The sequence below is a fragment of the Pelophylax lessonae genome (genome assembly GCF_965119305.1).
Source record: "Pelophylax lessonae genome assembly, chromosome: 3".
NCBI lineage: Eukaryota > Metazoa > Chordata > Amphibia > Anura > Ranidae > Pelophylax > Pelophylax lessonae.
Genome location: NC_138770.1, coordinates 537,058,983 through 537,131,071, shown reverse-complemented (window position 1 = coordinate 537,131,071; position 72,089 = coordinate 537,058,983).

Sequence of the window (72,089 nt, the reverse complement as noted above, 5' to 3'; positions counted from 1 at the left end):
TGTAAAGTGGTAGTCAAGCGAGTAACGTAATAACAAAATAAAATAAAAGGAAGGGAACATCTTTATGAAGTATCTAATAATAACTATCTAATAATAAATATCACCGCTAAACTGATAGGCTGATAATGTTATAATTGAACTGCATCTCCCCTGGTTTTCCTTTATCATTTACACTTTTGTTTGCCATTAAAGTAATGATTCTTTAAAAAAAAAATGGTTGTCTCCCACACATTTAACATTTGACTCTCGCAAAGCCTTTTTCTCCATACTCTGATCCAGCACCTCAGTACATTATTGTGTTGTACATATCCTTTCCTCCCACATACAGATTATAAATGTGCTGTATTCTCCAGTTGCTCTCAGAAAATTGTGTTATGCACTGTATTATCACATAGCATCCAATATCTATCTCTTCCATCACCATTTGTTCACATATTCATTTTTTACTTGCAGAATGACTCATCCTAGTACATGTGGACATTCATTTATATGAATGAATATGCATGATAGATGAGTTCTGAGAACATCAAGTGCTGTGCAGAAAAGCATATAATCTGTATTTATCAACATTTTCTGTTTTGATTGAGTAACGATGATTTAAATTGTATGCTTACTAAATATAATTTAAGCTAATCTTCCTCTTTTAAAAATTTTCTTTTTAATACCTTAATGCCAATCACAGCGGCCACATGATACAGAAGTCCCGTCACCTCCTGAGCATTTAAGCCCACTTAAAGGGCCGCCGGGAAGTGGCGTGGCTTCTGTATCATGATTACTCCTTACATCACATATTTATTTTGTTTATGGTTCGAACCCAATTAACTCTTCACTGATTTTGGACTTTCAATATTATATTTATCTTCATCAATTGTTTGGACATTACAGTGCCTTACGAAAGGATTCACCCCCCTTGAACTTTTCGACCTATGCCACATTTCAGGCTTCAAACAAAGATATAAAACTGTAATTTTTTGTGAAGAATCAACAACAAGTGAGACACAATCATGAAGTGGAATGAAATTTATTGGATATTTCAAATTTTGTTAACAAAAAAAAAAACTGAAAAATTGGGCGTGCAAAATTATTCAGCCCCCATTTGCTGCGATTACAGCTGTAAGCCGCTTGGGGTATGTCTCTATCAGTTTTGCACATCGAGAGACTGAAATTTTTGCCCATTCCTCCTTGCAAAACAGCTCAAGCTTAGTGAGGTTGGATGGAGAGCGTTTGTGAACAGCAGTTTTCAGTTCTTTCCACAGATTCTCGATTGGATTCAGGTCTGGACTTTGACTTGGCCATTCTAACACCTGGATATGTTTATTTGTGAACCATTCCATTGTAGATTTTGCTTTATGTTTTGGATCATTGTCTTGTTGGAAGACAAATCTCTGTCCCAGTCTCAGGTCTTTTGCAGACTCCATCAGGTTTTCTTCCAGAATGGTCCTGTATTTGGCTCCATCCATCTTCCCATCAATTTTAACCACCTTCCCTGTCCCTGCTGAAGAAAAGCAGGACCAAACCATGATGCTGCCACCACCATGTTTGACTGTAGGGATGGTGTGTTCAGGGTGATGAGCTGTGTTGCTTTTACGCCAAACATAACGTTTTGCATTGTTGCCAAAAAGTTTGATTTTGGTTTCATCTGACCAGAGCACCTTCTTCCACATGTTTGGTGTGTCTCCCAGGTGGCTTGTGGCAAACTTTAAACGACACTTTTTATGGATATCTTTAAGAAATGGCTTTCTTCTTGCCACTCTTCCATAAAGGCCAGATTTGTGCAGTATACGACTGATTGTTGTCCTATGGACAGAGTCTCCCACCTCAGCTGTAGATCTCTGCAGTTCATCCAGAGTGATCATGGGCCTCTTGGCTGCTTCTCTGATCAGTCTTCTCCTTGTATGAGCTCAAAGTTTAGAGGGACGGCCAGGTCTTCGCAGTGGTCTGATACTCCTTTCATTTCAATATTATCGCTTGCACAGTGCTCCTTGGGATGTTTAAAGCTTGGGAAATCTTTTTGTATTCAAATCCGGCTTTAAACTTCTCCACAACAGTATCTCGGACCTGCCTGGTGTGTTCCTTGTTCTTCATGATGCTTTCTGCGCTTTAAACGGACCTCTGAGACTATCACAGTGCAGGTGCATTTATACGGAGACTTGATTACACACAGGTGGATTCTATTTATCATCATTAGTCATTTAGATCAACATTGGATCATTCAGAGATCCTCACTGAACTTCTGGAGAGAGTTTGCTGCACTGAAAGTAAAGGGGCTGAATAATTTTGCACACCCAATTTTTCAGTTTTTTATTTGTTAACAAAGTTTGAAATATCCAATAAATTTCGTTCCACTTAATGATTGTGTCCCACTTATTGTTGATTCTTCACAAAAAATTACAGTTTTATATCTTTATGTTTGAAGCCTGAAATGTGGCAAAAGGTCGAAAAGTGCAAGGGGGCCGAATACTTTCGCAAGGCACTGTATATGATGTATTCACTCAGCACTTTATTGTTCAATTTAACACTTGGTTATTTATAACATTATTTACTATTCACTATCCAGTAATAATTTATCACAGCGCAGCTTTTGTTTTTGTACTTCTGTATCATGTGACCAGTGTGATTGGCTCTCACAATGGTCAAATGATCAGGAGCCTGTTTTGCTGGCTCACAATAAGAAGCCTTGACAGAGGATTGCCGATGACATCTTGGTTAGTGGTTTGGGAGCGATCTCCTGTTGGCATCAGTTTTGCCAACCAGCAGTATTTTTACAGGCAGCCAGTAAAAAAATGGGCACTTTTCTCCTGCCAGCAAATGCCAGTGACAGGAAAAGTTTGCCAGTAAAAAATATGGCTGTGACGCTCGGCTCGGAACTATGCGCAGCTTTGGTCTAGAGCCAACAGAGACCATGCCTGCTACAGTGTGTTCGGGAGGCGCCAGCGGGGGGCAGGTCTGGCGAAGGTAGTGCTTGAGTGTGTCATGTGATGTCATGGTGCAAAGGACCTGAGCAAATGACTGGAGCCTTATGTGCGGGTCTGCGGAGAGGGAGCAAGGCAAGCCAGGAGCGGGACTGTCAGTGCTGTTTGGAATGAAGTGGACTGAAGGGACCACCTGGAGTGGAGAGAGACTGTCACTACCCGATCTCCATCAATGGATGAGTATATAACTTCAATCATTCCATATTATTCATTTTGGATACGAGGACTACTCAATTTGCTGCTACTTTCTTCTCTGTGATGTGCGAGGGAGGTATATCTACATAGAGCTAGTGACTTTTATATGCTCAGTCTGTCTTCAAGTGATGTTTGAATGAGCCTCCTCTGGACCACATACACACAGCAGCCTCATTTGCATCTACGGATGATCGCTGCATGCTGTTTTGTTTTTTCCAGCGCACCCAAAGTGCTTTATCCCAATGATGTGGATTGAATCCTTGTTTGAGTATCCATCAGGAGATTAATTGCAGAGATTTCAAATCTTTCGCCTATGTGCTTTATTTATCAAGAGTTATACTGCACACTTCAAACCAGCCTCTAATCCCTTTGTTACTTCATGGTCTTTATATATATATATATATATATATATATATATATATATATACACACACACATTATTTTGATATTTCTTTAACCTTTTTGACACATGATTTATAGGATATAGGAATAGAAGGGGAATGATGATGTTTGATTTTATCTATGTGTTTCCTGTATGTGTTGGTTTGTCTTTTGGTTGGGTGTGGTTTTTTTCATCATGCCAGAATTCTTTGATATGTGTTTTGTGATTTTTATGAGTTTTTTTCTTTTTTCAATAAATGAATCATTTCTATTCCAGTGAATTTTTTATTTAGATTGGGTGGTTGTAGTATACAAAACCAGTTTGCTTTTATTCAGTTTTCTTCATTACTATGTACTGGTTTACTCCCTCCCTTTCCTCTTTTGTCTTACTTTAGACACTTGATATGCCTAACCCTTAATTATGATATAAGAACATCCTTGAGTGCCCATCATTTCGTTTTTTACAACTGTCAATGTGACTCGGGAGGGGACGTGTTGTGTCGTTGATCTGTGCTCCTGCACACTGCTGTTAGTGTCACTGTGAGAGTCAATTTCATGTGTGTGTCTGCCCATTCTAATTTCTTATCCCTGAGCTACTTACTTACTATATAGAAAGTAAAATAAGAAATATGTTTTTGCCCTAATATCTATCTTAAATCACATCGCTAATTGCATATTGTACAAAGTACTTGTTTGTAGCCTAAATACTGATATTTGCACTTAAAACTGTAATTTTGTAACTTTTGGAAAGGGCAGTAAAAACTTGTCTGTGCCAGTAAATTTTGGGTGTCATGTCAGTAAATTTTAATCTGGGAGGTTGGCAACACTGGTTGGCATTAAAGCCCACCTATCTTGCTGCTGCATATATGCGTTGCGTAGTCGTCAAGAGTTTAAATTGTTTTGTTAAAAGTAGTAAATATTCACACTCAGTTTGCATCTAACTAAATATTGTGTTCATATAATCTGATGCATTTTCTGTTTTTCTAAAACTGCATTGCCACCACAAGATTCTACAGTAAATTCTCCTAATGTTTTCTCTTACGTTAGTACTATTTTGAACTTACTGTTGCAGTGCTATTTATCTTGATCTTGAGTCCATGCTAAAACTAAAATCCCTGCATCTATAGATCTCCAAGTTGTAACACTAACCTATCTAGCTCTGTAAAGAAGAAATCAGTATACATACCTTTTTTGAAGCCGATCCAAACCGATCCCATACTGAGCTTTCAGCTGCGGCTTCACTGTAGAGGCGGATGCAGAGGACACATCCAACAATGGAAGCCCCATAGTAAATCTAAAGGTGACGTCACTTCCCATTATGTCCCAGCCATTGTCCACCGTGTCCTCTGCAGAGCTTTCCGCCGGTGGAGATCGGGTCGGATCGGCTCAAAAAAAGGTAAGTATACTGATTCCTTCTTTACAGGGATAGACAGGTTAGTATTAGAACGTGGAGAACTACAGAATCAGGGATTTTAGTTTTAGGGTGGACTTATCCTTTAACCACTTAAACTCTGGAAGGTGTTACCCCCTTCATGATCTGACCATTTCTTGCTATTCAGCACTGTTCTGCTTTAACTGCCAATTGTGTGGTCATGAAGCGCTGCACACAAATGACATTTTATTTATTTTTTTTCACTCAAATAGAGCTTTCTTTTGGTGGTATTTGATCACCACCACTATAACTTTCAAAAAACAATTAATATACACTTGTTCAGATTTTTTTTTTTTATTTATCAAAGACATGTCGTAGCATGTACAGGTGAGGTGCATCTCATAAAATTAGATTATCATCAAAAAGTTAATTTATTTCAGTAATTCAATTCAAAAAATGAAATTCATATTGATCACACTCATTTTGATAAAAATGGCTTACAGCTAGTGAAAACCCCAAATTCTGCATCTCAGAAAAATAAGACCATTAAAAAAAAGGATTTATAATACAGAAATGTTGGCTTACTGAAAAGTATTTCCATGTACAGTATAGTTTGCATGCAATACTTGGTCGGGGCTTTTGCAGGAATTGCTGCATCAATGAGGTGGGGCATGGAGACTATCAGCCTGTGGCACTGCTGAGGTGTTATGGAAGCCCAGGTTGCTTTAATAGTGGCTTTCAACTCATCTGCATTGTTGGGTCTGGTGTCTCTCATCTTCCTCCTGACATTGACCCACAGATTCTCTATGGGGTTTATGTCAGGAAAGTTTGCTGGGAAATGAAATCAGCATCTCCATAAAGCTTGACAGCAGAGGGAAGCATGAAGTGCTCTAGAAGGGCTGGTAGAGGGCTGTGCTGACTTTGGACCTGATAAAACACAGAGGACAAACACCAGCAGATGACATGGCTCCCCAAAATGTTGCATTTCATTTGGAAATCAAGGTCCCAGAGTCTAAAGGAAGAGTGGAGAAGCACAGAATCCAATTTGTGCGATTTCCACAGTCCGTGATGATTGTTGACTGTCCGCCCCCCCCCCCCCCCCCCGCTCACTGGAGTGCAGGGCCATGGAGGGGGTGGAAGAGAGAGGCTGAGCCGGTGCCAGTCCAGGAATGTGGATGGATCCCGACTCCATTGTCGCGATCTTGCCTGAGCCTGGACCTGCTCTGTGACATCAGTAGACAGCGGACTTCAGCCGGCTGTCTGCTGAAAACAGGTCACAGGTGTGCAGAACAAACTTTGGCTGTACTTCTCCTTTAATTCTGCTTTAATTGAACTTAATATACAGAAGTCTTAAATATTTATAAGGTGGACGGTACCTGTGTTAGTCTTTAAATCCCTTCTTGTGTCACTTGCAGCCTATGGGTGTACATAGAGCCCTGACTTATCTCCAAGTCGAAATTAAGCCCCATCATCTCATGGTGATAAACCCTACTTTCTCCTGTTCCACTGTCAAATGCCAAAGTCTCTACCGCTCATGGATACTCTGGAAATTGGTAGTTGAATAGCAGCTGTAGTAACCATTAGGTAATGAGCAGACAAGGATTTGACTGGAAAAAGTCATATTTAACATGCCTCCAGGTCATTTGAAGGATGTTGCATTGAATTTTCAGAAAAACAGTTATTTTTTTTAAAGAACGACAGTGAAGGTGCAGAAACAAACAGCATCTTTCAGCAATTCCTATGGCTTATTTTAACTCCGTGTCCTAATCTTTCAGCAATAACATTCTTATTCAACTTATGAATTATGAAGAATTTATTTATACAAGTTGTGCACACTGGAGGTCATGTGATGCAGGGAATGGATTGTCATTTTGATTATCATTTCCCGTTAAGTGGACATGTAGGATTACAGATGGGTTATTTAACATTGTTCAAGCTGGTAATCACCACAAGGACTTTATGCTATATACTGAATATGCAACTAATGTTGTCTGAGATACTAATGACAATTGAAGCGCTGTACAAGGGCTTTGTTTACCAGCTTTTATATATATATTTTAATATTTAATATAATATTTGCTACTAAAGTGTGTTGTCATGCATGACACATCCAGGGCCAGATTGAGAGCATCATGGGCCTGGTGCTAAGGATTTTAGTGGGCCTTATATTATAAAGCCTCTTGCCCTGTATGTAATTTTCTCTACAGCCCCACCTTCCTTAACCACCACTTTGTGCCTAGGCACTCCTTCCCTCACCAACCACCGCACCTGGGACCCCTTCCCTTACTATCTACTGTGCCTGCAGCCTCCCTTGCCTTACCACCCACCGCACATACAGCCCCCTTTCCTTACCACCCACTGCACTTGCAGTCCTCTTCCCTCACTATTCATCATACCAAGGCCCACCTTCCATAACCACCTATCATGCCTGCATCCCGTCCTTGCTTACCACCCACCAAGCCTGCAGCTATCCTCAACACTGTACTACACCACTCCTCCTTTTTTTTACCACCTCAGCTGGGCCAACCCTTTACCACCATATAGGTACTCTTTCTCTCACCAAGACTGTGCACGCTTTCCCCTGCTCTCATTCCATAAGTCCATGTCCCCCAACTTTTGCCCCCCTTTGAGATTAAATGCCCCTCAACCTTACCTTCCACCTGCTTTCACCACTGTGCCTATAACTACCCTCTCCACCACCCTTCCCACCAACACACACTTCATTGATGGGGCAGTCAGCGTATACAGTAATGGGGCAGTCAATGTATGCAGTGATGGGACAGTCAGTGTATGTAGTGACGGGGCAACCAGTCAATTATTATAATGCTGGAGATGAAAGGTTTCCTGGGCTGCTATATCTGCTCCTTCTCTTTCATTTTCTTCTGCTGCTTACTTAGCCCGAATACAGCAGCCACCTGCACTAGAAACGAAAGAAGAGGTCACAAACCTTGCCCCTCCCACCAACTCCAGCAGCACTGCCTTTATGAACTGCCTCCTATACTGTGACAGCAAACTTAATAGTCCCTGCATTAGGTAATACTCTTGGCTCATCGACCCTGTGTGGCCCCCTGGAGCCCCTCACATTGGGCAGCAAATCTTGGGGAGTAGAAGCTATGAAGTAGGTGGAGCCAGGGACAATCTATGGGGTGGCCAATAGAAGATGTTTCAGAGCTGTAGACAGATTGCGGGATGGGAGTGGGAGCCATTGGATTGATAAGCTTTCATTTTGGATATAATAAATGAGGACTATAACGCCTGTAAGGTTTATTTTTGCCCTCTTTGTCCCACTGGCGAGATTTACCTTGAATTCCTGTCCCATATCCAAAACAAGAAGTAAAGCCCCGTACACACGTACCGATGGTCGGCATACAAATGTTCCTCTTTTCTCCCCGGGATGTCGGTGTCTGTTGAAAAGTGCAAAGACAGCACAAGGACAGCACAAGAATTTTGTCTGCAGACTTCAGCTGACTGCAGAAGTGATGTCATGTAATGGTTAACTTTCCCTGTGTTTTTAATTTTCTGAGCATGCCCAGTCTTGCAAATCTGCGGTCTGTCGGCCGAATTCTGTACTGACAGGCGAACAATCGTCCGTTCTGGTGTCCGCAGACAAAAATTTTCATGTTTGCAAGAAAGACTTTTGTCCGCGGATTGTGCGCAGACATCTGTCGGAGGCACCATACTAACACGCGTACAATCGGCAGATCCTTCGTCCACCGACGTTTGTATGCCGACGATCGGTACGTGTGTACGGGCCTTAAGTAAGTGGAAATCACTGCAAATTAAGGGAATCCCTTGGGGACCCCTGGGTCAACATCACTAGTGTCCCCATTGGAAAATTTCCCCTCTATTACCTTTATGGAACAACGCAAAACTTGGGATTTTCTTTTACTATCATTTTCAAAACAAACAGAACAATTATAGAGGATGAATCTCCCTAATGGGGGTACACACAGCAATAACACCTGCCAGGTGTTCTAATCCCTCTCCACTCTATCCAAAACTAAAAAAGGGGGTGTGGTAGGAGTATAATGTAATCTATTTTCTTTTGTAGATTTCCGAGGTGGGTGCTAGGAACTGTCAGTGTGGCTCTGATTCCAGGACAATTCTCAGGACAGAGCCATTATGGGACCACAGTGCAGAAAGTGGGAATGACCTGGTGGCTGGGCCTATATTAAAGAAGGGGCCTGGAGCTTCAGTTCCAATAGTCCCTACGTTAATCTGACCCTAGACACAACATATATGGAACAATGGTTCATAACTGGTACTAGGGTTTGTTGGGTATATTCATGTAGTATACAGATTTTATCCACCTATGAGGGTTTAATAGAAGTCCGCTGTCACTTTTTCACCCCAGTAATTCAGGGTACTAATATCCACCAGCTTGTGTTCCAATGAAAGTTGGAACCAAACAGCAGGCATTGATCTATTTGAATATATGCTCTATAATACCTCATTTTCATTCCTTCATTGGGGTTTATTTGCTAAAGGCACATAGGCTGTTCACTTCGCAAAGAAACTTTTACCCTTGCAAGGGAATTTTTCCTTAGCTCACTGAATGAGGTGAGGCTTTCCTGACTTCCACCACCTAATCATGCGCAAGGATATATGCTGTTTTTTTTTTTTCTTCGATTTGATTGGTTATTCTTTACAAAATGAATCGCCACATTCGCTAAGCTAAGGGAAAATTCCTTTGCAAAGTGATTGGCCTATATGTATGAAAATCAATCCCTATGGGTTCTTGTCAACAGGTATTCTTGGCAAACATGAATCTAGTGATTCTCAACCTGGCCACTCCTGTGCAGTGAATGCATCCTACCAGTGCCAGAGTTGGCTGATTTTTTAAGAACTGATAACAGAGATACAGTAATTGCTCTGAACCACTGAAAACTTTCTTTAGTGGCTAATCTACAAATCTGTATACTTAATACAGTAGCAAAAATATGGAAAAGCAATTTGTTAAAGCTGGTAAAGTCACATAAAATATTACTCTTATGTAAACACTGTAATTGTGCAAAACACACTCTGCTCACATCTAGTGTTCACATCCTAACCACACTCCGCCTTTGCCCAGAGCATTGAGTGTTCACATCCTAACCACACTTTTAGTGATAGTGAGCCCTTATAGAATGCCAACTCGGGGTTCCCAAGGGCAAAGAGTCTAAGCCCCAGCCTGCTTCTTTACCAGGTCCCCTGATGGTGAGGATGGGCTTGCGGTTAGCTGGAACCAGATTGCAGCTCCCAGGTTATTCCCAGCTGAAGATGCGGAGACCTCTTGTGTGTGCATAGGACAAAGGCAGGAGACAGAAGAAGATCCTGTAAACAAGCCGGGATAAGGGCGGGCGGCAGGCAAGCACAAACGGTACACAAAGCTGGGGTCAGTACATGGGGAGTCAGACACTGAATAGACGTAATACTAAGCAAACAGGAGCTCAGAGAACTAGGCAGTTGCTCAGGCAACCTGGGCTGCACTGTAGAGCAAGAGACACCCTTAGGTAGCCAGCAGTACATTTGAATGCAATCATAGATATTGCAGAAACACTGCATGAAAGAGGTAAAAATTTCACACACAGAAAATTGCAGGCTAGACTGTAACACACTGCCTTTGCCCAGCGCATCCGGTGTTCACATCCTAGCCACACCATGCCTTTGCCCAGAGTATCTAGGGTTCACATCTTAACCACACCCAGCCTTCGCTCAGAGCATCCGGGGTACACATCCAAACCACACCCCGCCTTTGCCCAGAGCATCCGGTGTTCACAACCTAACTACACCCTGCCTTTGCCCAGAGCATCCAGTATTCACATCTTAACCACACTCTGCCTTTGCTCAGCGCATCCAGTGCCTATGATCTTTCACTTTCACTTCACTTTTCCTCAGAGCATCTATGAACCATTGTTCCCTCTACTTTTCATTTGTGCCCAGATTACAATTTGAACTGAGGGCAAGAAAAGAATGCAAAGTTTGGTTTGGTATAAAGCAGTATGCATCCCAATGAAAAGGGGAGAAAACACTGAGTGTTTTGGCATTTTTAACTCTGTAGTCGGGGTGGCACTTGAAGGGTGTAAGAAACCGTTGTCAAATTCTCTCTTTTAAAGCATGTAGAGACAAAGCTAAAAGGCAGATGTCTCTTCAAGACTTCCAGGCTTTTGAATATCATTTTTACAATATGCATTAATGTTTTTGTATTATTTTGCAGCTTATATATGATTTTAATTATTCTCTACCGAAAAATCAAATATTATGAGAAATAAAGTTAAATGCCTCATAAACTAAATGACTGAAAAAATAGTCGGTGCTGCTGGATCTTAACATGGAACTTCACTCAAAAAAAAAAAACACAATTAGATATATGATATATGAAAAACCACAATTGTGTGTATATATATATATATATATATATATATATATATATATATATATATATATATATATACACACGCACAATAAATATATATATATATATATATATATATATATATATATATATACTGTATACATACATACAGTATATATATGATATATATATATATATATATATATATATATATATACTAAAACACACACACACACTATATTGTCAAAAGTATTGGGACACCTGCCTTTACATGCACATGAAATTTAATGGCATCCCAGTCTTAGTCTGTAGAGTTCAATAGTGAGTTGGCCCACCCTTTGCACTATAACAGCTTCAGCTCTTCTGGGAAGGCTGTCCACAAGGTTTAGGAGTGTGTCTATGGGAATGTTTGACCATTCTTCCAGAAGCACATTTGTGAGGTCAGGCACTGATGTTGAGGAGAAGGCCTGGCTCGCAGTCTCCGATGTATTTATAAACCCTGCGCTTATAAACCCTGCGCTATCTGAGATCTGATTTGTTTTCAAAGTGTTCCTTTAATTTTTTTGAGCAGTGTACAATAAGCCAATGTCCTGCATTTAGCAACAGCATTGTCAAGTTCAACCTGCCACACACACTACATCAGTTGATCACTAGGCTGTCTAATAGCTCTGCAGGAGGCGTGTGCAGACCAGATAGACAGCATACCAGTTTACTGAAGGAGTGCACATAACAGGTTGAGAACTCTATTTCTAAACGCAAGCCATCAGCTTAGCGTTGTCAGCCGAATCAGGAAGTGCTGTCACTAGCTGCCTCATAAACACTGGATCCAGATGAATCATCTGATTTCTATGGTCACCTTTAAAGTGCTGATGAATGTTAGCATACGGTTGAATATGTATTTTAGATATAGGTTATCTTTTGAATATTGATTGTGTGTTGTATAAACAGAATGTGTTTTTTCTGTTTATTAGGTGGGCTTTTGGAAGTCAGAAGGGAAATTTCGTAATGAGGACAAGCATCAACATGACTGATCGAATATGTAAGTCTGGATGAAATATGAGGGCTTATTGGTAGAATTACTTAGAACATTTTCTCCCATATTCCACTATTCTTTCAGGTACTAATTTCCACACTAAAAATAGCAAAGAGGTCAGCAAAATGTTGAGGAGATAAATAAACAGCCATTACATGTCTTCATAACTGAAGTCATCCTGTTAAAGAAAATGTATAGTGATTTTGATTTTGTGTTCTTTTTTTTTTATACTGTATATTTTTTAGTCTAGTAAATTTAAAACATTGCATGTTAAAAAATGATGTAGTCTTCTATCCAGTCAGCTGGTGGAGCTCTTGGCTTCTTTCATTGTTCTCCCTCTACCTACAAAATGTTTACAAAGATGGATAGATCAAGGTGAAATATACACACTGCGCTAAAAAGAAACATACGATATACTAAAAGTGACATCAAGAAAGATAAATGTGAATCCTTGTGCACCCGAAAAAATATTAATAGCACAAGGATTCAGTTATTTTTATTATTGTCACTTTATGTATGTTGTTTGTTTCTTTTTAGCACGGCACTTTTTTTATATTTGTTACACAATTTCTATCGATTGTTGTTCCAGCTGCTTGTAAAGCCCTTTAGCGCAATTTCTTTTTTGAGTTTATTGGTAAATATAGACACTGAACTTGATGTCAAAGAAGTGACTCATCCTGTTTAGTCTGGGGTTTTATTTCTGTGCTATCTCTTTGGATAACCGATACATCTCTGAGAATCCTTTGTCTTTTAGTAAATGTCTATCTTTTTAAATGAAGATTTTATATATGTACTGTGTGTATATACAGGGCTTTTTTTCAGCTGGAACTTGGAGGAACTCAGTTCCACCACCTTTGGCTCAGACCCTCTGTTCCTTGCTCACCGCTATCACTTGTAAACACAGGGTAGTGGTTTAGTTCCTGCACCTTTTTTCTAAAAAAAAAAAGCCCTGTATATATATATATATATATATATATATATATATATATATATATATATATATACTAAATTGTCAAAAGTATGCCTTTACACGCACACAAATGTACCTTTAATGGTATCCCAGTCTTAGCCTGTAGGGTTTAATATTGAGTTGGCAAACCCATTGCAGCTATAACAGCTTCAACTCTTCTGGGAAGGCTGTCCACAAGGTTTAGGAGTGTGTCTATGGGAATGTTTGCCCATTCTTCCAGAAGTGCCTTTGTGAGGTCAGGTACTGATGTGGACGAGAAGGCCTGGCTCACAGTCTCTGCTGTTCTATTGGGTTGAGGTCAGGACTTTGGGCAGGCCAGTCAAGTTCCTCCGCCCCAAACTCGCTCGCTCACCAATGTCTTTATGGATCTTGCTTTATGCACTGGTCCAAATCATTTGGTGGAGAGGGGATTATGGTGTGGGGTTGCTTTTCAGAGTTTGGGCTCGGCCCCTTAGTTCCAAGACTTTTTGGACAATTTCATGCTCCCAACTTTGGGGAAACTGTTTGCAGACAGCCCTTTCCTATTCCAACATGACTGCGTACCAGTGCACATAGCAAGGTCCATAAAAACAAAGATGAGTGAGTTTGGGATGGAGGAGCTTGACCGGCCTGCACAGAATCCTGACCTCAACCCCATAGAACACCTTTGGAATGAATTAGAGCAGTGACTGCGAGCCAGGCTGTCATGGGTCTGCCACCTAAGGGTTAACTTAGTGCAGACTAATTGCAATGATTGGTAACAGGCTGTCCTATTTAAACACCTCAGAAGCACTGTGTCATTGCTGTCTGATCTGCAGCTTTACTTTGAGTCTGTTCCTGTGCTTGTATTGATTCCTGTATTGACCTGGCTTGTCTGACTTCGTTGCTATCTCCAGTCCTGATCCCGGCTTGCTTTGACTCTGCTATACCTGCTTCCTGCCTGATATCCTGCTGCCAACCCCTGCCTGTACACTGACTACTCTCTGCCTGCTGCTTGAACTGTATCTGATTACCTGTGTCTGAAACCGGCTTGTCTGACCCTGCTCCAGTCTTTGCCCATCCAGCTCCTTCCAGTGCCTGGAGACGCTGTCCTGCATCCGCTGTGCATCCGCTGTGCATCCGCACCTCTTTACCTGCTTCTTCCTGCTGCTCAGCAATCCAGCCGCGTTCAGTGACTTATCAGCTACTCTTCTCAACTGCCAACAGAAGACCAGCGCAGGCACTCTTACCTCACTGCGCTCTTGCATCCACTGTTGCAACTCCAGTGGTGCCTGAGCCAGGGCTGTACGAGAGGTCTCCCTCTGCACGTCAGGCTCTGCTACAAGGTACGTGACAGTATCAGACAGCCATGTCTGAGCCTGCAAGAGGGACCTCTGCAATGGATGAGATCTGTCAACATCTCACAGCCCTCAACCAAGCCGTCAAGTCCCTGCAGGAAGGCTACGTCCAGCTGGATGAACGTGTGCAGTCTTTAGCCACCTCTGCAGGACCTATCACAGCTCCCTCTCCTGCTGCTGCACCAACGCTGACTACTACAGCACCCACTGTGATGATGCTACCACCTGAACCCAGGGTTCCTACACCTGAAAGGTTCTCGGGGGATCGAAGCAAATTCAGGGCATTTCGCAACGCATGCCAGTTATTCTTTGCCCTGCAACCCCGGACTTTCTCTCTGGAATCTACTAAAGTAGGATTCATTATCTCCTTACTTCAAGGGGAACCCCAAACCTGGGCCCACCGTCTACTCGAGGAAAATAGTGCTCAGATTCATGCTATGTCCTCTTTCTTTGACGCAATGGCCCAGCTGTACGATGACCCCCAACGAACTGTCACGGCGGAGGCTGCTCTCCATGCGCTCCAGCAAGGCCACAGAGCGGCTGAGGACTATGTCACGGACTTCAGACGCTGGAGCGCGGATACACAATGGAATGATGCAGCTCTGCGACACCAGTTCCGCCTTGGATTGTCGGAAGGTCTTAAAGATGAGTTAGCCCGGGTTGGAGTACCTAATACCTTGGAGGCCCTTATCACCCTGGCTATCCAGATTGACCGTCGGCTCCGTGAGCGTCGGTCAGAAAGATCTTCCCCGCAGTTTCGTCCTACATGGATGATGCCTAGAGCTCCAGTTCCTGCTCATCCTATGTTTACAACTTCAGCTCCAGCCAGTTCAAGTTCTATTAACCCTGCATCAGATGTCCCTGAACCCATGCAACTCGGGTTAATGCGTCCTGCATTGTCTCCTGAAGAGCGACAACGCCGCCGACTAGGCAACCTATGTCTTTACTGCGGAGAAGCCGGCCACTATGTGAGGACCTGTCCTATTAAGATGCGTAAGTGTCCATCTGTCTTCCCTGCTAACCTGTCAACTTTATCTGCTAATGCAACTCACCTAGCTCTCCCACTCTCGTTCCAGCTTCCAAAAGGAACTATCTCAGTTAACGCCATTATTGACTCTGGAGCATGCAGTTGTTTCATTGACTTAAATTTTGCCACTCAGCAGCAAATTCCTCTGCGACCTAAGACTCAAGGACTTTCTGTCTACCTGGCAGATGGCTCATGTATTAGATCAGGACAAGTTACTCAGGAAACACCTCCGTTACCCGTGATTACTCCTACTAAACATAAGGAGTTATTGAGCCTGGATGCCATCTCTTCTCCATTATTTCCCATCATCTTGGGCCTACCTTGGCTTCAAGCCCATAACCCTCAGATTGATTGGAGTTCCGGAGAGGTCAGTTTCCAATCACGCTACTGTCAAAAACACTGCTTTTCTGAATTCCCTGACGCCTCATTGACTCTGTTATGCACGGACCCTGATTCCGAAATACACCAGTTGGTGCCTGAGGCCTATCATGGGTTTGTTGATGTTTTCAGCAAAAAGGGGGCTGACACTCTCCCTCCACATCGACCATATGACTGCCCGATTGAACTATTTCCCGGGGCAGAGATCCCCTTTGGGCGAATATTTCCGCTCTCTGAACGTGAGCAAGAGGCCTTAAAGGAATATGTTGATGAAAATCTAAAGAAGGGATTCATCCGCCCATCTACTTCTCCTGCAGGGGCGGGAATTTTCTTTGTTACTAAGAAAGATCAGTCTCTGCGACCATGTGTGGATTACCGGGAATTAAATAAAATCACGGTTAAAAACCGCTATCCCCTTCCCCTCATGCCTGAATTATTCCAGAGATTAAGGTCCGCGACCATTTTTACCAAGTTGGACTTGCGAGGGGCCTATAACTTGGTCCGTATCCGCGAAGGAGATGAGTGGAAGACAGCCTTTCGTACCAGATTCGGCCACTTTGAATATCTGGTCATGCCCTTCGGCTTGTGCAATGCCCCTGCCACCTTCCAGCATCTTATAAATGATGTGTTCAGAGACTTTCTGGATATCTTTGTAGTCGTGTACTTAGATGACATCTTGATTTTTTCTACGTCCCTTGACCTGCACCGAAGACATGTCAACCACGTTTTGGGCCGGCTCCGCCAACATGGACTGTATGCTAAACCCGAGAAATGTGAATTTGAGCAGCAGAGCATCCAGTTCTTGGGGTTGGTGATTTCCGCAGCAGGAATTAAGATGGACCCCCAAAAGGTTTCTGCTATATTGGACTGGCCTGCACCTACAGATAAGAAGGGGATACAACGTTTTGTGGGGTTTGCAAACTTTTACCGGAGATTCATTAAAGGCTTCTCTGCTATCATTACCCCAATCACGCAACTGACCAAACAGAACCTGCGGTTCTGCTGGAGCCCAGAGGCTCAAGACGCCTTCGAAACTTTAAAGAAATTATTCACTTCAGCCCCTATTCTCAGCCACCCTGATCCATTGCTTCCCTACATACTTGAAGTGGATGCCTCTGAAACAGCAGTAGGGGCAGTTGTTTCACAACGTCAGGGTCTTAAAGATTTAATGCATCCTGTAGCCTTCTTTTCACGCAAACTCTCCCCAGCAGAAAAGAACTATGATGTAGGGGATCGAGAACTACTAGCCATCAAAACAGCTTTGGAGGAATGGAGGTACCTGTTGGAAGGCGCAGCACATCCCATATTAATATACACGGATCACAAAAATTTGGAGTACTTGAGGTCTGCCAAGCGTCTAAAGCCTCGTCAAGCTCGATGGGCATTGTTCTTTTCTAGGTTTTCTTTCCATATAACCTACCGACCAGGATCAAAAAATATTAAGCCAGATGCTTTATCCCGCATGTATGATGACCCCAAGGAATCAGTAACCCCAGATACCATCTTACCCGAAGGTAACTTCCTGATGATACAGTCTGACCTACTCTCACAGATAAAGCTGGCCTCCGTGGGCATCTCTGGCCCTGCCGGAAACACTTTGTCGTCTAAGGAAGGGTTGTTGTGGCAGGAAGACCGGATTTTTGTGCCAGAAAATTTACGGGTGAATGTTTTAAAGCTACTTCACGATCACCCATTGGCAGGCCATTTCGGCATCCATAAGACTCTCGATTTGGTACGACGTACCTTCTGGTGGCCAGATCTGGAAGGGTTCTGCAAGAGATACGTGAGCTCATGTGCTGTCTGTATCCGAAACAAGACTGCAAGAAGCAGGGCTTGGGGTTTACTCAAGCCTTTGCCTGTCCCTGACAGGCCTTGGAAAATGATCTCTATGGATTTTGTAGTAGACCTTCCACCTTCTGAAGGTTGCACAGCAATCTTTGTAGTGGTCGATCGGTTATCTAAGATGGCCCATTTTCTGCCCTTAAAAAATACACCATCTGCCTTGGAAACAGCCCAAGTATTTATTAAAGAGATTGTTAGGTTGCATGGAATCCCGGCAAACATTGTGTCTGATCGAGGTGTGCAGTTCACATCACGTTTCTGGAGGGCCTTATGTGGGGTACTGAAGATTGAATTATCCCTTTCCTCAGCTTATCACCCTCAAACTAATGGGCAAACAGAAAGGACTAACCAGACACTCGAACAGTACATTCGATGTTTCACTTCCTTCGTTCAAGACGACTGGGTGTCTTTATTACCATTAGCAGAATTTGCTTATAATAATGCCAGTCACTCAGCTACAGGACAATCACCATTCTATGCCAATTATGGTTTTCACTTGTCTTTTTTGCCCGATTTTATTCCAGAATCTACAGTTCCAGCTGTCCAGAGCACAGTGGACTTCCTCAAACGCAATAACCAAGTACTACAAGAAGCAGTAACAAAAGCCCAGGCAGACAACAAGAGAGCATTTGACAAGAAAAGAAGAGGGGAACTAAGTCTTCAGTTGGGCGATCAAGCATGGCTATCTACAGCAAACCTCAGACTGGCGTGTCCTTCGAAGAAACTTGCACCCAAGTTTATTGGTCCATTCCCGGTGAAGAGGAAATTGAACGAGGTATCGTATGAACTATCCTTACCTGACTCGTTTAAAATTCACCCTGTATTTCATGTGTCACTTCTGAAACCTGCAACACCAGATCCTTTTCCTAATAGGGGGGCGGGCCCACCTGAACCAGTGTTGGTTGATGGAGAAGAGGAATATGAGGTGGAAGCAGTGTTAGACTGCAGAAGGAGGAGGAACCAATTGCAGTATCTAATTAAATGGAGAGGTTATGGTCCTGAGGAGAACTCTTGGGAACCAGAATGTAATGTCCATGCCAGAGAGCTAGTTCGTGCCTTTTTCCGTGCCCATCCAGAAAAAGAAAACCAGCTAGGCATCCGGAGGCTGCCCGTCGGGAGGGGGCAATGTCATGGGTCTGCCACCTAAGGGTTAACTTAGTGCAGACTAATTGCAATGATTGGTAACAGGCTGTCCTATTTAAACACCTCAGAAGCACTGTGTCATTGCTGTCTGATCTGCAGCTTTACTTTGAGTCTGTTCCTGTGCTTGTATTGATTCCTGTATTGACCTGGCTTGTCTGACTTCGTTGCTATCTCCAGTCCTGATCCCGGCTTGCTTTGACTCTGCTATACCTGCTTCCTGCCTGATATCCTGCTGCCAACCCCTGCCTGTACACTGACTACTCTCTGCCTGCTGCTTGAACTGTATCTGATTACCTGTGTCTGAAACCGGCTTGTCTGACCCTGCTCCAGTCTTTGCCCATCCAGCTCCTTCCAGTGCCTGGAGACGCTGTCCTGCATCCGCTGTGCATCCGCTGTGCATCCGCACCTCTTTACCTGCTTCTTCCTGCTGCTCAGCAATCCAGCCGCGTTCAGTGACTTATCAGCTACTCTTCTCAACTGCCAACAGAAGACCAGCGCAGGCACTCTTACCTCACTGCGCTCTTGCATCCACTGTTGCAACTCCAGTGGTGCCTGAGCCAGGGCTGTACGAGAGGTCTCCCTCTGCACGTCAGGCTCTGCTACAAGGTACGTGACACAGGCCTTCTCATCCAAAATCAGTGCCTGACCTCACAAATGAGCTTCTGGAAGAATGGTCTAAAATTCCCATTGACTCATTTCTAAACCGTTTGGACAGCCTTCCCAGAAGAATTGAAGCTGTTGTAGCTGCAAAGGGTGGGCCAACTTAATATTGAACCCTACAGACTAAGACCAGGGTACCATTAAAGTTCATGTGCATGTAAAGGCAGGCGTCCCAATACTTTTGACAACATAGTGTGTATATAGTACTTACACACCTAAATGGCAATAAGCCTAGGAGCTTTCACAGAGGTGCAAAAAATAATAATGCCTATTTCAATGGGCACTCACAGGGCTTCATTATTATCACTACTACTGAATGTTTTAGTAATCACTAAAGCAGGAGCCATACTGATTAGCCTTGGACATGTCCCTGACTTTCATAATATCTTATGGAACATCTACCCAGTTATAAAATATTTATGCAATTTTAATACCATAAAGAGCATGCAGAGGTGGGCTAAAAGAAACCAAAAAGTCCTGCACTAAACTGGTGCAAAATGCAGTAGAACCTTTAATAAAAAAAAAGATGTCTCACTTTCATAACAAATTAAGATATTCATTCATTTTTTCCCTTTGGGCAAATATGTATCTATGGTATATCACACACACACACACAACATATTATAGAGCCATTTATTTTTAACTGCATACAGCTGTTTCGAGTTTGTTGGTCATCAATAATGCAGTGCATGGAACCCTCAAACTGCAACGGTTAATGACTCATTATGTCTAAAGGTGAATGAATAAGGTAAAATACCTAATTTCTTGATCCTACAGACTACCTCTTTGCTGCATTGCTGATCCTGTGGAGCCGTTCCTTACCGTGGCTTGACCGGTCACGGCCTCTTGGATGTCATATTATACAATGCAAAACCAGTGCCTGCTGATGGGGAAGCCAGTAATAAGGTAACTATTGCTGCTTATTCCCTACCAGAGATTGGATTTGGAGTTGGATTCAGTCCGAACTCTGACCAAAATGAATTTAGGTCAAATGTTCCTGTGTCTTTACTGCACCAGGTATATAACTGCAGCATAGCTCCCGACTGTCCCTGATTTTGAGGGACTGTCTCTGATTTCAAAGGGCTGTCACTGATTTTAAACAAAGTCTGTTTTTCCTCCTCATTTGTCCCTGTTTTGGTCTGAGCTATATAGTTGTATCTATTTATCTATCAAATTGTGTTTCCTGGAGCTAAACTTTCATCCAAATTATAAATTGATGCATTTGTAAATTTCAAAAGCCAGTATACTGTAAAGGGATAGTATTGGTAAAAAAAAAACAAAAAAACACTTGTGGGTTAAACTAATTATAATTTTTTTTTGTTTATATATAATTCTCCTTTAAGGGGGCATTGCATGGAGTGTGTCCTATGCCTACATACTTTTACTAATAGGTGTCCCTCGTTCCCATTTCAAAAAGTTGGGAGGTATGCTGCAGCAAGAAAACAGTGGAGGTTCTAGTATGGCTCCATTATCCCCAGCTTCTTCTTTTTCAGCAGGAATAGCATAGACTAGGTCCCTGCTTTAGCGATTCAAGCAATCAGTCTTCAGGGCCTGGTCTGCAGCTTAGGATTTTAGGGGCCCATTCACATCGGGACTGCAGCTAAGGTTACGGGAACCCACAGTCCAAGTGTGATGAAAGAACTTGTGTTGAAATAATGCAAAGACAGTTCATAATATACCCGGCTGGAAGACAGCCCCAAACAGAAACACTCTTGGGTCCAACAGTGTGTAGAGAGCAGGTTTCAGCCAAACTGACAGCGCCTGTTAGGAGGGGCAGAATGTGGTCTGGCCATCTTGTGCCCAAGCGGGAAGATGTCCAGAGAAAGCTGCAACCCCAACACTTTCCCTCCACATCAGGAACCTTTCCCTGATGCTAATTCTATCCCTACCAGACAGGATATCTGTCTCTTCTCTACTCGCAAATGCGAGTAGAGCCAGGGCCTTAAAAAAGGCTTAGCCTGGCCCAAAATGGCATAGCTTCTCCTGTGACCAAGGAAGCCAAAGAGAAGCCACGTTCCCCTTTCCTTACTCTACAACTGCACTGCCAATGTAAATGAGCGCAACCTATGGAGGAGAAAGTAGATTGCACCTGCCTACACACAAATAATGATCAAAATTTGGCCTGTCCAGCAGGCCAGTAAATTAAGTCATTAAGTATTGGGGTTAAGGCATCCCAACACTCATACACATGTGCACCCCATCATAGGCCTTTATATATTGTATGGTTTTGCAGGGCTTTTTTTCTCTCAGAAAATAGGTAAAGGAATCCAACCACAACCCCCCAACCCCCCCCCCTCCCCCACACACCCTCCAAGCTACATCAAATAGTGTGTGTGTGGTCAAATTTCACTAACAATGGATGAGTATTAAAGAGGTATTACATACCAAGAGTGAATTACATACAGAGTGCAGTTTGGGGAGGGGGTGTTACACACAGAGTGCAGATTTCAGGGGTACGCTATGTTCAAAGATTGGGGGTGTGCTACATACATAGTGCAGAGTTCAGGGGTGCGCTGCATACAGAGTACAGAGTTTAGGGGTGCACTAAACAGAGTGCAGAATTCAGCCTTCTTCCAGGGCTGCTTACATCTGCATCCCTTATCCTCCTCTGACTTTCATCCCTCTTCAGCTCTGACCTCTGCATACAACCCCCCCACTGCCCGCATCTTTTCTCTCCCTCAAAATATCCACCATCTTCCACATGTCTTATTTGTGTTGCTGTGTTAAGCTGAAGCACCCAGTCATCTCTACTACCTTATAAATGTTAAATTGCAATATGCAATTTAAGCAGTGCAAATTCCTCAAAATTAGAATAACACTGTGCACACGTGCAATAATTAATCACAATAAACATATAAAAAAATATAGTGCAAGTGATCACTCCTATAATAAATGAGCATAAAGTTGTAACTGCAATATGGATTATGTTGTTAATAGATAAACCATAAACTCAGTCCATTAAGAATCAATATAAAGTGCTTTGTGCAAATAAACATGCTAAATATTCAATAATCCTGAAGAAAAATTAATAAAGTCCAGAAAAAAAATCAACCCATGTGCAGAGTGAATTCCAATAGGGATTTTAAATATGTAATAATGCTTCTCAATCGTGCAAATTACAATTAGACCAAGGAATAGTGTGGGTGGCACCCTCCAAACACCGCCAAAAATAGAAGAAATACAAACTCACTAAATGTAGTTGATCTCTGTTACCATATGACAAGAGATCAAAATATGCTCGTTAGATCTCCATAATCTGAGTTCAATGATCCGTACGCCCTTGTGGAGGAAGTTCCTATATATCGATCTCAGGGGACACAAACCAGATAGAGAGACAGACTCCTGCAGTATTCAGAAATGGTGCTTCAATTTTATTAAAAAGTAATAAAAGTAAAAAAATGTCCCATGGGCATAGCAAACATGAAGATTTCTTTCCAGCAAACAAGACCCTTTATCCAAGGGAATCGCTAGGCTTCCATTACGGTCATCCACACATTGTTCCGGGAGCACCACTGCTTCAGGAAGTGACTAAACCGGCGTGCGTTCTAAGGTGAGCCCAAATCGAGGCAACGTGCGTGTCAGCTCGACACGTTTCGTCGCTAAATTGACGTAATCGAAAGCTGAAGACATGCTGCTCTGGCCTCGTAATATACCCAAGAATGATAAAACCCACCCCCTAATCGCTCCTCCTCTGTATCTTATCATCTCTAGTACCTCGCTGCACACTGTAGGTGGCTCTGCCTCTCTCATTTCAGGGAGATCATCCAGTGAGGGTGTCGGGATCTGCAATGCACCGCAGGCACCTGCATCTCCTTTGTCCCCACCCTGCACTCAGAGGGGGGACGCTCAGGAAATTAGATCTGTGGGACCCGTTAGGAGGCAGGCTGACATGTGTAAACACAGAAGCCAGACTTCTGTGTTTACAAGTGATAGTGGTGAGCAGGGAGCAGAGGGCCTGAGCCAGAGGTGGTGGAACTGAGTTCCACCAAGTTCCAGCACAGTTTGTTGCATGTAACCCCAAGATGGTTAGTAGCCATGAACTATTAGTGCATTTTTTTTTATATTTATCAACCACAAAAGAAAAATCAATGACCAATAACATGCTAGGAAACTTTCTCTGCTGTGGTCATTGCAATTAAATCAATGTGGAGGAAAAAAGCTGTCTATTGCAAACAAAAGTGTCTCTTATCTGTATGTAGCACTGCCCCCTTGAGGGCTGCTGGATTTCTCCCCTGTTCGGGTCCCTCTGGGTTACCGGTAGCAACTGCATGCAGAAGCGTAACACTTTACTTTTCGGCTCAGTCAATGAACAGTCTAAGGGTTATTGTTTTTGTTGTTTTATTTTATATGGGGATGGGAAAAGGGATAGAGTGGGATACTCTAGAACGTGAACTATTCACAATGCTGAGGACTTCTATCTGAGGATGCGGCTGGGTCGCAGTTTCACCTTGACACTAGATGAATCTGAGGTAATGTTCCTGAATAGACAGCTTGCTTAGCACTTATCTTTAGGGTACTCAACTAGCACCCCTATTCACTCCATCAGCTAACACCCATCCTCTGACTACTCTACTCCGGGGTGGTCCCCTTCCTGGTCAGGCCCTTAGACACGATCCCCTGTACCCACGATACTGTTTTTCCAGCTTCTCCAGTGTCTCAACCCCTCTGGACCAGCTCTCCTGGTCCTCTGGCTTCAGCTCCTTCCTTCTGGCTCACCAGGCCAACTGCCCATGACCATACACCAACTGCTACAGAAGAGGAGGCAGCCTCCACCCTCCTTCCAGGACTCTGCTCACCAGCTGCAGACCCCGAGCACTCGTGCTACTGGCTTTTATACTACACCCCACAATGCACAGAGACATCAGTCTGTGCCAATCACTGGGGCTGTATCAAACCCTGTGTACCCATTGATCAGGTTTCCTCCACTATCCAATATGCCTCCCTATTGGACCAGTGTAAAACACTCGCCTCGAGTAGATGAATCACACACTGAGTACATTGAGCAGACCTAGGTCACAGATCCTGCTCTCTGTTAAGCACGGAGCAATATAGAATTTACCTGCTGCTCCTCTGATAGGCAGACAGAGCCAAAACTATATTCACTCTCTAGCACCTACCTAGGAGGGTGCTACACTCACCCCCCGCCAAACCGAGCCATGTCCTCACTGGCTCTGGGGCAGCCGCCCCCTAAAAAAATGATTTCCTCAAGAATTTTGAGGAGTATCCCACAAACCTTGAAAAGGGACAAAGGGAAATAACAAATGTACACAGTTAGTAGACATAATAAATTACGTGGAAAAATATATATATCTTTGCTGTACAAATATTCACAAAAGCATTTACACACAATAGGCGCATTAAACCTAATGCACCCCCGCCAAATAAAAATCTGTTTGAGCAGGTGAAAAATGTCATCCTGACTAACTGGACACAATATTTACATTAAAAATGGTGGAGGGCCTAGCCAGACCCGGATATCAAGTGCAAGCCTGCAAAGGAAAGTTAGGCACATTATTATTGTGACTATTTGAGCCAGTGAGACTGCCCTCTCCTCAAAGGCGACCTTCTCACTGAAAATCTCCATCTACACTTTCACTTAGAAGTCACTCCACACATGCTTGACTCAGCATTCAATGGTTACTCCTGGAACAGGTAACACCCAAACCCTAACAAGCTAACTATCTACCTGACTTTACGTGTCACATTTTGTGACTGAAATAGGCACAGTCCATTTTTAGCACCCAGGCACTGACTCTTCTCCTATTTAAGTCAAGCCCACAAGTTCACAAAGACATGCAGAGTCCATCTGACTGATGCTCACAATGTCCTTCCCAACTGTAGCACCGAGGCAACATGTCTTCTTTAGGACAAGTTGTTTGCTGGAGCCTGAGCGAACCTGTCCGACTTGTGAGAGTTACCAATCTCTTCAGAGGCCCTTTCACTTTTGTCATCCCCCTTTCCCCCAGAGACTTCAAGCCAATACCTGCTCTCCCGGGGGAAAGGAACTCGCACAAAGTTCCTCCAACTGGCCCAACAGGATCTTCGCAAAGTGTCTTTTTAGAAAAGTATCTTTGCGAAAGAATCCTCTTCTTCCAAACTTTCCTCCATGGCACGATGGCCCGAATTTCTTTGTAGAGTGTCCATTTAACTCTGAAGTAGTAAATGATCCAACGGATCTCCATTAAGCAAGATTAAGTGGCTACTAGAGTCCTTCTTTAACAAGAGTCTCTTTGTAAAATTAGAGGGTCGGCACCCCTTTGATGAAACTACCCAGTGGTGGCAGTTTTGCTGCTTCCCCAATCCCTGTTACAAGGATAGAAGGGGGAGGGGTATTGGGAATAGGGCTTTATACTTCAGTCTCTCTAGCCCCTTTTCTTCTGCAAACAAACTTGAACTTAGTAGCATAACAAACAACTTTGCAAAGGTCTTCATCCCGCATCCTCAGCAATAGTAGTCTGGGTGGGGGACTCTGACAACTTTTCCCTCCGAGTCTCTAAATCGGATGGACCAGGCCTGGCCAGATCCATTTGGGTGGTGGACCTCCACATGGTCAATATAGATAGCCCGTCCCAACTTCTAATTGGCCCTAACAGTCTGAAAGGTCTTCCATAGTTCAGGCTTGGACTGGTTGCGATGTAGTTTTGGGATGTAGGATAAGTCCCACACAGTACCCAGATCAGCCCAAGGAGGTTGGTCGCCGCTGTCGCTGCCTATTCCGAGATCTCTAATGTTAGTGGTGGGGAAGGTGAGGTCGATGATGCAGAGGCAAAATTTCTGCAGTACCCAAATACACTATTATGAAAGTATATTGTTATATAACACCCCCCGCTTCAATGTGTCGTTGGGGGGCCACTGGTCTATCACACCAGTTATAATACTTTTTTATAATTGCGTTTAACACTCTTTGTAGTTGTAGTATCGCTGCAGAAATGCTCACCAGTCAAAATGCTGCACAATACAAATCCACTATAATATGCTTTCTATATTCATCCAGCATTGCGACTTCCTCATCTTCCTGCTCCTGCTCCTCGATGGCTTGATCAATGACACGACGCAATGCACGTTCCAGAAAGAAGGCGTAAGGTACGATTTCACTGATGGCGCCCTGGCTGCGACTTACCAGTTTGGTGATCTCATCAAATGGCCGCAGAAGTCTGCATGCGTCACGCATGAGCAGCCACTGGCGCGGTGAAAAAAAACCAAGCTCCCAAGAACCTGTCCTGCCACAGAGTTCGTACAGATAGTCATTAACTGCACGTTTCTGCTGGAGCAGCCGATCAAGCATATACAAGGTTGAGTTCCATCGCGTAAGCCAGTCATAAATAAGACGTCTGACGGGCAGGTTGTGTCGCTGCTGAATGTCAGCAAGGCGAGCCATGGCTGTGTAAGATCTTCTGAAATGGCCCGAGATTTTCCTGGCCTGCCGCAAGACGTCCTGGACCCCAGGGTATTTGACAACGAATCGCTGCACGACCAAGTTCAGGACGTGTGCCATGCATGGCACGTGTGTAATTTTGCACTGTTTCAGCATGTTTAGCAGATTGGCACCGTTGTCGCACACCACTTTACTAACTGTCAAATTGAGGGATGTTAGCCACTGATCTGCTTATGAACGCAAAGCTGAAAGGAGTGCAGGAACAGTGTGGCTCTTGGCTTCCAGACACAACAGACGCAGCTCAGCATGGCAACGTCTCACCTGGCATGTCGAATAGGTTCTGGGAATCTTGGGCGGCGCAGTGGAAGAGACAGTAGCAGCGGAAAAGGAGGAGTCAGCCGAGGAGGAGAGGGAGGATGGAGTAGGAGGAGGAGAAGAAGAGGCAGGCCTGTATGCAATCCGTGGCGGTAAAACCAAATCTACACGGGTGCCACGGGTTACATGCTTGACAGCCGTCAGAAGGTTCACCCAGTGGGCAGTAAAAGTTATATACCTTCCCTGCACGTGTTTGCTAGACCACGTGTCTGTGGTCAGATGTATCTTGGCACCGACACTGTGTGCCAGAGATACATCCACTTGACGCTGAACATGGCCATATAGCTCTGGGATGCCCTTCTGCGAGAAATATTTCCTTCCTGGGACCTTCCATAGTGGTGTTCCAATGGCCACAAATTTCCAAAAAGCCTCAGAGTCCACCAGTCTATATGGCAGTAGTTGGCGGGCTATCTGTTCTGACAAGCCAGCAGTCAACCATTGGGCAAGAGGGTTATCCGGCGTCATTATTTTATTACGCTTGAACATTTGGGCCACGGAAGCCTGCCTTTTTCTAGAAAAACGTGAGGATGGCATGATGGAAGGTGGAGGACAATTGTGAGGAGAGAGGAGGAGGAGGAGGGGAATCGGATGTCAGCAGAGACATGTCCACTGACATCCGATCCAATCCGTCAAATCTGGATGGATAGATACCCTATTTTCCATCTGTCCAGTGGATCGTCACTAGGTGAGTGTTCGGCTTACCGCGACTTATGCATTGACTGCAAAGGCTCCAGCATCAGGGAACGCATAGACCGACAGGTGTCCGACTACATCGGGTTAACAGCCGATGTGGATTCTCTGAGTAGTGATGAACCCCTGGACTACTGGGTGGGCAGGCTTGACCTCTGGCCAGAGCTTGCAGAAATTGCAATGGAACTGTTGGCTTGCCCCTCATCCAGTGTCCTGTCCGAAAGGATGTTAAGCGCAGCAGGGGGGATCGTGACAGATAAGCTCACTCGCCTAGCTCATGACAGTGTAGACTACCTCACATTTCTAAAAATGAATGAGGCATGGATCTCGGAAGAATTCAACACATGTGACCAGTAGACCATGTTTGATGAAAATTCCTCATGACAGCCCACAAATATCCGCCACCACCCGTAACAATTCATGGTCCCTGTCTTAGGTAAATACAGCGGCATAAAAGGCCTTTTATGTCAGTTGAATGCCTAAATGCTACAGTCTATCCCAGCTCCACACAGTAACCTCTCCCTACACAGACAAAAGACTTTTGTGGACCTATTAGCTAGCGACTTGTGTCACTATACAGTCTGTCCCTGCTCCACACAGCAACCTCCAGCCACAGAATACAAAGTTCTTTGCTGTCAGGTGAACGCCTGTTGGCTAATTTTTGAGGCCTGTACTGGCCGACACTTACTTCTTTATCCTGTGAATGCCTAATTTTTCAGACTGACATTGAAAATCAATGGGTCTGTAAACGTTCCGCTAAATTGTGGAACGGATACGGACCCATTTTACAGACCTGTGAATGGACCCTATATGTATTTGACATGTATTTACCAGCTGCTGTCAGTTCTGGCTGATTTAGGAAAAGAAGTAAATACATTTTTTGGCTGAAAAAAATAAAAAAACATTTTTATGGCAACTTTTCCAATAGCAATACTTCTGGTATGTCAGTGTCCATGTTGTGGGACTATGTGTGCACAGCTAGTAAGTATTTTGTGGCTGCAAATATGACCTGGAGCTTTTTAATGTTCGCCTGCCATTGAAGTGAATGGGGTCCGCCGTGAACTTGCGGTTCGCGAACATTTGAGAAAGTTTGCGGGTCGGGTTCGCGAACCGCTCCGTCCGATGTTCGTCCATCACTACTGTACAGCAGATCGTGCTCCTCAATCCGCACGCATCCGCCATGACTGCACCTGGGCCTCAGTTGCACCTCCATCTCACCAGGCCAACTGATCTCCCTTGCTATTTTGGAAAATTGTCCCGCTGTCAGGCATTGCACGGCCAACATTATTCTTTATAGCACATTTTCAGACAACACTCACCATACTGTCTTGGAAAACTGTCCCGCTGTCATGAATTTTACGGTCAACATTTTTCTTTACAGCATCTCCTCCGATATCACTCTCCACACTATATGGGAAAACTGTTCCGCTGTCATAAATTGCACGGTCAACATTCTTCTCTATAGTGCAAGTCTAGACATGCCCCACGACCAGTGGCGTCGGCAGGGGGGGGCTGACAGGGGCTATAGCCCCGAGTTGGCCCCCAAAAAGCCCCGAGTCTCATATTCCATTTTAAAATGATTAGCCCCGAATCACTCCCAAGGCGTGGGGTTGGTCGGGGCTAAATACTCAGCATAATGTCCATCCAGTGATTGGTGGGGCAGCTGCAAAAGGCTGGAGCTGTCAAAACGAAGAATTGATGTCGGGGTGGGCGGGGCCGAAACGTGGGGCTCCGCCCCCTTGTTCGGTTTCCCTTTTGCAGGCAGCCTGAGAGCCAGGGACTCAAAAGAGCTCCACCATGGCACCGCCTCCTTGACCCCGCCCCCCTGAAGAGACGAGATAGAGCTGTGTAATGTTAGAAAAGCATACACACTCCTGCTGCGAGTTGCTTTGTGTCCTGTGACAGGGAGGTCGGCTGCACCAGTCACAGGGCTGAGTGTCTCTGTCTTCCATACACTGCACAGCCCCCTCCAGAAATGCTCTGCCTCCTCCCGCCCCTCTCTCAATGTGCCCGCCCACACAGGAAGCCTGTGTCTCTGAGGTCTGTGAAGAGGATTGTGTGGGCGGGAAAGTTTGAACTGACAGTCACATCCTAAGCCTGAAGCCTGCATTGCCTTTTCAAGTAAGTGAACTGTCACCACTCACCAGCCTCTCCTCCTCCCCCCTTCCTGCTCTCTCCCAAATTCCTCTTCTTTCCCCTATTACCTTATCTGAAGCTAAGGAGTTCTATTTCAGCATTGTGTGCAGTATCTGCCCCTATGTAGTGTGATTTGGCTGCAGTGCTGCTGATGTCCCCACAGTCTTCCTGCATGTTTCCCCCAGTCCCATAGACTTCTATTAGGCTGTACATTTAACTGCTTGCTTACCAGCCACGCAGTTTTAGGGCTCTTTCACACGGTCCGCCTCCGTAGGCGGATCCGTATTGCTCAGCAGGGATCGATCCGCGATCCCCGCTGAGCCGGCGGATGACAGCTCCGTATCCGCTTGCAGTGCGGAGAGGGAGGTGTCAGAGCCCCGCTGCTCTCTATGGGGGATCGGACCGCCTGTCCGCTCTCATCAGATCCGCTCCGATTACTGAACGGATGTAAAAATAGGGTTTCCATCCGTCCAGATTTCAGCACAGGATCGGATGCGGAGGGCAGCGGGTGTCAGCGGAGGTGACCTCCGCTGACACCCGCTGCCCCATAGAGCTGCATGGAGGATCCGATCAGATCCGCCTAAAAAACTGACAGGCGGATCTGATCTGATCGCCCGTGTGAAAGAGCCCTTACTCTATTACACAAAATGGCGTACCTGTATGTCGTTTCGTGTAATAGACAGCAGGGGCGTGTGCCAATTGGCCAGAGGGGAAGCCAATCAGCAGGTACTTCGGACGCGATGTGTGCCAGAAACCCACAATCGCTCCCCATGGAGACAGAACTGCGGGCTGCCTATGTAAACAAGGCAGTACGCCATTCTGTCAGTAATGAACACAAGGATCCTGTGTTCCTGCTATTTAGGAACACAGGTTTCTGTGTTCATCTAGTGAGTCCATCCCCCACACAGTTAGAGAGCACTCCCTGGGGACACACTTAACCCTTTGATTGCCCCTGGTGTTAACCCCTTCCCTGCCAGTGTCATTATTACAGTAACAGTGGATATTTTTAGCACTGATTACTGTAGTAATGTCACTGGTCCCCCCAAAAGTGTCAAAAATGTCAGTTAGGGGTCCGATCTGTCCGCCACAATGTCGCAGTCCCGCAAAAAAACGCAGATCACCGCCATTACTAGTAAAAATAAATAAATAAAAATGACAAATCTATCCCCTAGTTTGTAGATGCGATAACTGTTGCACAAACCAATCAATATACACTTATTGGGATTGTTTTTAACAAAAATATGTAGCAGAATACATATTGGCCTAAAATGATGAAAAAATTCAATGTTTTACAGCAGAAAGTAAAAATAGTTTTTTTTTTTCAGAATGGTCGTTCTTTTTTGTGTGTTTATAACACAAAAAAAAAAAAAAAATTCATCAGAGGTGATCAAATACCACCAAAAGAAAGCTCTATTTGTGGGGACAGAAAGGACATCAATTTTATTTGGGTACAGCGCCGCACAACCACGCAATTGTCAGGTAAATTAGCGCAGTGCCATATCGCAAAAAATTACCTGGTCCTCAAGGGGGTAAAACTGTCCTTAAGTCGTTAAAATGAAGAAAAAGAGCTTTGATGCACTCTCCTCTCCATGTCTGACCCTCTCCTCTCCATGTCTGACCCTCTCCTCTCCATGTCTGACCCTCTCCTCTCCATGTCTGACCCTCTCCTCTCCATGTCTGACCCTCTCCTCTCCATGTCTGACCCTCTCCTCTCCATGTCTGACCCTCTCCTCTCCATGTCTGACCCTCTCCTCTCCATGTCTGACCCTTTCCTCTCCATGTCTGACCCTTTCCTCTCCATGTCTGACCCTCTCCTCTCCATGTCTGACCCTCTCCTCTCCATGTCTGACCCTTTCCTCTCCATGTCTGACCCTCTCCTCTCCATGTCTGACCCTCTCCTCTCCATGTCTGACCCTCTCCTCTCCATGTCTGACCCTCTCCTCTCCTCTCCATGTCTGACCCTCTCCTCTCCTCTCCATGTCTGACCCTCTCCTCTCCTCTCCATGTCTGACCCTCTCCTCTCCTCTCCATGTCTGACCCTCTCCTCTCCATGTCTGACCCTCTCCTCTCCATGTCTGACCCTCTCCTCTCCATGTCTGACCCTCTCCTCTCCATGTCTGACCCTCTCCAATCCATGTCTGACCCTCTCCTCTCCATGTCTGACCCTCTCCTCTCCTCTCCATGTCTGACCCTCTCCTCTCCATGTCTGACCCTCTCCTCTCCATGTCTGACCCTCTCCTCTCCATGTCTGACCCTCTCCTCTCCATGTCTGACCCTCTCCTCTCCATGTCTGACCCTCTCCTCTCCATGTCTGACCCTTTCCTCTCCATGTCTGACCCTCTCCTCTCCATGTCTGACCCTCTCCTCTCCATGTCTGACCCTCTCCTCTCCATGTCTGACCCTCTCCTCTCCATGTCTGACCCTCTCCTCTCCATGTCTGACCCTCTCCTCTCCATGTCTGACCCTCTCCTCTCCATGTCTGACCCTCTCCTCTCCATGTCTGACCCTCTCCTCTCCTCTCCATGTCTGACCCTTTCCTCTCCATGTCTGACCCTTTCCTCTCCATGTCTGACCCTTTCCTCTCCATGTCTGACCCTTTCCTCTCCATGTCTGACCCTTTCCTCTCCATGTCTGACCCTCTCCTCTCCATGTCTGACCCTCTCCTCTCCATGTCTGACCCTCTCCTCTCCATGTCTGACCCTCTCCTCTCCATGTCTGACCCTTTCCTCTCCATGTCTGACCCTTTCCTCTCCATGTCTGACCCTCTCCTCCATGTCTGACCCTCTCCTCTCCATGTCTGACCCTCTCCTCTCCATGTCTGACCCTCTCCTCTCCATGTCTGACCCTCTCCTCTCCATGTCTGACCCTCTCCTCTCCATGTCTGACCCTCTCCTCTCCATGTCTGACCCTCTCCTCTCCATGTCTGACCCTCTCCTCTCCACTCCACTCCATGTCTGACCCTCTCCTCTCCATGTCTGACCCTCTCCTCCCTTCTCCTCTCCTCTCCATGTCTGACCCTCTCCTCCCTTCTCCTCTCCGTGTCTGACCCTCTCCTCTCCTCTCCATGTCTGACCCTCTCCTCTCCTCTCCATGTCTGACCCTCTCCTCTCCATGTCTGTCCCTTTCCTCTCCATGTCTGACTCTCTCCTCTCCATGTCTGACTCTCTCCTCTCCATGTCTGACCCTCTCCTCTCCATGTCTGACCCTTTCCTCTCCATGTCTGACCCTTTCCTCTCCATGTCTGACCCTCTCCTCTCCATGTCTGACCCTCTCCTCTCCATGTCTGACCCTCTCCTCTCCATGTCTGACCCTTTCCTCTCCATGTCTGACCCTCTCCTCTCCATGTCTGACCCTCTCCTCTCCATGTCTGACCCTCTCCTCTCCATGTCTGACCCTCTCCTCTCCATGTCTGACCCTCTCTTCTCCATGTCTGACCCTCTCTTCTCCATGTCTGACCCTCTCTTCTCCATGTCTGACCCTCTCCTCTCCATGTCTGACCCTCTCCTCTCCATGTCTGACCCTCTCCTCTCCATGTCTGACCCTCTCCTCTCCATGTCTGACCCTCTCCTCTCCATGTCTGACCCTCTCCTCTCCATGTCTGACCCTCTCCTCTCCACTCCACTCCATGTCTGACCCTCTCCTCTCCATGTCCTCTCCATGTCTGACCCTCTCCTCTCCTCTCCATGTCTGACCCTCTCCTCCCTTCTCCTCTCCGTGTCTGACCCTCTCCTCTCCGTGTCTGACCCTCTCCTCTCCGTGTCTGACCCTCTCCTCTCCATATCGGACCCCCTGTACTCCTCTCCATACCACCCCTTGACTGAGGGGGGCATTGGGTGGAGCTTGGGCGTTACTTTTAAATGTGGGAGGAGCTTGAGTGGGACTTCCTTTAAAATGTGGGCGGGGTTATCAAATTTACCTTCGGGCTGAAGCCCCTGGTCTTTTTCCCACCTAGCAACGCCCCTGCCCACGACATGGGGGGGGCACCTTCTCCATCCACACTTGCACCAATCACTATAAAGCAGACACAGTCCTTTTGTACAGTACGATGCATCTCTTCTCCTCTAACCCTCCTGCACATTTCTTGAAAGAACAAATTACTTCTTTGACAAAAGTCCATCTGTTGCCGTTGGCAACCATCACTGTGAACTTGATTCTTTGTCCCACTCTCCCTAATCCCTGCAGAGCAGACATCACTCTCTTCGCTGACACTTCAGCACATTTCTTAAGAAAGCATGACGTTATTTTGCAAGATTTCTCGGCTGTTGCCGCTAGCAACGCTGGCTGGATTTCTCACCTTTTCAGGTCCCTCTGGGTTACCGGTGCATGCAGAAAATTAACAATTTACTCTCCGGCTCAGTCAATGAACAGTCTAGGGGTTATTGTTTTTTGTTGTTTTATTTTATATGGGGATGAGAGAAGGGATAGAGTGGGATACTCCAGAACTTGAACTATTCACAATGCTGAGGACTTCTATCTGAGGATGCGGCTAGGATGCAGTTTTACCTTGCCACTAGATGAATCTGAGGTAAAGTTCCTGAATAGACAGCTTGCTTGGCACTTATCTTCAGGGTACTCGCCTAGCACCCCCCTTTCACTCCACCAGCTGACACCTGTCCTCTGACTACTCTACTCCGGGGTGGCCCCCTTCCTGGTCAGGCCCTTAGACGATCCCCTGTACTCACTATACTGTTTTTCCAGGTTCTCCAGTGTCTCAACCCCTCTATTAAGCTCTCCTAGACCTCTGTGTTCAGCTCCTTCCTTCTGGCTCACCAGGCCGACTGCCATACACCAACTGCTACAGAAGAGGAGGCAGCCGCCACCCTCCTTACGGGACTCTGCTCACCATCCGAAGACTCCGAGCACATGTGCTCCTGGCTTTTATACTACACCCCACAATGCACCGAGACAGTAGTCTGTGCCAATCATGGGCCTGTATCAAAGCCTGTGTACACATTGGTCAGGTTTCCTCCACTGTCCAATATGCGTCCCTATTGGACCAGTGTGAAACACTCTCCTAGACCAGATGAATCACACACTGAGCACACTGAGCAGACCTAACTCACAGATCCTGCTCTCTGTTAAGCACAGAGCAATACAGAATTTACCTGCTGCTCCTCTGATAGGCAGACAGAGCCAAAACTATACTCACTCTCTAGCACCAACCTAGGAGGGTGCTACATGTACAAGGAGATGACAGCTGTTCAGTGGCGGCCGGTGTGTTGGGGGCGCAGGGGCGCCGCCCCCCCCCCATATATGCGTCCGGCCCCCTAATCTGCATGCCGGACGCATGGAGCTTAATGGGGATTTTTTTTTTACATCACCAGATTAGAGCCAGAGGCTCTAATAGGGCGATGCAAAGAGTGGGCTCGGGACGCAGAGCAATGCGTCCCGAGCCCACCCATTGTGTGACAATAGCGAATGAAAATTCGCTATTGCCACACCGATCCTCCTCCTGGCCAATCACGAAGCGTGTCCGATACACGCTTCCTGATTGGCTGCAAGGCAGACCTCATGCCATTGGCAGAGGAGGATGCGGGAGCGGGAGGACTGCAGGAGACGCGCCGGGGGACAGAGTGAGGTGAAGCCACCGCCGCCGGGACTGAAGAGAAGCTGCCACCAGGTAAGTGCATTGGCCTCGGGGGGGGGAGCCCACACTGCATTGAAGGGGGCACGCTGTGGCGCTCTGCATTGATTGGGGGGCATGCTGTGGCACCCTGCATTGATTGGGGGGCATGCTGTGGCGCTCTGCATTGTTTGGGGGGCATGCTGTGGCGCTCTGCAATGATTGGGGGCATGCTGTGGCGCTCTGCAATGATTGGGGACAATGCTGTGGCGCTCTGCAATGATTGGGGACAATGCTGTGGCGCTCTGCAATGATTGGGGAGCATGCTGTGGCACTCTGCAATGATTGGGGGCATGCTGTGGCGCTCTGCATTGTTTGGGGGCATGCTGTGGCGCTCTGCAATGATTGGGGACAATGCTGTGGAGCTCTGCAATGATTGGGGACAATGCTGTGGCTCTCTGCAATGATTGGGGACAATGCTGTGGCGCTCTGCAATGATTGGGGGGCATGCTGTGGTGCTCTGCAATGATTGGGGGCATGCTGTGGTGCTCTGCAATGATTGGGGACAATGCTGTGGCGCTCTGCAATGATTGGGGGCATGCTGTGGCGTTCTGCATTGATTGGGGGCATGCTGTGGCATTCTGCATTGATTGGTCACGCTGGTCACTCATTTTTCTGTTTGCGCCCCCCCAAATTTTTGAGCACCAGCCGCCACTGCAGCTGTTATGTAGTTGGCAATGGTGGAGCAAACATACCTGTTCCTTGTTCCACAAATTCACATTACTACAAATTGTACAAACTTTGAATGATTCTTAGTAGTTCCTTGTATATTCCACAGTGCTTACAATGTGTGTCTTATATTACTAAAACTGCAAAGCATGCTTTCATACTATTTATAATATTTATCAGCAATAAAAATTGAATTTAGTAGAAATAAATGAAAGAAGAAAAGCAGACTATTTGGGGGGTTTAAGATATATTGAGTTAGATCTGCATGATTGATTTCTGAAGCTAAAAGCATTAGGTAATAGCTACAAGTAAATCACAAATCTCCTTTCTGCAGACACAGCAGGAGGATCTGGAAATGAATCCCAGGAAGTTACTAAGAGAGCCAGTCGGCAGAGGAGTTTGTGCTGTTGGGAGGTGAGATTGTAAAGAATAATTTTCTTCTGCTAGCACATGCGTGGGCATACTATACTGTGTTCTGACTCACATACAACATACTCTTCTTTCCTCTTTCTTTGACGTTTTACTGTGTAATCATTTACATCTAAATGACTGGTTTGAAAATACTCCTCTTCCAGATATAGAAATATAGGGAATAATAATTTGGTTTGATTAAAGCATTTTATTTATAGATTTCATGTTTCTTTTTCTGACCAGCTAAATAGCAGTGGTTATTATAGATTGTAGAAGCCTCCACATAAAACAAACAGATTTACGTCAAACATGCGTTTACAATACATTCCTTCATAGATATGTTAATATGCTGCAATCTCTAACATTGCTAATTAGTATTTAGTATTTACTATTGTACAATAGTTGCAAACAATTTTCTGCTAGGGCCAAAAAAATACAAAGCTTGCAGTAGCACAAAGCATAACCACAATTAGAAAACCAAAATGTACTGCGCTATATCTAAATATTAACCCTCATTTCCTATGTGTATAGAAATAGCTACTGTCTAACAGTCTTCACAAAATCAAAAAGGGCAAAAGAATTTACAGAGTCCATAGAGGAATAAGAGCGGTTAAAAGATCAATCCTAAATGCTTCAAATGTTATAAGAATGTTCAAGAGTAAGGAAGTCCTCTCAACCAGAGTGAGCAGAAAAGTGAAAAAGCTTCCAAATGCCAGATCACCACACCACACCAGCAGGAGCTTACCAGAACGAAGAGACGGCTATTATATAGTAATCAAAAGGAGCGTAAAACTATTCCTGGGGGCTCTCACTTTGCCACAGCTTTTCTCTAGATCCACGAAGCATAGGACCTCTAGACAGGCTTTCCCGAAAGTGCCACCTCCAAAAACACTAGCTCATACATGTGGTTAAAGATAACAGCCGAACATCAAAACGCTATAAAAAGAAAAAGCACTGTACATAGTGAAGAAGCCCCTGATGACGTCACATATGAAAAACCACGTAGGGCGGAGCTGGGACACATGCGGAACCACGCATCTTACCATGGCCATCTTGGAACCCGGCTGATGGGCATTCTTTGTGAATGCTGATAGCGTTGTTATCTCCACTAACTTAGAAGTGTATTGGCTTAATAAAATCCATTTGTTTTATATGGATCTTCCCTATGGAGAATGCTTTTTATTGCAGTATGATGTTCGGCTGTTACCTTTAACCACCTGTATGAGACAGCCTGTCCTGATCTAAAGATTTTTACTATAAGCTGACGAATTCAGAAAATGTAAAAAGGCATTCCTGGCTATTTCACACATAGTAGTTTGTATATGTTATATTGATTTATAGCACTGTATCTTTTTAACATGCAGATGGCACTGTATGTCCCTCACCTCTAGGTGTCTGCATTCTTCACTGCAGACATACAGCTGTGAGAATATTGAGCAGGCGCACCTATGCACAGGTTGTCTGCTATTTTTAAAAATACATTCAAGACAAAAGCTTGGCTTTTTCAGAGTTTTGTTGAGACCACAATTAACTTTTTAAATGTCCCTGTAAGACAGCAAAACCTCACTTTTTTGTGTCCATGTCCACTTTTATAAAATGTGAAACACCAATTATATGTTACAAAATGCAGCTTTAGAACATGCTTTTAAATATTTTTTTTTTTTTTTTTTTTTGAGGACTATATTAAGGGGATGTAAAGATTGGGGTTATGTAAAAGTTTTTTATTTACCACGTTGTGTTTCATTTATTCAGGTTTGGCATCCATACTGTGATGCTGTTACAGTAAGATTTCCTAGTAGAAGATGCAGGCTCACCTGAGGTGCGGAATCTAAGCAACAGTAGGTCTCACCAAAGCTTCTAATGGTGGACATGGGCCAGAAGCCCTAATACCCCCCCCCCCCCTGAACTGTTTGCTGAGAGCTGGTTTTAGGTTGCCGCCTTCAGGATTACCCCACCAGGGAGTGAGCAAGGACAGAAAAGCTATGATATGGAATCAGGTCCAGGCAGTAGGCAATCAAAAGAGTGGTCAGGTCCAGGTGATGGTCAAACTCCCAAGGCACCACATTCCAAAATGTAGAAAACTAAACTAAAAGGTTAACATAATGCAGAGGCCTCTACACACTAATGACACCGAACAGTGAAAGTCATTTCTGCAAAGCATTATACCTTTTCTGCAAAGCATTATACCTTTTCAAACCAGTACTCACTGGCATTATACCTTTTCAAACCAGTACTCACCAGCATTTCTCTTCTCCTTCAGTTTCTCTGCCTCATTCACCAAACTTGACTCCAGTGCTGATGAAGTGAGGGGCAGGTGAGGGGCAAACTAGGAAGTCCTCAGACGCCTGATGTCCTCCATATCACACTATGATGGCATCAGTTTTTAGGAAGCTTGTGGCTGGCCTGCAAGGTGCCCAATGTTGTAATGCTGCACAATTAAAACCGCTTTGTGTAAGAAGAAAAGGTAGGCCTGGTTTACTTGCTGGCTTGTGTTAGGGCACCCTGGTTGAAAAAGGCTGCTCTACAGTGATCTATGATGAGCTTTTCACATTCCATTTTATGTACAGTGGGTACGGAAAGTATTCAGACCCCCTTAAATTTTTCACTCTTTGTTATATTGCAGCCATTTGATAAAATCATTTAAGTTCATTCTTCTTCCTCATGAATGTACACATAGCACCCCATACTGCCAGAAAAACACAGAATTGTTGACATTGTTGCAGATTTATTAAAAAAGAAAAACTGAAATATCACATGGTCCTAAGTATTCAGACCCTTTGCTGTGACACTCATATATTTAACTCAGGTGCTTTCCATTTCTTCTGATCATCCTTGAGATGGTTCTACACCTTCATTTGAGTCCAGCTGTGTTTGATTATACTGATTGGACTTGATTAGGAAAGCCACACACCTGTCTATATAAGACCTTCCAGATCACAATGCATGTCAGAGCAAATGAGAATCATGAGGTCAAAGGAACTGCCTGAAGAGCTCAGAGACAGAATTGTGGCAAGGCACAGATCTGGCCAAGGTTACAAAAAGATTTCTGCTGCACCTAAGGTTCCTAAGAGCACAGTGGCCTCCATAATCCTCAAATGGAAGACGTTTGGGACGACCGGAACCCTTCCTAGAGCTGGCCGTCCGGCCAAACTGAGCTATCGGGGGAGAAGAGCCTTGGTGAGAGAGGTAAAGAAGAACCTAAAGAACACTGTGGCTGAGCTCCAGAGATGCAGTCAGGAGATGGGAGAAAGTTGTAGAAAGTCAACCATCACTGCAGCCCTCCACCAGTCGGGGCTTTATGGCAGAGTGGCCCGACGGAAGCCTCTCCTCAGTGTAAGACACATGAAAGCCCGCATGGAGTTTGCTAAAAAAAACACCTGAAGGACTCCAAGATGGTGAGAAATAAGATTCTCTGGTCTGATGAGACCAAAATAGAACTTTTTGGCCTTAATTCTAAGCGGTATGTGTGGAGAAAACCAGGCACTGCTCATCACCTGTCCAATACAGTCCCAACAGTGAAGCATGGTGGTGGCAGCATCATGCTGTGGGGGTGTTTTTCAGCTGCAGGGACAGGACGACTGGTTGCAATGGAGGGAAAGATGAATGCGGCCAAGTACAGGGATATCCTGGACAAAAACCTTCTCCAGAGTGCTCTGGACCTCAGACTGGGCCGAAGGTTTACCTTCCAACAAGACAATGACCCTAAGCACACAGCTAAAATAACGAAGGAGTGGCTTCATAACAACTCTGTGACTGTTCTTGAATGGCCCAGCCAGAGCCCTGACTTAAACCCAATTGAGCATCTCTGGAGAGACCTAAAAATGGCTGTCCACCAACGTTTACCATCCAACCTGACAGAACTGGAGAGGATCTGCAAGGAGGAATGGCAGAGGATCCCCAAATCCAGGTGTGAAAGACTTGTTGCATCTTTCCCAAAAAGACTCCTGGCTGTATTAGATCAAAAGGGGGCTTCTACTAAATACTGAGCAAAGGGTCTGAATACTTAGGACCATGTGATATTTCAGTTTTTCTTTTTTAATAAATCTGCAACAATGTCAACAATTCTGTGTTTTTCTGGCAGTATGGGGTGCTATGTGTACATTCATGAGGAAGAAGAATGAACTTACATGATTTTAGCAAATGGCTGCAATATAACAAAGAGTGAAAAATTTAAGGGGGTCTGAATACTTTCCGTACCCACTGTATATTAAATATAAGGAATTTAGAAAATTATATGATGAATCTGCTTTTAAAACTTGTGATACAGTATCTTGGCTTTAGCTTTACTATCCTTATACTTAACAATTCATTAGTATTTCAATGTTTTTAATATTTATATATTTTTCTTGTAACTAGGAACAAGAGTTTAGAGAAAGGAACCAAGGAAAGTGAAAGAGTGAACATTTTCAAGAAAAAGATGATAATAGTATGTTAATGACTATTTGTTTAGCTCTCATGAAGTCATGATGGACCTATTAATAACTACTGTGCTTTAACCATGGAAGGGCAATACCACTTGCAGTGCTGTTCCATGTGGTTGATGGCAATCTGAACCATCTTCTATCTTCTATTTCTCAGGAATTGTAATGAACAATAATGTCACTGAAATCCCCTAGTTCTGCTCAACTACTATGGCCATTACAAAGCCTAGCAACATCACACTCCTCATTGAATTTTCCATGAACAAATAACTGGAATCTACTGTATGTCATCATTGCTATGGTAGAGGTTTGATACAGAAACTACCATAGGGGAATCTTGGCATATTAGCCTCTGAGAGACCTAAGGGGAACATAGGTTTCTCTTCAATAATGCCCACCCAAAATGGATCATTTTTAGGTAGAGTTAAACTGTTATTTTTTGGAAAATCATGGGAGCTGCTTTTATGTAAAATTATATTTACATCCATAGCTTTTATATTAACTGCTTCCGGACTGCCCCTCGCATATATACGATAATGCAACAGGGTGGCCCTTCAGCGCAAAATCATGTACCTGTCCTTTTTTTTTTTGGGGGTCTGGGGCCACTGGCGACCCACTCTCGCTGTGATTTGACACAACGGGAGCCAATTAAGCAAACTTGGTGGACCCGACGTTCGCCGGCATCCGGCGATTGTTTCTGAAAGATCGCCATTCTGTGAGAGGGGAAGATAGAGATCCTGTTTTTCTAGTCAAAGCATCAGTTAGCAAGAATTTCCTAGGAACATAATTAATTCTCTGATCGCCCCTGATGTTAACCCCTTTCCTGCCAGTGTCATAAGTACAGTGACAGTGTATTTTATAAGTACTGATCACTGTATTTGTGTTACTGATCCACAAAAGTGTCAATTAGTGTCAGATTTGTCCACCGCAATGTTGCAGTCCTGCTAAAAATCACTGATTGCCACCATTACTAGTAAAATAAATAAAAACTCCATAAATCTTTCCCATAGTTTGTAGACGCTATAACTTTTACGCAAACCAATTAATATACGCTTATTGGGGATTTTTTTTTAACAAAAATATGTAGCAGAATACATATTGGCCTAAACTGATGAAGAAATTAGATTTTTTACATTTTTTTTATTGGGTAGGTTTTATAGCAGAAAGTAAAAAATACTTTTTTTTTTTTTTTCAAAATGGTTGTTTTTTTTTTTGTTTGTTTATAGCGCACAACAACGCAGAAGTGATCAAATAACACCAAAAAAAAAAAAAAGCTCTATTGTGGGGAAAAAATGACATAAATTTTATTTGGGTACAGTGTCATACGACTGCGCAATTATCAGTTAAAATAACACAGTGTCGTATTGCAAAAAACTGGCCTAGTCAGGAAGGGGTTGAAGTGGTTGAATTAGCATTGTGAGTCCTTACATAGAAACATAGAATGAGTAAGGCAGATAAGAACCATTTGGCCCATCTAGTCTGCCCAATATATCTGAATCCTATGAATAGTCCCTGGCCCTATCTTATATGAAGAATAGCCTTATGCCTATCCCATGCATGCTTAAACTCCTTCACTGTATTTGCAGCTACCACTTCTGCAGGAAGGTTATTCCATGCATCCACTACTCTCTCAGTAAAGTAATACTTCCTCATATTACTTTTAAACCTTTGCCCCTCTAATTTAAAACTGTGTCCTCTTGTGGTAGTTTTTCTTCTATTAAATATGCTCTCCTCCTTTACCGAGTTGATTCCCTTTATGTATTTAAAAGTTTCTATCATATCCCCTCTGTCTCTTCTTTCTTCCAAGCTATACATGTTAAGGTCCTTTAACCTTTCCTGGTAAGTTTTTTCCTGCAATCCATGTACTAGTTTAGTAGCTCTTCTCTGAACTCTCTCTAGAGTATCTGTATCCTTCTGGAGATATGGCCTCCAGTACTGCGCACAATACTCCAAGTGAGGTCTCACCAGTGTTCTGTACAGCGGCATAAGCACTTCTCTCTTTCTACTGCTTATACCTCTCCCTATACATCCAAGCATTCTGCTGGCATTTCGTGCTGCTCTATTACATTGAGTTCCCACCTTTAAGTCTTCTGAAATAATTACTCCTAAATCCCTTTCCTCAGATACTGAGGTCAGGACTGTGTCAAATATTTTATATTCTGCCCTTGGGTTTTTACGCCCCAGGTGCATTATCTTGCACTTATCCACATTAAATTTCAGTTGCCAGAGTTCTGACCATTCTTCTAGTTTTCCTAAATCCTTTTCCATTTGGCGTTTCCCTCCAGGAACATCAACCCTGTTACATATCTTTGTGTCATCAGCAAAAAGACAAACCTTACCATCGAGGCCATTTGCAATATCACTTATGAAGATATTAAACAAAATTGGTCCCAGTACAGATCCCTGAGGTACCCCACTGGTAACATGACCTTGTTCTGAATGTTCTCCATTGACTACAACCCTCTGTTGTCTGTCACTCAGCCACTGCCTAATCCACTCAACAATATGGGAGTCCATGCTCAATGACTGCAGTTTATTGATAAGTCTTCTATGTGGGACAGTGTCAAAAGCCTTACTAAAATCTAGATATGCAATGTCTACTGCACCTCCACCGTCTATTATTATAGTCACCCAGTCAAAAAAATCTATAAGATTTGTTTGACATGATCTCCCTGAAGTAAACCCATGTTGTTTTTCATCTTGCAATCCATGGGATTGAAGATGTTCCACAATCCTATCCTTTAATAGGGTTTCCATTAATTTGCCTACTATTGATGTCAGACTCACTGGTCTATAGTTGCTCGATTCCTCCTTTCTTGTGAATGGGCACGACATTTGCCAATTTCCAATCTTCCGGGACGACTCCTGTTACTAATGATTGGTTAAATGAATCTGTTAATGGTTTTGCCAGCTCACCACTAAGCTCTTTTAATAATTTTGGGTGTATCTCATCAGGACCCTGTGACTTATTTGTCTTCACTTTAGACAGCAATCTTAGAACGTCTTCCTCTGTAAAGACACATGCATCAAACGATTCATTAGTCATCCTTTCAAGTGGAGGTCCTTCTCCTTCTTTTTCTTCTGTAAAAACTGAACAGAAGTATTCATTAAGGCAGTCGGCTAGCCCTTTATTCCCTTCTACATACCTTCCGTCCTTTGTTTTAAATTTAGTTATTCCTTGTTTTAATTTCCTTTTTTCATTTATATATCTAAAGAATGTCTTATCCCCCTTTTTCATAGACTGAGCTAGTTTTTTTTCTGCCTGCGCTTTAGAAGTTCTTATAACTTGCTTGGCCTCTTTCTGCCTAATCTTGTAGATTTCCTTATCTTCATTGCTCTGGGTTTTTTTATAATTACAAAATGCTAGCTTTTTATTTTTAATGACTTGGGCCACTTCTGCTGAGTACCACAGTGGTCTCTTCCTTTTTTTGCTTTTACTGACAAGTCTAATGCAATTTTCTGTTGCCTTCAATAATGCACCTTTTAAGTAGTCCCATTTCTCCTGGACTCCATGTAATCCGTTCCAGTCTGATAAGGACTCATTTATGACTAATTTCATTTTTGAAAAGTCTGTTTTTCTAAAATCTAAAACTTTTGTTTTTGTGTGGTTTGACTCTTTCACAGTTCTTATATTAAACCACACTGACCGGTGATCACTAGATCCCAAGGTTTCGCCTACAATGACATCATATACCGTATTCCCATTTGTGAATACCAAATCCAAAATGGCCTCCCTCCGGGTTGGCTCCTCAACCACTTGTTGCAGAGACAACCCCAGTAGGGAATTTAGAATATCTGTACTCCTGGTAGAACTTGCTATTTTGGTTTTCCAGTTTATATCTGGAAGATTGAAATCTCCCATAATGATAACTTCTCCTTTCATTGTCATTTTAGCTATTTCCTCAACTAGTAGATCATCTAGTTCTTTAACTTGACCAGGTGGTCTATATATCACACCTACACGAGTTACTGCATGATTAGCAAACTGCAACGTAACCCAAACTGACTCTATGTTGGCCTCACCAACTTGTATTAGGTTAGATTTAATGCTATCTTTCACATACAGGGCCACTCCTCCTCCTTTCTTGCCTTCTCTGTCTCTTCTGTTCTTGTTCTTGCTTCGGCAGAACATATACTAAAACATAGAACATATACTAAAAAAAAGAAAAAATTGGAACAATAAAGAGAATATTAGTATGACCCCTGCGCAAGGATGACACGCAAATTTGTGAAACGTTCCATAAAAAAAAAAAAAAAGAAGTAGCATTGTGAAATTTCCTAAATTTTCTTGCACCCCCTGTGTCCTCACTATTGTTGTATGTCAAAATTAGGCTTCAGCTGCTTCAGTGGTGAATCCCTCATGAAATCTCTTTATTATGTATAATGTAAAAGTTGGGCCTATTGCTGTCCCCCTACAAGAAAAGTATGGAATAGAGTCATCAACAACTAAGTATAAACCTGAACAGGAACCATTATTAATCATTATCAAGTGGCAAAGTGTAGCACTTTTCTCATATCTATATTTTTACTGTGTACTACTGCAAATTCGTAATTTGATCTTTGCACACTGCATTGTCAATAAAATATTTGAATGAAAATGACCTTTTCTTCTTTTGCGTTGTTTGTATCACAATGATTTATATACACAAGAGAGACACTGATGCACAAACAGACCACACTAGCATAGATCTGCTTGCATGCTTGGCATGGTCAGATTGGTAAAGCAAGGACATGTGACTAGCAGGATCACCAGGTATTTCTATAGTAACATACACTTTTAAGATTTCTTCTCAGCTTCTGTTGTGAAATTAACTGTGAAATGTTGGATTTCCCAATATTTTGTTTGATTCGCATGACAATGGTCACCACTCACCAGTATAAATAAATAGGGTGAGTCCTCCCTGCAGCAAGATATACACAGCAATGAAGATGTTTGGCTAGAAATAGACATCAACAAAAAAGCTCTATGGCTGTTATGGTTTTTCACACCTAAAAGCAAATATTACAGGTATGGTATGCATTTTTTACAAGCTCTGCATTACAATTCTAGCACCATGCCTTTAACCAACTCAAAATGCATTGCACAAGACATATGCATTACTGATGTGACATCAAAAAGCACTAACCTACAGTTTTTTATAACATAGTAATGAGAGGTATCGTTTATTAGCTAATCAGTTTCCTTGTATTAATGTTTGGTGGACTTTAAATGCATACTGTATATAAAATAAAGAAAATAGGGATAGATTACAAATTTTGTTACATTCCTATCTGTGATTAGGTAGGACATCATGATTGGAGGATTAGATCCCATTTTGACAGCCTTTAAAACCTCACCCCATCTCTGAATGGGGGTGAGGGGGGCATCGGTGTTAAGGTAGAAGTTTGACCTACCATTAAATAAATGTGTTGCAGCACTTAATTATAAGTTAACACATCCCTAACCGGAGGGTTTGGAGGATTACAGCACACATAATTATAAATTAATCTGCATATTTTTGTTATTATTATACAGGATTTATCTAGCACCAACAATACAAAAAGGAGAGTGTTGGCAAGCAGGAAGCACTTGCCGGTGTTTGGTCTGGCTATTTATGTAGGTTTAGCACCCCCTCTTGGCTAGAGGTCAAATTACTTCACTGGACCATACACAAAGAAGGATAATGCATTTTTTTCACCTGCCAGTGACACCTGTCTCGGCACCAACTCCAGAGTTATTTTATAGCTTTTAGCAACTAATTCCCTCTACAAGCTCTTCTCACACTTTACACTCCGCTATGTTCAGCCTGAAGGTAAAGTAAGGAGCCACTGGCTTACTCTGCGTGGCCTCGCACACCACAGTTTTAGGCCAGGTCCATAGGAGGTTCTGTTCTGTATCAGGCCCTAAGATAGGGGCCCCAGCCACTCAATGTGCATAAAATGCCAGACCACCCTACTGCTCCCTATCCCAGGACGGCTGCTCCTCCTTCCTGTTACTTTGCACTCTCCACCATCCAGAGGGTTAACTTGAAGGATTATACTTTATTCCCAAGATCACATTCACTGTAGAAACACACACTCTTTTCCCATAACCCAGACCAGGCAACATTACTTAACCTGAACTTCTTTTACTGAAGTAAATCGCTTGAACATACAGTTCTTATTTGTTTCCATAGGAACATGATATAGTGCAACATCAAGAAAAAACTGTTTCATTCTCCTCATTTGTAAGTGCTGTGGCTGTGGTGCACATACCTTTTTGTTGTGCTAGTTTCCTGTAAGGTATCAGGGTTCCTTTATGGGGTAACCCCATTCTTGGTATACCAATTACATGCCCAAGTGTATGGTCTCACTCTCAACTCCCCAGAGAACCACAAGGTCCCACCTCCTCCTGCATATATCCTTTCTAGAAAGGATGCTACACATGCAGGGGGAAGGCATACCGCAGCACACCATTAACCCCTGAGTAACCAAATACACTGCTCCAAAAAATTAAAAGGAACACTTTGAAAACACATCAGATCTCAATAGGGAAAAATCTCATGCTGGATATCTATACTGATATGGACTGGGTAATGTGTTAGGAATGAAAGGACGCCACATTGTTTCATAGAAATAAAAATTATCAACCTACAGAGGGCTGATTTCAAAGACAACCCAAAAATCAAAGTGAAAAATAATGCGGCAGGCTAGTCCATTTTACTGAAATTTCATTGCAGCAACTCAAAATAGTACTTAGTAGTTTGTATGGTCCCCACATGCTTGTATGCATGCCTGACTATGTCGGGGTATGCTCCTAACGAGATGACGGATGGTGTCCTGGGGTATTTCCTCCCAGTTCTGGACCAGGGCAACACTAAGCTCCTGAACGGACTGAGGTGCAACCTGGTGGCTTTGCATGGACCAAAACATATATATATCCCAGAGGTGTTCTATATGATTTAGGCCAGGCGAGCGTGGAGGCCATTCAGTGGTATCAATTCCTTCATCCTCCTGAAACTGGCTGCATATTCTTGCCACATGAGGCCGGCCATTGTAATGCACCAGGAGGAACCCAGGACCCACTGCACCAGTGTAGGGTCTGACAATGGGTCCAAGGATCTCATCCGGATACCTAATGGCAGTCAATGTGTCAGCCTGTAGTGGTCTGTACATCCATCCATGAATATGCCTCTCCAGACCATCACTGACCCACTACCAAAACGGTCATGCTGAACGAGGTTACAGGCAGCATAACGTTCTCTGCGGCTTCTCCAGACCCTTTCACGTCTGTCACAAGTGCTCAGTGTGAATCTGCTCTAATCTGTGAAAAGCACAGGGCGCCAGTGGCGGACCTGCCAATTCTGGTGTTCAATGGCAAATGCCAATCGAGATCTACGGGGCCAGGCAGTGAGCACAGGACCCACTAGAGGATGCTGGGCCCTCAGGCCACCCTCATGAAGTCTGTTTCTGGTCAGAGACAGTCACACCAGTGGCCTGCTGGAGGTCATTTTGCAGGGCTCTGGCAGTGCTAATCCTGTTCCTCCTTGCACAAAGGAGCAAATACCCGTCCTGCTGATGGGTTAAGGGCCTTCTATGGCCCTGTCCAGCTCTCCTAGAGTAACTGCCTGTCTCCTGGAATTTCCTCCATGCTCTTGAGATTGTGCTGGGAGACACAGCAAACCTTCTGGCAATGGCATGCATTGATGTGCCATCCTGGAAGAGGTTGACTGCTTATGCAACCTCTATAGGGTCCAGGTATCGCCTCATGCTACCAGTAGTGACACTGACCCTAGCCAAATGCAAAACTTGTGAAAAACAGTCAGAAAAGATGAGAAGGAAAAAAATGTCAGTGGCCCCCACCAGTAAAACCATTCCAATTTTGTAGGTTGTCTCATTGTTGCCCATCTAGTGCACCGGTTCTTAATTTCATTAACACCAAAGCAGCTGAAACTGATTAACAATGCCCTCTGCTTCTTAACTGACCAGATAAATATCCCAGGAGTTGAATGGACTCGATGCTATACTCTGATTAAAAAGTGTTCCTTTAATGTTTTTCAGCAGTGTATTAACCCCCTATTGGCAGAATAACTGTGAGGAATGAGCTGATGAAGGTGGTCGATGGACAGTTATTAGGTGGAGGCAAGTTAGCTGGTAGGTTTTCTGAACAAATGAGTTTCAGGAAACAACTAAAGGCGGGCAGAGTAGATGATAACCAGTCAGACTGGAGTAGGGGGTTCTAGAAGATAGGAGAGGTTCTGGAGAAGTGTTGGAGGCAAGCATGATAGAATGTGACAAGGATGCTAGAGAAAAAGTGTATACATAATAACCATTGGATATAAAATATATTCTAAAATGTTTCTAAATACTATGTATCACAGACCCTCCTCTGGCCCTGGGGGTGAACACATTGATCTCTATGTCCTATTACCAGTAAGTCTCTTGATGAGACGTGTTGTATGTATGGCTTACCTGTATGTAACTGTGCACTTACAAAATGTATTTTCCTATCTAAATAGATGCTCCTGAAGAAGCAACTAGGTCGCAAAACATGTAGAGCTGTGAAAGATCATCAAACGAAAAGTGGAACCCCAACACCTGGAGAAATTTGGACACTTGGTGTACATCTCTCTATGCACATAGTCTCCATGTGTGCGGAATACACCTTTAAAGGGGGTTTACACTTTGTCTGTGATACAAATAATTATTTAACATTTTAGAATATGTTTTATATCCAGTGGTTATTTTGAATATTTTTTAAATGAAGAAAAAATAAAATTTGGAATGATGTTACCTTATGCATATATGCCTTCAAATTCCATAATTTTTGCGTTTCCAAAACAGGGTTCCACTATATGAGACGTGGCAAGGCTTACAATATAGTGTACCCATGGACCAACCAATGGGTACTACACTTATTTTCAAGGATGCTAGAGGGAAGGAGGTCTTGGAACGAACGGAGTTGATGTTTTTGGCAATATGTCTGGATGAGGTTGGTCATGTACTGTAGCTAGAGGCAGTGTTTTGGATGGCTTTGTATGTTATTGTTAGTTCTATGAATTTTATATGTTGGGCTAGTGGAAGCCTGTGGAGGGAATAGCCACAGATCAGTTAGTAAGGTAGATGAGTCTAGCAGCAGCATTCATGATGGACTGGTAGGCCAATGAGAAGAGAGTTGCAGTAGTTTTGGGGGGAGATAACCAGGGAGTGAATAAGTTGTTCAGTGATGTTAGATAAGAAGGGTAAACTTTGGAAAAGTTAGCACTTATAGTTTTCTCTTAGTTCCCCTGCACAGTCTTACAAGTATGGAACAAAGGGGTGCCAGACTAAGTGCAGCGTTTAAAACCAATAATTTAATAAAAACAACAAATGGCAACTCACAAGATAGCTGAGTGATACAGGCGTAGTATATGTAAAGTAGGAACGTCCGTCTTGAAGCCTCTCCAAGCCATCCTAATGCCTTAGCAGCCTCTGGCACAACCTATATTCCTAGTTAGAAGTAGGAAGCGGCCGGCCGCTGTAACCAGCGTGAAAAGCAAGATGGTGCTGGGCCGGACGTCATGTCATGCGGAGGGTGTGTTGGACCTGCTGATGGGAAATAGCTCTCCTGTATTAATAGTCACAACCAGGCTTTCTCAGTTTACCAGATTACTGAAAAAGGAGCTGGTGTGGGCTGGAACTCCTGAATGAGGAAAACATACTAATAAGTGGTTAAGCTGTGCTCTGCTCTGCTTTTGAATTTTATTAAATTTTTTAAAAATTTTGACTTAATCTTTAAGAAAATGAACAGTGTGTTAAATCCAAAAAATGCAGTCTAAAAACAAACTCTCTTACTGACTTCACTTGCAAGCCATTGCCTCCTATGTGTTGCCATTTTCCCCATAGCTCAGTTAAATTAAATTAATATGCGTAAAGAATTAAATATTTAAAAAATATGACGCATTTCATAGATCTATAACTTATATCTTGGTTCAGCACCAAGTATGGCCAAAGCTTTTTTTTTAACATAATTCTCTTCTGGGTCACAGGATTGCAATTACATTTTCTCTCCTGTGACCCACAATGACATCACAGAGCCTCTCCAAGCGCTAGACGATTTCAGGGACTTAGGTAATAGATTGAGGAAAAGGACCTCCAAGGTGGTTTTCTCTGAAATACTGCCTGTACCTCGAGCCACACAAGAGAGGCAAAAGGAGATTAGGGAACTTAACAAGTGGCTGAGGAATTGGTGTAGGAAGAAGGGGTTTGGGTTCCTGAAGAAATGGGCTGACTTCTCAGTCGGCTACCGGCTCTTTAGTAAGGATGGGCTGCACCTTAATGGGGACGGTACAGCTCTTTTGGGGAGAAAGATGGCCACCAAGTTGGAGGGGCTTTTAAACTAGGAGACTCAGTCAGGAGGGAGCAGAAGTAGAATCAGTCAGGAGGGAGCAGAGGACTGAAGGCAGTTGTAGGGTCAGCAGCGACAGTAGGGACATAACATCAATTGGTAGGTCTGTGCGGAAAAACCTCAGACCAAACAGGACTAAACATAACCGCCAATCACGTTTAACTTCTGTAAAACTAAGATGGGTATATGCTAATGCCAGGAGCCTAGCTAATAAAATGGATGAGTTGGAAATGTTAGTACATGAGGATGACATAGACCTTGTGGGAATAACAGAGACTTGGTTCGACCCCTCACATGACTGGCTGGCCAATATCCAAGGGTATTCGGTGCACCGGAAGGACAGGGTAGGAAAAAGAGGGGGAGGGGTATGTCTCTATGTCAAGAACAATATAAAAGTGATAGAAAGGAGTGACATTACGGATGGGATGAGCATGGATTTAGAATCTGTGTGGGTAGAACTCCATAGGGAAGGAGAAAAGGGAAAAGTAATTGTGGGGGTTTGCTATAGGCCACCTAACCAAGGGGAGGAGGTAGAGCTGGAATTTTTAGCACTAATGGGTAAAGTGGCAAAATTGGGATCAGTCATCATATTGGGGGACTTCAATTATCCTGACATTGACTGGGATGAGGGGATTACACACTCACAGAAGGCCCGTCTATTCACGGAAACCTTACTGTATAATTACATGTCACAGTTGGTGGATTCCCCTACCAGAGAAAACGCAGTTCTGGATCTATTGATCACTAATGACCCAGACCTAATCTTACAGGTAGGAGTCCAGGACAACCTGGGCTCTAGCGATCACAGGATGATCACATTTAGTATAAATAACAATATAACAAGGCAAGTGGGGAACATAAGAACCCTAGATTTCAGAAGGGCAAACTTTCCAAAATTGTACTCATTGATGGAAAGGGTAAACTGGGACCAAACCCTGGGATCACTGACCACTGAGGATAAATGGGAATGCTTTAGGAACATATTAAGCAAATGCATCTTGCAGTGCATTCCTATGGGAAATAAATTTAGAAGAGACAAAGCCAAACCTGGCTGGCTAAACCACAGCATTAAAAAACTTATTAGGGGAAAAAAATCGGCCTTCAAGAAATATAAATCAGAGGGCACAGTATCGGCTTTCGAGCAATACAAGGAGGCAAATAAGAAAAGTAAACAAGAAATCAAGATGGCTAAAATCAACTTTGAGAGGCAAATAGCAGAGGATAGTTAAAAAAAAAACCAAAGAAATTCTTTAAATATATCAACAGCAAAAAAACTAAGGCAGAGCATATTGCGCACATAATTAACAATGATGGGAGGATGGTTACAGAGGACACTGAAAAAGCAACCGTGCTGAATGCTTTTTTCTCGTCAGTCTTTACACAGGAAAAAGGAGGGGTACACTGACCATGACTGTATGGTTAGTAGTAATACACAGGACTTGCCACTATGGCTAACCGAGGGTGTAATCAGGGAAAGGCTGGATAAACTGAACACAAACAAATCACCAGGCCTGGATGGCGTAAATCCGAGAGTACTCAAGGAACTCAGTAAGGTTATATCTGAGCCACTGTTCCTGATCTTTGCTGACAGTATTAGGACAGGAGATGTACCAGGGGATTGAAAGAAAGCTAACGTGATTCCGATATTCAAAAAGGGGCAGAGGCATATCCCGGGAAATTATAGGCCTGTCAGTTTGACATCAATAGTATGTAAACTACTGGAGGGGATGATAAGGGACTATATCGTAGAGTTTGCTAAAGACAACAACATCATCAGCGGTAATCAGCAAGGGTTTACAAATGGGCGTTCTTGTCAAACCAATCTCTTAGCATTCTACGAGGAGGTGAGCTGTGAGCTAGATAGGGGCAGACCAGTGGATGTGGTGTACTTGGATTTCGCTAAGGCGTTTGATACAGTTCCCCACAAGCGCTTAATTTATAAAATAAGGTCTGCAGGTGTCGACAGCAGGGTTTGCTCCTGGATACGGAACTGGCTAAAAGGCAGTGTCCAAAGGGTGGTAATAAACAGCGCATACTCAGACTGGTCCGAGGTAGTAAGCGGGGTGCCCCAGGGCTCAGTCCTGGGACCAACCTTGTTCAATTTATTCATAAACAACATTGAGGACGGGATCAGTAGTTCGTTATTAGTTTTTGCAGATGACACAAAATTGGCCAGGGCAATAACTGCACAGCATGAAGCAGATATCCTACAGAATGACCTGGACAAAATGGCAAAGAGTGGGCAACGACATGGCAAATGAGGTTTAATGTGGAGAAGTGTAAGGTTTTGCACTTTGGGACTAAAAACATAAAAACACAATACACGTTAGGAGGGGAACCCTTGGGGGAATCAAAAATGGAGAAGGATCTGGGAGTCTTGGTTGATGATAGATTAGGCAACAGCATGCAATGTCAAGCAGCAGCTGCCAAGGCCAGCAGATTATTAGCATGCATAAAAAAAGGGATGTATTCCAGAGATAAAACTATAATCCTTCCACTTTATAAAACTCTGGTCCGACCGCATCTGGAGTATTCTGTCCAGTTCTGGTCGCCAGTCCTCAGGAGGGATGTGTTGGAGCTGGAGAGAGTCCAGAGAAGGGCAACTATACTGATTAGGGGATTGGAGGACCTTAACTATGAAGAGCGTCTGCAATCGCTCGATTTATTCTCCCTGGAGAAGAGACGTCTGAGGGGGGACATGATAGCAATTTATAAATATCTTAATGGGGATCTCAGCTTAGAAAAAAAGCTGTTCATTCGAAGGGATTGCATGAGGACTCGAGGACATACAATGCGATTAGAGGAGAAGCGTTTTAACCTCAGGCAACGAGGGGGGTTCTTTACTATTAGGGCTACAAGATTGTGGAATTCTCTACCACAAGAGGTGGTTTCTGCGGGAAGTATAGTGGCTTTCAAAAGACTCTTAGACTTACATCTCAAGGATCAGGACATTAAGAGCTATGTGAGATGATTACAGCCACACACACCTACACAGGTTGAACTGGATGGACTATTGTCTTTATTCAACCTCACCTACTATGTAACTATGTAACTAAAGACGACTGGCTGCCTAATTGTCAGCTGGCTCCAGCTTTCAGCAAGCATCTGGGATCCGAATACAGCTGTGTCTGCCCCTCTCCAGCCTGGTGCTCTAGTGAGTGCTGGAGGGGCAGAGAAGAGAGCAGTGACTGTCACTGCTCTCAGCTCTGAGAATACCAAGGACTGAGTAATCAGTGGTCATGTGATCGCTCAGTTCTTGAGCTTAGAGCCAGCAGGCGACTACTGCAGCATCTGACTGATGCTGTAGTAGGCAGGTGAATATAAATGGCTACACTTATTCTTTAGAGCCCATTCACACTAGAATGCATTCTCTGTGCATTTCCCACACCACATTCAAAATGCACTGGGTGTCAATGTAATCCTAATGACACTCCCAATGTAATCTTAACGAAAACGACAAACACAGATCACGATCACATTGCGCTTGCCTGCTCCGGATCGCATGTTACCACAGTACTGTGTGATCCGGTTGCAGTTCTTTTTTTAAAAGTAGTGCATTCATTGTAATACTAAATTGCACAGGAATCACAAAGGAACACAGAGCTTGTTCATGTGTGATTCCAGTGGGAACTGGCACTTACATACACAGGGAAAACCGCTCACTTAATGTGGATGTAAACCCCATTCAAAAAATTTGACCTGGGCAGATATATCTGTAGTGTTTACTTATCTCTCTCCAAAGCCCTAATTTGTGTGTCTTTCTGCTACTCCGTTCCTCTGTTGTCAGCACTTCCGGCTCGTGATGACACCTGGGAGCTGAACGTCATCGCTCCCGGGAGTCCATGCGCCTGAACCGGCCCCGCTCATCACTTCCAGTGCAGGCGTGGCATTCCCTGCTAAACAGTTTCTGGGCATGCCAGAAACTAGAGGCTATCCTTAATGGAATGCACTAGCCCCGACTGTCCCGGGGGTTTATTTATCTAAAATTCACCCCCGAGGCCGGAATTCCGCTTTAAACATTGTAATAAATAAATGTAAACATTTTTAACGTTTAAAAAAAAAAAGTTACAAAACAATTAAAAATGGACTGATTCACATGGGTTCACTGTTATGTTTGTGTTCCCTAATAATGATTTTAGTGTATTGTTAGTGAAAATATTGTCTTGAAAAATTCGGTGGGGGGGGGCCCTGCCAGGTAGGCTGTACGGGGCCCCGTGATTTCTAACAGCAGCCCTGTGGGTACACTAGTGATAAGCTTTTCTTGCCAGAGTTCCTAGGTCATCCTGGTGTTGCCTGCAAGCTCATTATCTGTCTTTAATTTGCAGAGAACCTCTGTTCAGAATGGGGGTTATCAATCACAAACAGCTAGAATCAGAATGATCACATTGCTAACATTAAAAAAATTATTCTTACTAACACATAAATGTCTTTTCATATTATAACACTATTCTCTAATTCAAATTTTAATTGCTTAGTTTGTTGCGCCCACATAAATGTTCTTTCAAGAACACAACAATATATATTATGCTATCAGGCAAACAAAAAAACAACTGGACTACGTAACTTTCTCATGCAGTTACAAATTTGTTTGGAAATGTGACATTTACCATTTTTAATATTACAATTGATTTTTTTGTGATATGCAATTAAATGTATGTGTCTCGTATTTAGCACTTAAAGCAGTATTAACTCCAAAAACAAAAATGTATTCTATTGCAGCTTACCAATTGTTAGATGTGGTGGCTGCATTAGTTTTCTTTTTTTCCTTTATTTGCACCTGGTGATCTAGCTAGTAAGTCTATGATTTTTCACATTTCTTTCACATACCAAGCTGTTTAAAAAAAAAGTAGCAAATAGAGTGTTAAGACAAACCATTTAACACTGGCAGGGAGCTTACAGTGGCCAGCTCCAAGAGAGTCCAGAACCATGGCAAGTGGTCTGATCAGTTGCCCACAGATGAGATGGAGAAACATCCATTCCCCCATTTCCTCTGAGATGAATAAAGCCAGAAGCAACATGGATTTTGTCACCTTTGGTTTCAGAGCTGTCATTCCCTGGCCACTAAAGCCAGGGAAGCAGCTGATCAAACAGATCTGTGTTTGGTCAGCTGCCCTAAGGAGGAAGTAAACTCTGCAGTCCTTTTTGCGATTTCCATTCCATATGATATATGTGATATGTGATATGAAAACTTATTTGAAATCCTTGCACAGTATAATGTATACATAATTGTTGCTTAGTAGTTTGTACAAAAATTTTGTCTTGCGGATTTCTTCGGCACCATCTTGACTCATGTTTTCTGACTCATCTTTGGATGTCATTTCCGCCCTTTCTTGATTCCCCTGGTGAAATCTCGTGCATGCGCAATCATTTATTACTCAAGCCTCTTTCTCGAGCCTCTTTCTTCAGATGATTGCTGCTATAGGTTTACTCCCCTTGTAACGTCACACAGTCACAAGTGGAGAATCAGGAAGCTGGCAATGAAAGCTCAGTCTTGCGAGTCTGCAAAGCTGTGCCGCAGACAGTGGAACTCTTGTACACAGCATGCTGTGGATGGGGAAACCGCACACAGAGCGCGCCGTGAATCACAGGACGGGAAGCGCATGTGCCGGTGATGTGATCAAACTTAATGGGACGGATTGCAAGCAGATGAAACAAGGAGAGTTTCACAGACAGTGATCATTCGTTTTATTGAAGAGCAGTGCAATGTGCTAAATGTTGCATTGGAGAGTTTACAACTGATTTAAAGGACAGGGGAGACATCAGGGGTAAAATAGACCCCTGGTGGCTCCATAAAGAGTATCTGTAACTGCCCAAAGCTATCACAAGGGCCAGGGCTTCTCATCCACATCAGTGCCTGACCTCACAAATGCGCTTCTCATCCACATCAGTGCCCTTCCCAGAAGAGTTGAAGCTGTTATAGCTGCAACGAGCAGGCCACCGCAATATTGAACCCTACGGATTAAGACTGGTATGCCATTAAAGTTCATGTGTGTGGGAAGGCAGGGGTCCCAATACTTTTGGTAATATAGTGTATGTGAGGTATCTCGGCAAATATCAGAGTGAGAGCAATAATTCTAGTGCCATGGCTCATGCTTAACTCTTAATTGATAAAGAACCTAATTTTATGTTGACATTTCACAGGGGTGCACAATTTTAAATCTTGACATGTTTGGTATCTATTTACTTGACGCAATACCATATTTTATTTTTCATCAAAAAAAATTATATTTTTCCTTAAGCATGGCAATTGATAAATGACTGTGCAAATATTGTGCAACATAAAAAAATGCAATAGCAACCATTTTATTCTCCAGGGTTTCTGCTTTCAGAAAACAAATAATTTTTGGGGGTTCTAAAAAATTAGAACATTTATCATTGGCATAAACACCTTAGCTGCCTGTGTGGTGTTTGCCTGTTGGGAAGACCAGAACGAAAAAGGATGAGTCGGTTGCCGCGGACCGATCCTCACAAGATGGCACTGGGACACAGTGTTTGCTTGCGTATATCTAGCAAGGTTACTTTGCGGTATAAACAAGGAAGCGCAGACCTCTGCAGGGTATAAATGTACTTTTACTAAACAAAAGCATGCTGTACATATAAACTATTACAATATTAGTAACATATCACAAGACTGGCAGATATAACAATGCCTAACACATGAACAGCCTATGGTCTGTAAAGAGCAGAAATACGCTTCTTAAACATACAACCCTTGTCCCAAGAATATCAAATAAATACTTAGCTCTGGTCAGCTTCCAATGGATCTCTGGAACAAACAAACAAGGCATTGCGAAATCCTGGCTGCATCATGGCTGTCCCCACAGCTGATCATCCAGAGAGAGAGAGAGAGAGAGCGAAAGGCAAAAGGGCCTTTTCTCATGCAAATTGCTCCTTTTATAGCCCTGTATACAAAAGACCACCCACAGGATGTGGTCATTCCTCTTGACCACTCCTCACTCATTTTGTGCATCAACACATGGTTGCACATCCCCCACAGCCACATGGCTCATTAAGTATGCAGCTGCCATTTTAAAACCATCTGTGAGTGAGAGATATTATTACTCATGTATGGGATAATTTGTAAGAAATGCGCAACTGCTACAATCCACCTCTTGATCCCATACATTGGCAATAATTACCAACATTACAAATAATTACATACATTTCTACTTTACAAAATCTATGGCCTGAAGATCTAAACTCCATATTATGGCAATAAAGTCACTACAAATAGACCATGGCAGCACATACCACCTGTTGAATCTATAGCATATGAATCTTCAACATCTATTAAAGCCTTTGCCAGGAAAGGGCAAAAATAAACCCCCGGTACAATGGGAGGAAAAAATTCCCTTTCGACCCCCGTATCATCAGAGCGGTCAGACCAAGTCCCTGGCAGCTACAACGTTACTTTAAATAGGGTTAGCAATGTCCTTGGCAGTCTGTGGAAAGAAAATCCCAAATGATGAAAGTTCCTTGTCCTCCTCCTGGTAAATGCTCAGATGTAAGTCCACTCCAATTAAGCCACCTTTAGGAAATCATCTGCATCTTCCTCAGGCTCTCATCTTCTGGTGTGTCCAATCCCATCTGGTTTGGTCATCTGCCCTGCCTGGTCCACCTCTCGATGCTCGGTAACTTAATAGAATTAGAGACAAAGCAGATTATATGTTCCTTCCACCTGTGCCAAAAAACATAGCTCACTGCTCACATTTAACTGCAAAACTGTTATAGGGTGCCCACTGTTGCCTGGTTACATTTTCACTGAAAGGCTTTGACTTCCAATGAAAGGAATAAACTTGCATGTCTCTCCGTGCTGTCCTGCGAATACTGGCCTGCTGTTGTCCAATCGTCACAGCATGGCAGTATCTAGCATAATGCCCCATTCTATGACAGCAGAAACACTTAATGTGGCTGAATAAACCATTCCCATTTACTTGTTCCAATTTCTTAAACAAAGCTGGTGTAGGGAGCCCATCTATATCCTCTCTGAGAAGCCCCGCCTTAAGTAAATCAGTCCACATGTTTCTTCTGGAGACCATAGGCCTTGTCTTCCTTGCTGTCCTTTGTGGCATCATTAGAAATGCTTATGAGGGCTGCACACCGCTCATTCAAATCTTCAGCTCTGCTTACAGAAGTTTGAACACACTTCAAAGCCACTGCAGGTTTAACTTTACCGAAATCATTCACCTCGCTTGCAGTGTCTTCGGTCACCACTGCAAGCTGCTCCTTGGGCTCAATTTGGGTAGGCCCCTTTTCTACTTCATTCAGTTCATCACAATCATCAGAATAGGACACATAGTCATCATCTGAAACATCAAACTCTATCTCTTCATCCTTATTGGAGGAGACATCCTCACAATCCCAGTTTTGGGATTTGACAATGGCACATACCCTGGCTTTACTAACAGGTTTTCGGCCCTTCCTTTCCCTTAAGGCATTAGATGATATGGTCATGAGAGCTGCACACTGCTCTTGCAAATCATCAGCCCGACTAGGAGTTGAACGCACACACTCTGAAGCAACTGCTAGTTGGCCTTTTAATACCTTAAGTTCATCCTCTGCCTTCTCCCTTCTCTGTGATTCTATATAGAGACCATGTAGAAAGTACCAACCCACTGTGGACACTGTACTCTTCTCTGCTTTACTTAAACCAAACCCCTTAAGGCTAAAATCTACAAAATGATCTGAGACTTTATCACCCCAAGTCTTATTCAAGGGAGAAGCATACTTTGCAAATACTTTAGCAAGAGGCTCCCACTCATTGTTTCTGGCCCAGATAGGTAAGCTGCACACTCCCTTCTGGACACCAGACCTCTCTGCAGCCTTGCTTTTCCTAAACAGCTTACACAGCATTTTTACCTAGCACAAGCTACACAATACACCACAGAAAACAGGTCTGCTTCAGTTGAATTTATAGCGCAATCCCGGACGAGCCCCCAACTGTTTTGCTTGCGTCTATCTAGCAAAGGTTACTTTGCGGTACAAACAAGGAAACTCAGACCTGTGCGGTTTATAAATGTGCTTTTACTATGCAAAAGCAATCTGTACATACAAAATTATTACAATATTTGGAGCATAATACAAGACTGGCGGATACAGATAAAGATAGAGCAAATATATAATACTTAACTAAAAGAAGTTTGTAGCCATGGAGTCCCATTTCATGCACATGGCTCAGGGAAATCAGCGTCCAGTTCTTGCTTCATGGAGGTTTCTTGTGAGACTCAAATTTTAACAGCTTGGGCAGAAGTATTTAGACTTGTGTATAAGGAATATACCATCCCCCCAAACCAACACCCTTTGTCCTGAGGAGAAAAGGGCTTGCATATCAATTGTTTGACTTCACCTTAAAGGGGGGGGAGGTAGACTTTGTTATACTGCTGCTACATTCCAAGCCAAGCCTTAAGGAAAAAGAAAGGTACGGCCTTATATGGCTTCTTGACCAGAGATTACAATGCATTGGTGAGCCACTGTATTAAATGAAAGAAATATGTAATATGCAATTTCCAAAACACACAGCCACAACAATCAGTGAAGGAGAAACTCAGAGATACAGCAGGTGAGACTGGAAATGTTTTCTAGAACAGCCAAAGACACAGACAACTCATTTAAAGCAGCTCCAGAGCAATCATCGGCTAAAGAGGAAATGCCTACTACTGCCTCTCCAGCCTGGTAGGAATACTCAACCTCGTAGGCTGTTCCTGATGGCACAGTGAGTAACAGAGTGACAGGCTCTGACACCCAGCGTGCTCAATCCCTCACTGTGTAGACCCTGAGCCTACTCTTGCAGACATCCTAAAAGCAGTTACCTCTTGGAATAACTCTTTAAACTACCCTGACCCAGGGATTTGATGGCATGAGGGAAGATATAAGATATAACTTTAATCAGGGAAGACTTGTGCAACTTTAAAGGAAGGGTCTCAGCAGTTTGGGAATGGGTTAGTACCCTGGAGGATACTGTGCATCCCATAATGAAATCCTCTAAGAACATGTTACAACAATTAGCCGTACATGGTTCATGCCTAGAGGACATGGAAAACTAGCTTCGTTGGAATAATGTGAGGATTGTGGGCTTGCCTGAAAGGGCCAAAGGAAAGGCACAGGTGGAGTTAAAAGAAAAATGGCTCAAGGTCACGTTGGACGCGGATCATTTTACTCCATTATTTGCAGTGGAGCAGGCTCATAGGGTGCCTGGCAGGCCTCCACCAGTGACAGCAGCTCCTAGAACCTTTATACTGCAGAAGCTGAATTACAAAGATAGAGATATCATACTTCAGAAAGCTAGACAACAACCGTACATAAAGATGGACAGCTCCAGGATCCAATTTGTTCCTGATTTCCCTGTGGCGGTGCAGCGACAATGAGCGATGTGAAATGCCGACTGCCACAGCTGGATCTCACTTACTCTACACTGTATCTGGCCAGATTGTGGGTAGTGACACAAGGCAAAACTAATTTCTTTGATTCTCCTGAAACCGCGGCACACTGGAGTAACACGTATAGGAGGTCAGGCTAGTCTTCTGATCAAGTTTGATTCCCTGTGAAACCCGATTCAGTGTTGTTTTTTCTGTTTACCTTGCAAGCTAACAATAAGCTCTAACCGCTGATTTGAATGAGAAAGTTATGATACATGATAAAGTCTGCACACAGGCGTGCATTACCACTTTGTGGGCCTTATTGTTCGCCTTGACGTGGTGCAGATCAAGTGTGCTCCAAAGTCACATAACCCCTAAGGTAGTAGCTCCTAAGTGGATCAGGTTCTATAGTAGTTTTATGACCTCTACTGTTTGGTCTTTTGTAAATGTCTATATTTTTTTTTTTTTCTTTATTTTTCATCAAGGATTTCACAGACATTATAATCGTACGGACTCATGGAGTCTTTATATTTCCCACATTAGTCAAAATCGTCTGCCACAGTATCCGAATGTATGGATGGTTAGGGGTAATCCAGGGATGCTATGTTGGGGGGGTGAAGGATACTTATACCGAGACTATGAGCATTGAACTGATGCTATTACTGAGTTATGCCCTGTAATGTGAAGGGGATATCGCACTGCAAGTATATAGTGTGTCAATACCAATATGGCTACTATAACTGACATATTAATTTCCTGGAACGTCCCGGTATTGAGTGACCCTTCTAAACGTCAAGCTGTGTTCAACTCATTGAAGAGATTCTCTCGTTCTGTGATTTGTTTGCAGAAAACTCATGCTCCATCTTGACACACTGCATTATTTAATTAGAAACCAGTACAATGTTCAGTACTATTCCACGTATACATCTTACTCTAGAGGAGTTTCAATACTCATAGATAATATGGTGGAATTTTCCTGCAGACAGGTCCAGAAGGATGGCAAGGGATGATATCTGTTCTTATACTGTACGCTATTTAAACGTCCCTATGTGATAGCTAATATCTATATACCACCCCCCTACTCTCCAGAGGTCTTTAAGGATTTTTTACATTTTGTCTCCGATAAGCCAGATATCCCCTGGTTGATAGTTGGAGATTTCAATGCTTATTTTTGAGCTAACTATAGGTAAGTACCATCCCCCAGAGAGGCAGGTAACCTCAGTACACACGGCCTTTGCCAAATAAATAAAGGAATAGGGCTAAAAGATCTTTGGTGGAAAAAGAAACAGAACCTGGCAGTTAAACAATATTCATGCTTCTGGAGTACCCATAAGGCTCTTTCCCGAACTCATCTGGCCTTAGGCACGTCATCAATTTTACCATATTTTTATGTGATATTAAATATGAGGCTCGGGGTCTCTCAGATCACACCCCATTTGTCTTAAAACTATTGCTTCATTAATCTCCCATTTGTTCCTTTTGGAAAGTTAACCCCTATTGGCTGACACTGTTTCCCTCACATGAGGGTATCACAATAGACCTGGCGGCATATGGTTCAACTAATAAACCCACGACAACTCTCCCCATCTATTGGAACTCGCTGAAAGCCTATTTGAGAGGTCTTCTCATTTCTCAGATCTCAAAAATTAAAAAACGATCCAGGAAATGGGAAAACTCATTGGCTGACAGGATGTTACAGACAGAATAGCAATACATTAATAATCCTAACCAAAACACCCAGTTAGCCTGGCTGTAAGCAAACAAAAATATGCAGCAGTAGCGATTCAGAAGCAAGAAAACAAATTTTTTTTTCTTCAACAGCCATACTTCGAGGAAGGAGAGGGTACAGGACACCTATTATCTACTATAGTAAAGGCTCAGAGAACATCAGTTTATGTGTCAAAAATGCTAAATACATTGAATACTATGGTGTCTACTACTCCAGAGATATCGAAGTGAGTTCTTATAAACCCTGTATAGCAGTAAAGTGTCATATGCAGAAGAGGATTTGACCAAGTGTCCCAGATGTAATTCAGTCAACGGGTCTCCTTTTCACATGCTATGGTGATGCCTCAAACGTCACAGCTACTGGGAAAAGGTGTTTAATTTTGAATTCCCTATGTTCAACGAAGGTGACAATAGATCCTAAATTTGCACTTCTGGGGGTGATCCCAGAAGATATACTTCCAGCGGAAATGCACACTATGTGGACAAGGTCCTTATATTTAGCGTGAAAACTCATATTACAGAAGTGGATTTCGCCTACAGCCCCCCCCCCCCCCCACACACACACACACACACACATAAATAGTGGTGTGCCGTTCTTAATTTCACATTGCATAGAGAAAAATTAACCTACAAACATAGGGGATGTCCACAGAAATTTGAAAAATTATGGTCCTGGTGGGTGGACTCAAATAATTCACTTGTCGATGCCTCTATTCGGAATAATAATTAAGCATATACAGTACTAACTTCCCGGTGGTAACTGGTATAGGTATTGATATTGCAATAGACCAAGGTTGATGTAGGATAAGCTTTCAAGGTAGAAGTCAAATATTTTAAGTGCAAAACTTTACACAAGGCAGATAGACACAGAGCTGAGGTACAGCGACTGTGCACGAACACTGGGACGTGCTTGATGTTCAGGAGGACAATGCGGTACCACTCAGGGCAGTAAAGTTGTCACAAGAGAGCGAGGGAGCGGAATGATACATTATCTTACAAAAGTGAGTACACCCCTCACATTTTTGTAAATATTTTATTATATCTTTTCATGTGACAAAACTGAAGAAATTGCACTTTGCTACAATGTAAAGTAGTGAGTGTACAGTTTGTATAACAGTGTAAATTTGCTGTCCCATCAAAATAACCCAACACACAGCCATTAATGTCTAAACCGCTGGCAACAAAAGTGAGTACACCCCTAAGGGACAATGTCTAAATTGGGCCCAATAAGCCCTTTTTCCCTCCCCGGTGTCATGTGACTCTTTGGTGTTTCAAGGTCTCAGGTGTGAATGGGGAGCAGGTGTGTTAAATTTTGTGTTATCACGCTCACTCTCTCATACTGGTCACTGGAAGTTCAACATGGAACCTCATGGCAAAGAACTCTCTTAGGATCTGAAAAAAAGAATTGTTGCTCTACATAAAGCTGGCATACGCTATAAGAAGATTGCCAAGACCCTGAAATTGAGCTGCAGCACGGTGGCCAGCGGTTTCACAGGACAGGTTCCACTCAAAACAGGCCTCGCCATGGTCGACCAATGAGGTTGAGTGCACGTGCTGCAGAGGTTGAAGGGGGGGTCAGCCTGTCAGTGCTCAGACCATACACTGCACACTGCATCAAATTGGTCTCCATGGCTGTCATCCCAGAAGGAAGCCTCTTCCAAAGATGATGCACGAGAAAGACCACAAACAGTTTGCTGAAGACAAGCATACTAAGGACATGGATTACTGGAACCATGTCCTGTGGTCTGATGAGACCAAGACAAACTTTTTGGTTCAGATGGTGTCAAGCGTGTGTGGTGGCAACCAGGTGAGGAGTACAAAGACAAGTGTGTCTTGCCTACAGTCAAGCATGGTGGTGAGAGTATCATGGTCTGGGGCTGCATGAGCGCTGCCAGCAATGGGGAGCTATAGTTCATTGAGGGAACCATGAATGCCAACATTCGACTGTGACATACTGAAGCAGAGCATGATCCCCTCCCTTCAGAGACTGGGCCGCAGGGCAGTATTTGAACATGATAATGACCCCAAACACACCTCCAAGAGGACCACTGCCTTGCTAAAGAAGCTGAGGGTAAAGGTGATGGACTGGCCAAGTGTAACGTTCATGCGTTTTTGTTTAGTGGATGGATTTACAGCTGCAGAATTATTACACTCAATATCCATATAGAGATCTGTTGAACAACATATCCAACTCTCAGGACTTCATCATAGTGCACAGCCTGTATACAAATTACATATACTCAATCAGATGTATAGCTGGAGAGATAGAATATATGAGAGGTATAGATGAGAGACAGGCAATTGTATAGTGGGCACTTAGGAGTAATAAGGAGAGTTGCAGGTGGTAATAATAGGCAGATAGGTTCTGATGTCAAGTATAATGCAGATGGTAAGAGGATACAGATGGAGTATACTTCAGACAGAGTAACCTAGTGCAAGGATAGTGTAGTTAGTCCCAAGAGCTAACAGTCTTATGCAGATGATAGGAGATAGATAGATATAGATAGTCCTGGTAGTTGCAGTAGATGACAGTAGGAGTGCAGTTAGTAAGTAATCCCCTGTGGGGTACTTATCACATAGATAGGTTAGTAAGGATAGAGTCCAATGGTGAGAGGTGATCCCATAGCGAGGTACGGATCAGCAGCGAGGTTCCGGCTTCAGTTCAGCAAAGGGAAATGCCAGCAGCTCTGACTTCACAGGAGAAGGTGCAGTGAACATGTGGTTTGAACGAGCAATGAGTGAGAGAAAACCGGCGATTGAAATAGCCGCTCATAGCGGCGCTCGGCAATGATGTCATCTAGTCTTAAAGGTATATGCGTCTCTTGTGTAACAAGATGAGACGCAATTAGAAAAGGAGAAATATATGGAACAAGGGTACCAGCGGTACCAGAACATTACAGTACCCCCCCCTTAAGGCCGGCTCCGGAAGGCCTCTAGAACTGGTTTTTCTGGATATTTCGAGTGGAAATTGCGAATCAGTCTAGGGGCATGTATATCTGAGGTATCCAGCCAGGTGTCATCTTGGGGCCCATAGTTCTTCCATCGTACAAGATACTGGAGTCTACTTCTATGAAAACGGGAATCCAAAATTTCTTTTATCTCAAATTCTTCTCCACCTTCCACTTGTACGGGTGGTGGAGGTGAGATAGTAGGCCTTATTCCTTGGTTAGGAACATGGGGCTTCAGTAGGGACACATGGAAGATGGGGTGTATCTTAAGGTCTGTTGGTAATGTGAGTTGTACAGCCGCTTTTCCAATAAGCTTCTGTATTGGGAATGGTCCCAGAAATAGAGGTCCAAGTTTCTTACTAGGGATCTTTAATCTTAGATTTTTTTGTAGAAAGCCAAACAAGATCCCCAATGGCATATTGGGGAGAGGGTTTCCTACGGAGGTCGTAGTACCTCTTTTGTTGGCTATGAGCATGTGATATGGTATTGTTGAGTAATCCCAGAGAATCCTTTATCTGGGCAAGATAATCAGATGCCAATGGATTACTTGATGGCAAGATACGTGGTGGAAGGAGTGTGGGATGAAACCCATAATTTAAGTAGAATGGACTTTGTTTAGTAGTGCTACGAGTCGCGTTGTTATAGGCGAATTCTGCCAGCGGGAGGAGATCTGCCCAATCGTCCTGTAGGTACGAAGTATAGCAACGCAGGTACTGCTCAATGCACTGGTTAACTCTCTCTGTCTGTCCGTTGGTCTGAGGGTGGTAGGGAGAAGTAAGTTTACGCTCTATTCATAGTATCTGACATAGAGCTAACCAAAACTTTGAGATGAATTGTGAACCACGGTCAGACAGCAGTGTTTTTGGAATACCATGTAACTTAAAGACATGTTTCACGAGTAATTCCGCTGTTTGTTTGGATGAAGGTAGTTTTCGGATAGGAGTGAAATGTGCCATCTTGGTCAGATGGTCCACTGACACCAAAATGGTGTTGAATCCTTTGGAAGGTGGTAGTTCCACTATGAAGTCTAAGGATACCACTTCCCACGGGACCTGGGGTATCGGTAAACTACAAAGTAACCCCGATGGTTTCGTATTGTCAATTTTAGACCTTGCACATATATCACAAGATGAAACGAACTTTTTTACGGTTGTCTTCATGTCTGGCCACCAAAACTGCCTCGTAAGTAGATTGAAAGTTTTAGTCATACCCATATGTCCTGCCAGAGGTACATCATGCGACAATTGCAAAATCTTGGTTCGCATAGTAGGGGGTATGTATAATTTATCATTGTAGTAGAGGAAGCCTTCTGCGTCAGTAGTTAGTTGTGGTGGAGGTGAATCCAGTCCTATGCTGTGCAAAATTTCCTCCTTCAGGGAACGAATGACACCGATAATACGCTCAAGCTGTATTATAGGAACTGAGGGAACTTCGGTGCAATCCCTTTCGGCTAGTCGTGAAAGCGCATCCGCTTTTTTATTTTTTTCTGCAGGCGTGTAAGTCACTAAGAAATTAAACCTCAGAAAGAATAACGACCACCGTACCTGCCGGTGGGAAAGAGTTCTATTAGTCTGAAGGTATTGAAGGTTTTTGTGATCGGTATATATCAAGATTGGCAATTGAGTACCCTCAAGTAGATGTCTCCAATTTTCTAATGCCAGTTTTATGGCTAGTAACTCCTTTTCACCTACTGGGTAGTTCACCTCGGGGCTGCTTAACGACTTCGAGAAGAAAGCAACTGGGTGAAGCGGTGAGGTGTTTGTTGGTCGTTGTGAGAGAACTGCTCCTACTGCCATATTTGACGCATCTACCTCCAAGATGTATTGAAGGGATGGGTCTGGATGGCATAGTATGGGGGCAGTAGTGAAGCTTGATTTCAGCAGACAGAATGCTCCATTTGCTTCTTTTGACCAATTGAATGTTTTTTTCGTGCTTGTGAGTTGTGTGAGAGGTTTCACAATCGCAGAGAAATTTTTGATGAATTTCCTATAGTAGTTAGAGAATCCTAGGAACCTTTGTAATGCTTTGCGAGTTGTTGGCACAGGCCAATCCAGAATGCAGGATATTTTGCTCATGTCCATTTTGATTCCGTCTTTAGATATAATATATCCTAGAAATAGTACTTCCTCTTTATGAAATAAACATTTTTTTGATTTAACATATAGGTTATGTGCAAGTAGTCTTGACAACACATGTCTCACATGTTTTATGTGCTCAGGTAAGGAATGAGAATAGATGAGTATATCGTCCAAATATACTACAAACACAAACGTCAAGCAAATCTCTGAATATCTCATTTATAAAACGTTGGAAGGCTGCGGGAGCATTACATAGCCCGAAAGGCATCACAAGGTACTCAAACAGTCCGTATCTGGTTCTGAATGCCGTCTTCCATTCATCCCCCTTACGGATTCGAATTAAATTATATGCTCCCTTTAAGTCCAACTTTGTAAAGAAAGAAGCTCCACGCACCTGTTCGATAAGTTCAGGAATAAGAGGCAAAGGGTAACGATCCTTTATAGTAATGGCATTTAATTGTCTGAAATCAATGATAGGCCTAAGACTCGAATCCTTATTGCGGACAAAAAAGAGTCCAGCAGCAGTGGAGGAAGTAGAAGGTCGGATGAATCCTTTTGCCAAGTTCACATCCAGGTACTCCTTTAGATGAGAGAGTTCATCCTGTGAAAGAGGATAAACATGACCAAAAGGCAGCTTGCTATTAGGGAGTAGGTCGATACAACAATCATAGTCCCTATGGGGAGGTAGCATTTGAGCGTTTTTTTCAAGGAAAACCTCTGATAAATCCTGATAACACTTGGGTATAATGTTATCCGGCACTACAGACAGGATCCTATCATATGTGGGGAGATTACATGTCGTTTCACAATAGGGAGAAGAGAAGGCTAGCGTTCTCGTTTTCCAATCGATGATTGGTTGATGTATGTGTAACCAGGGAAGTCCCAAAATAATTGGGAAATGTGGTGAAGTTAATACATCAAAGGTGGTGGTCTCCACATGAGACCCGTCAGCAGTTACAAGGAGTGCCTGTGTTTGACTGGTGATAGGACCAGAGGATAAAGGGGTACCGTTAATAAAACTAACGGAAACAGGTTTGGGTTTTGAAACAATAGGTATTTTATTAAGGGAGACGAAACAAATGTCAATGTAGTTTCCACAAGATCCTGTGTCGATCATAGCCTTGGTGGTGATCCTAGTTTGGCTCCACTGCAATGTTAAATGAACAAAAAGATAAGGATTAGAAAAGGAAGTTGTAAGTCCCCCTAGTAAGACATTTGAACACTCACCCTCTTTTCTGCGGACAAGGGGACAGCCGCTTATCAAATGATCCAGGGATGCGCAGTACATGCAGAGATGTTCGGTTTTCCTCCTGGCACGTTCAGAAAAGGACAGAGGTGGGTGTATCATTCCTACTTCCATAGGTGTAGGGTCAGCAGGCAACATCCGAGAAGGACTGGGAAATGGTGAGCCCATCTTCTCAGCCTTTCTTTCTCGTAGTCGTCTGTCAATATTGATACTGGTCTGTATCAGTCCCTCTAGAGTGCCAGGTAAATCCGCTCGGGCGAGCTCATCTTTTACGGCCTCAGATAGGCCGAGTCTGAACTGCGTTCGTAAAGATGTGTCGTTCCACCCTGAATCAGGGGACCATCTTTTAAAATTTGCCACGAAATCTTCAACAGGTCTCCTCCCTTGTTTTAAGGCCCTTAATTGGGTATCAGCAGTACTCTGCTTATTGGGGTCTTCATACAAAGTAGCAAGTTGTGCTAGGAACAAAGGGTAGGAATTGAGGAGTGGGTCATCCTTCTCAAAGAGAGCGTCTGCCCAGGCCCGGGGTTCACCCGTCAAATAGGAGATAGTGGTGCAAACCTTAATTTGGTCAGTGGTGTAGGTTAGAGGTTTTAATAGAAAAAGCAATCGGCATGCGTTTTTAAATTCACGGAATTTGCTCCGATAACCCGAAAACACTAAAGGAGGGTTTATCTTAGGTTCACGGGGATGAGCAGTAGGAAGCTGTGCAAGACGGCCAACCTGCTGTCTCAAGGCCTGATTTTCGTTTTGTACCTCTGTAAGCGCAAGGATCAATGCATCTACTTGCTGTTTTAATTGTAATACATGAGTGGGTAATTCTGCTGAATCCATATTTTTTTTTAAGGCTCGTTCAATCTGTAACATACATGCGTTTTTGTTTAGTGGATGGATTTACAGCTGCAGAATTATTACACTCAGTATCCATATAGAGATCTGTTGAACTACATATCCAACTCTCAGGACTTCATCATAGTGCACAGCCTGTATACAAATTGCATATACTCAATCAGATGTATAGCTGGAGAGATAGAATATATGAGAGGTATAGATGAGAGACAGGCAATTGTATAGTGGGCACTTAGGAGTAATAAGGAGAGTTGCAGGTGGTAATAATAGGCAGATAGGTTCTGATGTCAAGTATAATGCAGATTGTAAGAGGACACAGATGGAGTATACTTCAGACAGAGTAACCTAGTGCAAGGATAGTGTAGGTAGTCCCAAGAGCTAACAGTCTTATGCAGGTGATAGGAGATAGATAGATATAGATAGTCCTGGTAGTTGCAGTAGATGACAGTAGGAGTGCAGTTAGTAAGGAATCCCCTGTGGGGTACTTATCACATAGATAGGTTAGTAAGGATAGAGTCCAATGGTGAGAGGTGATCCCGTAGCGAGGTACGGATCAGCAGCGAGGTTCCGGCTTCAGTTCAGCAAAGGGAAATGCCAGCAGCTCTGACTTCACAGGAGAAGGTGCGGTGAACATGTGGTTTGAACGAGCAATGAGTGAGAGAAAAACGGCGATTGAAATAGCCGCTCATAGCGGCGCTCGGCAATGATGTCATCCGGTCTTAAAGGTATATGCGTCTCTTGTGTAACAAGATGAGACGCAATTAGAAAAGGAGAAATATATGGAACAAGGGTACCAGCGGTACCAGAACATTACACCAAGCATGTTTCCAGATCTAAAGCGCAAGGTCTCTAACATCCACCAGCTCCGTAATGTAGTCATGGAGGAGTGGAAGAGTGGCAACCTGTGAAGCTCTGGTGAACCTAATGCCCAAGAGGGTTAGGGCAGTGCTAGAAAAAAAATGGTGTTGCCAGCGGTTTAGACATTATTGGCTTTGTGTTGAGTTATTTTGAGAGGACAGAAAATTTACACTGTTATATAAGCTGTACACTCACTACTTTACATTGTAGCAAAGTGTCATTTATTCAGTGTTGTCACATGAAAAGATATAACAAAATATTTACAAAAATGTGAGGGGTGTACTCACTTTTGTGAGATACTGTATGTTTGTTGCATTGATGGTGAGAACCCAGTGCGTGGGAAGACATGCCTGTATTGA